The 70020-nt window shown below is 50.5% G+C and overlaps 3 protein-coding genes across 4 annotated transcripts in view; 2 read left to right on the top strand and 1 right to left on the bottom strand.

Moving 5' to 3' along the window:
- The first annotated feature begins 11600 nt into the window (after positions 1-11600).
- Positions 11601-42422, top strand: Pdxk (pyridoxal kinase). Its single transcript, XM_051153362.1, has 11 exons — positions 11601-11854; positions 27451-27505; positions 29362-29466; positions 31275-31358; positions 32362-32408; positions 34924-35009; positions 35867-35912; positions 37434-37545; positions 38466-38602; positions 41726-41792; positions 42009-42422. Exons 1-11 carry the CDS (start codon positions 11768-11770, stop codon positions 42119-42121), a joined length of 939 nt encoding a protein of 312 aa, XP_051009319.1. The 5' UTR covers positions 11601-11767; the 3' UTR covers positions 42122-42422.
- A 15030-nt stretch (positions 42423-57452) lies between these two features.
- Positions 57453-59729, bottom strand: Cstb (cystatin B). Its single transcript, XM_051153364.1, has 3 exons — positions 59540-59729; positions 58026-58127; positions 57453-57769 (listed from the first exon to the last, which is right to left on the bottom strand). Exons 1-3 carry the CDS (start codon positions 59603-59605, stop codon positions 57641-57643), a joined length of 297 nt encoding a protein of 98 aa, XP_051009321.1. The 5' UTR covers positions 59606-59729; the 3' UTR covers positions 57453-57640.
- A 10186-nt stretch (positions 59730-69915) lies between these two features.
- Rrp1 (ribosomal RNA processing 1) overlaps positions 69916-70020 on the top strand; it is a 13950-nt gene continuing 13845 nt past the window's right edge. The window contains exon 1 of one of the 2 annotated variants that reach the window (XM_051153361.1): positions 69916-70020. This exon is cut by the window's right edge and continues 106 nt beyond it. In XM_051153361.1, the coding sequence (XP_051009318.1) occupies positions 69994-70020 (27 nt within the window). In that variant the 5' untranslated portion in view covers positions 69916-69993. The other variant, XM_051153360.1, reaches the window with a different exon arrangement.

Raw genomic sequence — 70020 nt, 5'->3', positions numbered from 1 at the left:
CCATGCTCCGTACACCTGTCTTGACGGGGCCCGGAGCTGACCCTGGGGGCCCATTTCCCTGCAATGGCCTCCCTTGCCTACTTGTCCTAGAGCGGCGCTCATTCCCCCAATGATACCCTCGTTAGCAACAAGGACACAAACCTGGCTTGGTATGATCAACTCTATCCCGAGCTTGTCCAGTCTCCCTTCGAGTACATTCTCTCTTAAGGTGTCCTATCTGGCCACAACTGAAACATGTTTTCGGCCAGACGCCCCCAGAAGGTGACCGTCCCTGAACAGCAGAAGCTATTACCCGTCCCATTATGTGAGTAGTATCTATATTTCGGCAAATTTTCAGATAGTCATTCACACTTTTATATTTATAAGGCCGAAGGGCTTCCTGACAATATTTATTAGCATTTTCAAAGGCCAATTGTTTAATAATAGGCGTGGCTCCTTCCACATCTCCAAAAATCCTTCCTGCCAATTGCATAAGGCGATCTACAAATTCCTGAAAGGGCTCTGAGGGTCCCTGGACCACTTTAGACAGCTGTTCTCCTGCCCCCTTATTAGGCAAGGACTTCCAAGCCCTCGTGGCGCAAGTTGCAATCTGCGCATACACAGCTGGGTCATATTGTATCTGGGCACTAAGCTCAGTATACAAACCCATGCCTGCTAGCATATCCACGATTCTCTGTGGAACCCCAGCTGCTGCATTACGTGCGGCAGTCTGAATACACTGTTCTTGATAATCACTGCACCAAAGCAAATAATCACCCCCACTGAGGACTGCTCTACACATTTGTTGCCAATCACTAGGTGTTAAGAATTGTCCTGTGAAGGATTCAAAAATGGCAATCGTAAAAGGGGCATGTGGACCATAGGCTGTAACTGCCTCCTTAAGCTGTTTTATGTCTTTAAACTGGAGGGCTTCATGCTGTTTCTGCGTTTGCCCTGGGTTAGTTGGGTGAGGCACTTCAACTACTGGAAAAACTATCCCGGGGGGGGGGGGGGGGGGAGCAGAAGGCTTTGCCAAAGATAATTGACTTTGATAATCTGGGTTATACACCAGGGGCCCGCTCTCCTCTAGTTTCTTTTCCTTTAATCTTACACTCCTTCAACTTCTTCTTTAGGGCCCGTATCTTAGCGGTTAAAGTTGCCTCTTCCTCCTCATAATTAGAAGAAGATATATCAGAGGCAATCTCAGATGGGGCCAAAGATTTTACAGATTGCTCCTCCTGCACTTCATTTAGGGCAAGTTCCAAACTTCCTAGCTGCTCTCTTATTTTCTCGTCTTTGCTCCTAAGTGCATCTCTAACAAGACGCCATAACGAAAAGGTAGCGATAGGACACTGTTGGACCCTTCCTTTCGTAAAGTCCTCTGGAGATCAGACTTCATCTGATCCCAATCTTGGACATTTAGCTCTCCCGATACCATAAACCAAGGACTACTCAATTCTATTGTTTTTATAAAATCTTGAACACTCTCATGCTTGATCCCGGTGCCTTAATCACTAGTCCACCAGAACCGTGGACGAACCTGCGGCACCTATTTTCCCGGCACCTTAATCACTAGTCCACCAGAACTGTGGACCAGCCTGCGGCACCTATTTTCCCGGCGCCTTAATCACTAGTCCACCAGAACCGTGGACCAGCCAGCGGCACCTATTTTCCCGGTGCCTTAATCACTAGCCCACCAAAACCGTGGACAAACCTGTGGCACCTATTTCCAATACGCCCATTTCCTACCTTTCCGAGGCGCTGGCCAGCTTCCCTGGGCGATCCATCAGTTTCCTTGCTTCTTTCCCTGATCTTGGTAGGACCTCCACTTGTGGCGCCCGTACCACCGCAGTACGGAGTCGAGGGCGAGGGACTGAGGATTTAACTCATGCGCGCGCGCGCGAACACACACACACACACACACAATAACACAGCGGGTCCTTTGTGCTAAGAGAGCAGCAGCCGCAGCAGCCGCAGCAGCCGCAGCAGCCGCAGCAGCCGCAGCAGCCGCAGCAGCCGCAGCAGCCGAAGCAGCAGCCACGGCAGCGGTTTATTATTCTTCTCCCAGAGTTCCAAAGAGCCTTCTTATAGGCATCCAAACAGGAGTCCTCCTTCCAGGTGAAATCCCTCAAGAGGTGATCACACACAGGAGGAAAAGTCTCGAGGAAGGGAGGGGCGCGTTCTCATAGCAGTAAACACCACTAGCTAACCAAGATAAACACAGACGTGGAAGCTGCTAGAAACAGGACATAAAACAGCAAGACAGGCAGGAAGCCCAGTCGGGCCTGGTTCCTACAGAGCTCTGGCCTTGTGTTTGGCCAGCAGCTCAAACAAGTGTTCAGCTGGGCTTGTTATCAGAGAATACACCTATTCAGAAAATACAGGATTCCTAACAGCCAGAATTCCCTTCCCTGTTCTGGAGGCTGAATTCAAAATCGAAGTGCTGACAGAGTCACTCCTGGTGAGGGGCCCAATACACCTAGGAACTTCAAGGTGCCTGGGACTGATGCAGTCAAAGAGACGTGTCATAGCAAGACTGCTATAATAAACTCAAGTGGGCCAGGACATGCACGGCCAAAAGGCCTCACCTACTGAGATGATGGCTGACTTTGTAGAATTGCCTGCTTCTACCATGACATATCTAGAAAATTCCACATGAAGACAGGAAGGAGGAATAAATAAATACTCCTCCTGGAAAAGTCAAACCCATTTCTAGAAATCCCTTCTTCATTTTGGGGATCAGTTTTTGTTTGTTTGTTTGTTTGTTGACAGGGTTTCTCTGTTACACAGACCCTGGCTGTCCTGGACTCTCTTTGTAGACCAGGTTGAACTCACAAAGATCCGCCTGCCTCTGCCTCCCAGTACTGCGGGGATCAGTTTTTGAGACAGGGTTTCTCTGTGCAGCCTTGGCTGTCCTGGACTCACTTTATGGACCAGGCTGGCCTCAAACTCACAGAGATCTGCCTGCCTCTTACCTCCCAAGTGCTGGAATTACAGGTGTGCAGCACCACCATGCCCGGCTGCCTTCTTCATTTCTTAAACATGGATAATCTTCTCACCATTAAAGTTTGTCCAAAAGACATGGTCCCATGATGAAGTTCTCCATGCTCCCTCTGAGAAGCCTACACCTGCCCTTACACATGGACGATTGGACAGAGAGACAGACAGAGAAAAAAAAATTTGTAAGATTTATTATATATACAGTGTTTTGCTTGCATGTATGTCTGCACACCAGAAGAGGGCACCAGATCTCATTACAGATCGTTATGAGCCACCATGTGTTTTCTGGGAATTGAACTCAGGACCTCTGGAAGAGCAGGGAGTACTCTTAACCTCTGAGCCATCTCTCCAGCGCCACCACCACCACCCCCCCCCTTTTTTTTTTTTTGAGACATAGTCTTTCTGTGTAGTTCTGGCTGTCCTAGAATTTGCTCTGTAGAGCAGGATGGCCTTGAACTCACAGAGATCCCCCTGTCTCTGCCTCCTGGGTGCTAGGATTAAAGGCATGGGTTGCTATGTCTAGCTAGAGAAAGAATAGCTTAATATTGGTATTAAATCAGTATTACAACCTTTTCTTAATAAACCCAACTTTGTTTTTTGGGTCAGTTTGGTTTGGTTTCGTTTGTTTGGAGCCAAGGTTTCATCGGCCTCCCAAGTGCTAACATTAAAGGTGTGGCCATGCCCAAAGCAACTTTGTTTTACATGTTTTTCTCTGCAGTGTAGCTCAGGATCCAGCGTCTCCTGAGTGGAGTCTTTGAAAAGAAGTCTGCCTGCACAGAGGATTCACTGAGCTGCTTCTCCTGCTAGCCAGAAGATTTCTCTTCCTCTTCTTTTTTTTTTTTTTTTTTTAAATAAAGATGTTAATTTCATCATATGATTTCTGCTCTCCTGCCCAGTTCTGACTTTTATCTTCTTTCTCCCAAAGGGCCAACTCCACATTGCATCACATGTGCAGTTAGAGAAGCTTCCCCGCACTGTTAGCCTGTCAAACCAGCCACCTCACCCTCAGGGAGGCAACGGCAGGCACACCTCTGTGAGTCCCAAGCCAGCCAGGGATACAGACCTTGTCTCTAAATAGATAGATAGATAGGTAGATAGATAGATAGATAGATAGATAGATAGATAGGTAGGTAGATAATGATAATAATAATAATAATGATGATGACGACGATGATAACAATAATATGTATTTTCTGGTCATGTGAGCAATACACCTATAATCTCAGCACTCATGAAGCTGACTGAGGCAGAGAAATCATTAACTGGAGATCAGCATTAGCTACATAAAAAGATCCTGACTCAGAAAACAAGGCCTCTGCCTCCCAAGTGCTGGGATTAAAGGCATGTGCCATCGTACCTGGATTTTAATTATTTTAATACTAATTTATTTATTACATATACAGTGTTCAGTCTGCATGTGTGCCTGCAGTCCAGAAGAGGGCATTAAATCACATTATAGATGGTTGTGAGCCACCATGTGGTTGCTGGGAATTGAACTCAAGACCTCTGGAAGAACAATCAATGCTCTTAAACGCTGAGCCATCTCTTCAGTAACTTAATTTTTTTAAAATAATAGGTGTTTAACCACATGTAAGTCACCAACTACCAGCCAAAAAACCAACTACTTCTGAGATTCTGACTTTGCAAACGCCTTGAACTTGGACTCTCCAGCCTTCAAGTACGGTGAGAATGACTGAGTGCCTGTTACAAACCACCCAGTTCTCAAGACCTGCCTCAACACAGCATCGCCACTGGAGACGGGTTCACCATGTGCATGTTGGGGTGACATGGACACTGCTGCAGCCACCTATGTGGGGATAGGAGGCAAGCAGGGCATGTGACACAGTTGACTGGCAACAGGGAAACAGAGGGAAAGTTAGTACTGTGTAGTGGGGAGCGGGGAGAGCGGGTAAGTGGGGTGGGAGGTGGTAAGGATGAGGAGGGCAAGGGACTGAGACAAAGAATTTGAGCTTGGCCAATCCTGTCAAGAGAAAAATTACCACCCAAAGCACACCGGAATCCTGCCCCCATCTCAAGCTCTGATTTGCAGCTTGTTTGTCAGCAGATCTCAGCACGAAATAAGTCAAGACAAAGTCATCTTGTGCAACTGCCTTAGGGAGGAAATTGCATTCTGGGAAGAGAGATGAGTGACAACACCACTGCTTTCCCAGAGTTACCATGGCCACTGTGCTGTGGTGCAATCAATACTGCACACCGTCTGGAAGGTACAGTTTAAGCAGGGCTGTCATCGGGTCCTTCCTGTTGAATATCTAGTCAACTTTTGTTCCTGAGACCCTAGGCTAAGAAATAACGGCACAATTTAGATCGACAGACCGAAGCCTTAGTCACCGGGCGATGAGTAACTCAGGAAGAACTGAGCAATTTTTAGCCTGGGTTCAGAAAGGCATAGAGTCCCAAGAACAAAAGGCATGCTCTGAGCCTGGGAGGAACGCCAGCGCTGTGGCCATCCAAATGCAGGTGGTCCAGCACCTGCCTGGTCCTCCCTCCTGCAGGGACCCAGCACAATCTGCTTCCTCAAGAAAAACTTGTCACTGTGGAGAGGTGGTCCAGCTGACTGTGGGGCTGTCCCCCAACCTCCGCCACTGGACACAGTGAGGCCAGCTCCCCTCCTTCAGCCTGGCTCCAGGACCTGCACCTCCTGTCCCCCTGCCGCCCGCATCCCAATCTGCTGTCCACAGGTTGGTGGCTTCTGTGTGGCCTGGAAAGACTGACTTACTGCTGGCCATTCCCACCAGAGGTTGCTATGGAAACAACCCCATGTTTCAGAAGACCTTCAGGTGCCCTTGAGAGCTATCCCCTACATGCACGGGGTCCAGGACACCTAGAAGCCATCCTGCCTGATAAGAGGGGAGGACAAGGCTGTCTACTCCCAGGTCACTCTTCCCTCCTTTCCTCTCTTTGTCCCATCCCTCCCTTCATCCTTTCTCCCCACCTCCTTCCTCCTTCCCCTTTCTTGTTTTCTCTTTCTTTTCTGAGACAGGCTCTCACTCTATAGTGCAGCCTAGTCTGGAACTCATGGCAATCCTGCCTCAGTTCCCGAGGGCTGAGATTACAGATATAGGTCACATGCCCATCACCCAAGCTCCTTTTGGAAGATCAGGTGACCCATGACATTGTCAGGGCCAGAAATAGGAAATGTTTGAGTGGTGGACACTTCAATAGTGACCTTCCCTCTGTCCTCACTCTCCTTTGTCACCTCCATCAACTAGAAGCCAGCCCTGCCCCTGCTTGTCCAGCTGTTCTGCAGCTGGGGCCCAGCCCCACCTCTTCCTTCACCCTATCTTTTCCCAGAGGCCACTTGGACTTGGGCAGTCTCTGAAGTGTCAGGCTCCTGAAGACTGGGTGGCACCTGGCCAGCCTCTGTCCTCTGCTGCCCTAGGACTTTATGTCTGTTAACCACCTCTGCACACCTTGCCTCAGGGTTCCCTCTGCCTACCCCAAGGAGTCCTTAGGTAAACATCCTTTCACCTTTGGGTGTAGAGCAGCCTTGGTCTTTATCACAGCTGTGAGCCACGCATGCCCTGGTTCCGGGTGACACATGCCAGGGCTGCAAATACATGTGGGTTTCTGAGACATTGGGAAAACTGATGGACATGGCCTCAACTTTTTGGTGGTTTGTTTTGTTTTGCTTTTGGTTCTCCATGTAGTCCTGGACTCACTTGGTAGACCAGGCTGGTCTTGAACTCACAGAGATTCGCCAGCCTTTGCCTGTCTCTGGAGGCAGAGGTGGGCGGATCTCTGTGAATTTGTGGTCTCGTCTACAAAGGGAGTCCAGGGTAGCCAAGGCTACACAGAGAAACCCTGTCTCGACAAACAAACAAACAAACAAACAAACAAAGTGAGTGAGTGAGTGAGTGAAGTATCTACCAGAAGAAAAGGAAGGCAAACAGGGCCAGTGGCTTGAGACTGTGACTCATGTGGCACTGATGGGGTCTTCATCCTGGTGTGTGTGCCTCTGTCGCTCAGACCCTGAAAGTCTTTCCTGTGTTTCTTTTTGTCTTTCTTTCTTTTTTTTTTCTTTTCTTTTCTTTTTTTTTTTTTTGGTTTTTCAAGACAGGGTTTCTTTGTGTAGCCTTAATTGTCCTGTATTTGTTTTGTAGATCAGGCTGGCCTTGAACTCATAGAAATCCTCCTACTCCTGCCCCACCCCACCCCACCACACCCCACCCCTCACCCCTCACCAGTCACTCCCACTCCCACCCCCAACCCCTGGCGTGCTGGGATTATAAGTGTCTGCCGCTCTGCCTGGCAATTTTGGGTTTTTGTTTTTGTTGTTGTTGGTTTTTTGTTTTTTTGTTTTTGAGTCAAGGTTTCTCTGTGTAGCCTTGGCTGTCCTAGACTTGCTTGTAGACCAGGCTGGCCTCGAACTCACAGCGATCCGCCTGCCTCTGCCTCCCGAGTGCTGGGACTAAAGGCGTGTGCCACCGCGCCCAGCTGGGTTTTATATTTTTTGAGACATGGTTTCTCTGTGTAACCCTGCTCTTACACTCTGGAGACTAGGCTGACCTCTAACTCACAGGGATCCACTTGCCTCTGCCTCTCGAGTTCTGGCATTATAGGCCAGCACCACCATGCCTGGCTTTTCCTGTGTTTTTTGATGCCTGTCAGTGGACACTTGGCAGGAGCCAGCTGTATCTGCCACTGGACAACCCAATGGGGCCTGTCTGTACTTTTCTTCCTCCAGCTTTGAGTTTGTTTTTATTTAATTATTTTGTTTTTAGAAACAAGTTCTCACCTGGGTGGTGGTGGTGCACACCTTTAATCCCAGCACTCAGGAGGCAGGAGGATTTCTGTGAGTTCAAGGCCAGCGTGGTCTACAAAGAGAGTCCAGGACAGGCAAGGCTAATCAAAATACATAGCTGTTTAGCTATAAACATATGTTTACATATATATATATATCTTGTTAATAAAATTTAAAGATATGGTGGCACCCACCTTTAATCTCAGCCTAGTCAGATTTCTGTGAGTTTGGGGCTGGTTTGGTCTACAGAGTGAGTTCTAGGACAGCCAGAGCTGCATAATCAGCCTGTTTAAAAAAGTGAGTGTGTGAGGGTGTAAACAGGTAAGTATCTAGCAGGAAAACAGGAGGGCCAGCCGAGGCAGTGGCTTGAGACTGTGACCCATGGGGCACTGATGGGGTCTTCCTTCATCCTGGTGTGTATGCCTCTGTCCCTCAGACCCTGAACGTCTTTCCTGTGTTTTCTGATGCCTGTTGCTGGGCACCTGGCAGGGGCCAGATGTGTCTGCCACAGGACAGCCCAATGGAGCCTTTGTACTCACCCTCTACAAGAGGGCCTATAGCTCCCACGTCACCATGCCTGCTGGCCGAAAGCTTGTTGGCAGCTGATGTTCTCCTGTGTCAGAGGTGCCCTGCCTGGTCCCAGGGGTCTCTAGTGAATACAAGAGGCCATAGGATAAGTTCAGGCAACTTGTAGGCTCAAAAAACCACAAGCCTATCTTTTCCCAGCTTATTTTCTTCCTCCAGCTTTGAGTGTGTTTTTCTTCATTTTGTTGTTGGAAACAAGTTCTCCTGATGTAGCCGGGGCTGGCCTGCACTTGAGACCCTCCAGTCCTGGCCTCCCGAGTGCGGGGACCTCGGACTCAGCTGCACTGTGCTTTTAGACAAAGCTTGGCTTGCCTCAGGTTTCATTTCCAGAGACTTGGTATTTAGTTGAGGAGTTGGTAAAATAACAAAATTCCTTCCAAGGCTGTTCATTTGCTGTGCAAACCAGGCTCATGGCTGTAACCTCAGGGTGTCCTGACCTCTTAGGTTCTAGGCGACCCACAGCTTCAGAGAAGTCAGGTGACAGTTTGTCCTTGACAAGCTGCAGGACCTCTGTAGGAGTGATGTCTTGTTGGGATGTGCTGTCCCCCGGTGCCTGGCTCAGGAGCCTGACTGGGTGAGTATAGGCTGCCTGGTGTACAGGTGCCTAGAGAACTTTCTAACCTGTTCCTGAGAGCTGCTGTGAGCTGCCAGGCCTGCTTCTCCAGCTCTCTGGATTCCCATCCTGATGATGGCAGGGTCTCTCTGTGTGTGTGTGTGTGTGTGTGTGTGTGTGTGTGTGTGTGTGTGTTCCTTTACTGAGAGCCTTTAATCCCAGCACTCTGGAGGCAGAGGCAGGCGGATCACTATGAGTTCGAGGCCAGCCTGGTCTACAAAATGAGTCCAGGACAGCCAAGGCTACACAGAGAGACCCTGTCTCAAAAAACAAAGAAAAAAGAAAGAAAGAAAGAAAGAAGGAAACCCTGAGTAGGGGCACTTGCTGGCAAGGGCCTTGTGCCAGATGGCTCTTTCCACACACTGCCTGTCTGAAGGTGCCCTGCAGAACCTCAGGGCTGCATATAAATGTCCCACAGATCCCTGGGCTAGGGGGACACAAGAACACATAATCTCTGAGACACCTTGATTTTCACTTTGTTAACAGTGACGACCACCATTCCAGAGCTGTCCCTTAGATCTTTTGCTAACCCTCCCCCTGCCCAGTATGCCAAGCAAAAAACATTCCTGAATCATTAAGATGTTAAAGATGGACAGTCTTGCAATCTGGGGCATGTAGTTGATTCAACAGGAGAGAGCATGCACCACAAAACCAGGCGGCTGGAACACGCACTGTGGAAAGAGAAAACCAACTCCTGCAAATTGTCTTCTGACCTCCACGTGCACACAGTGGCATGTGTGCACCTGGCCCCCATAGTAAATAAATAAAGTGTAACTTAAAACATTTTTGCCAGGCACGGTGGCACACCCCTGTAGCCCCAGTGAGTAGGGACCAACCTCACCTATATAGCAAGTTCCAGACCACCTAGGGCTACATAGTGAGACCCAACCTTGAAAAAAAAAAAAAGCAGAATTCGCTGCGCATGGTGGCACACACCTTTAATCCCAGCACCAATCTGGAGGTAGAGGCAGGTGGATCTCTGTGAGTTTAAAGCCAGCCTGGTCTACAAAGAGAGTTTCACAACAGCCAGGACTACAGAGAAACCGTGTCTCGACCCCCTTCCCCCCAAATAATCCCAGAACTGGGATATTAGAAACAGGTGGATCCCTGGGGATTCATAGCCAGCCACCCTAGACTAAGAGAGAACTTCCAGGTCCTAGTACAGGATATCTAAATACATACATACATACATACATACAAACATAGAAACATACATACATATGAACATACATACATACAAACATACATACATACATATGGACATACATACATATGGACATACATACATACATACACACACACACACACAAGGCAGATCCAAGTGTGGTGGCTCACACTTGTAATCCCAGCACTCAAAAGTAGATGGATCTCTGAGTTCAAGGCCAGCGTGGCCTACATAGTGAATTCTGGACCAGGAAGGGATATATCAGAAGATCCTGTCTCAAATAAGCAAACTGAATGGAGGTTTCTTATATAGACATGCAGATATAGCCGGGCCCGGTGGAGCACACATAATCCCAGCACTCTGGGAGGCAGAGACAGAGGCAGGCGGATCTCTGTGAGTTCAAGACCAGCCTGGTCTACAAAGTGAGTCCAGGACAGCCAAGGATACATAGAGAAATCCTGTCTCGAAAAACGAAAAACCAAACCAAACCAAAATACAGAACACACACACACACACACACACACACACACACACACACACACACACACACACACACGCTCCAGGCAAGACTCAGCATGTTGCAAGAAATATTTAGCATACAGCAAGGGTGCAGTAAATGCTATTATCAGCAAGCAATTAATCCTACAATGGACCTGCATTTAATTAATTCCAATCAGGCATTCCTTACAACATATTTCCTCTTTTTGCTCACTTTTTCTGGTGCTGGGCCTTGGCATGCACTCCACCAACTGAGCCTCAGTCTCCACTTCCTCTTTCTGATCTGTTCCCCAAGCAATGGGGGCCTCCCTCCCGCCTCAGAGATCTGGTCCTTAATACTCTCGCCAAGGTAAGCAAACTTCATATGCTGGTCTGTGCCAGTAATTTGTGTACTTGGTGTCTGTAACCATAGGAGCCCCAAAGTATATGTATGGACATGGGACACGAAGGGAGGTGCACTTTCCCCAGGACAGAGAGGACTTGGTGGGAGGTAAGGAGGGGGCAACTAGCGCAGCAGCTTCAAATCTGTCCCCATAAGTGGCTCTGAGCAGATTTGACTCTGGAGTTGATAGCTGAGAAGTGACACGTGTCTCAACTCAGGGCAGCTTGAGATCAGACAGCTGGCCACATGACCGACGGGGTCTGGGTCTGGGATTCCGGAACAGACCATATGTGCTGGAGGGATCCTCCTGATCTCCGAGTGTCTTCAGGCACTAGAGCTCGGTGGGAGTGCCTTGAACAGCAGCAGTTCCTAGGAGTACCACCCATGTGGTGATCAGAGCCGCAGGCCAGTGAGGCGGAACAGTGTGTAATGAATGAACCATACTGGGCAGCGTGTCCCAGATGCACAGGCTGGTGCGGACCCAAGTCTGCAAAGGGGCTGCGCACCCACGTGCTGCAGCACAAGAGGTCACATACAGGATTCCACAAGTCCCTTTTCCCGGAGGGGCGTGGCCTGCGCTCGGCACCGCCTTCCGCCCGCCCCTCGCCGCGCGGGACTCGCGGGTTAGCAGCGGGCCGCTTGAGGTCAGAGGAGGCGGGCAGAGCATCCAAGCCAAGCGCCTGCGCGTGCTGAAGGCACCCGGGAGCGGCGACCGAGCAAGCGGCCTGGGCAGCTCCAGCCGGTGACACCACTTGAACCACGCGCCACTACAGCCTGCCCGGCATGGAGGGCGAATGCCGGGTGCTCTCCATCCAGAGCCATGTCGTCCGCGGCTACGTGGGCAACAGGGCGGCCATGTTCCCGCTGCAGGTACGCACTCCGCCGCTTATGTAACGCGGCCGGGCTGCTCGGGTGCGGGTCTGCGGGTTCGCTGCGTGGCCTCCTCGGACTAATGACCTTGGTCTCCCCCCCGCCACATACAAACCCTGCGCCCATCCTCCAGTCGCTACCGGCCCTGGGCGCGCTGCGGACAGAGCCTGGCGCGCGCAGGCTGGGGGCGTGGAGTACCCTGGGGAGCTTACAGTGGGGTAGTGCAGGTGGCACGAAACCCTCTACCCGGGCGGTGGCGCACACTGTAGTCCCTGAAGGTCCCTGCTGCTTCCGGCTGCCTGGACAGCCATGGGCGGAGGCTCCCCGAAGCGTTGAAATGCTGAGCTGGGAGGATCCTTTCCCGCGGGATCGCAGACAGCCTCTGGGTAGACACATTGGCGGGTGATTGCTCATTCCCTGCTGAAATCCAGGTTCTCCCTCTGCCCACCCTATGAATTTGGACCAAGGAGGAGGCTGGGCCACACTTTGGGTCCGACCAGTCTCGGGTGGTCTGTCATCCCCTGGGGTTGGGCTGGAACCGCTCTGCACCTCCTGCAGGTTTGCTTTTATTCCTCAGAGACCGCGCAGCTTGCTGAGTTTGGGTTTGGAAGCAACCTGTTAGTTAGAAGGGCCATAGTCTTGTCATCTTCCCAGCGCCTCTCTCTTGTGAGGTGTGTGTGACGAATGAGGTTGTCTCTAATCACTTCTGGCTGGCTGTGCTTCCTGCTTGTGACTGGGTGGCCCTTGGAGGGAACCAGGGTGCAGTAGACATTAGAATAGGGGCCAGAGGCAATAGTAGGATGATTGGCACTTCCGTGCCCGGCCGGTCTAGCAGGAAGATTGGTCTGGCCTGGGCAGCCAGTTGGTGGCCTCCTTCAATGTACCTCCTTGGCTGGTCACTGAGCAAGGTAGCCAGTCCCTGCACTCCTTCAGCATATGCCCAACCACTGTACTGACCCCTGGGGGGACGTTAAGAAGCAGCAGCTGGCTACCAGAGACCTGTGGGAGGGACTCGGAAGGAAGACAGGTAGCCCAGAGCTGCATCTAAGGACAAGCTGAGGGCTGTCCTGAACCAGGCATGCTTGCCAGACAAAATAGGGCAAATGATTGTTAGTGTACAGTACAAGGGTTCAAGTCCATAGGCACAAGACATTTGCTGAGTGTTTGAGCCCCGGTTGGTTGATAAGCAAGGCTTCACCCACCCAGTCTAGTGTGCCCATTCTTTTTCTACCCAGAATGCACTGGTCTGGTGCTTCACGCTCTTCTTAACCATTGTTCTCTAGCTTATGGGGCCAGGGTTGGGTAGCAAGGTCACTGAGGTGTGACTGTGCTAAGGAACAAAGGGGCAGAGTCCCTGAAGCAGGGACAGCCAGGGAGGGTAGAACCAGGCTGAGCTCCAAGCGGTCCCCTCACCTTGGGCAGAGGTGTGCAGGACTCCCGAGGCCCTGTGTCCTGTCTCTTGTCTCTTCTCCCAAGGTCACTTGTCTCTTCTACTTGCTGCTACTCTTCCTTCACAGAGTACACTGTTCCCGGCTCCCCAGGCCCTCTGTCCTCTAGATGTCACCAAGGGCTCAGTGCCCTCCCTCAGGCTGAAGACATGACGTCCTAACTGCTCAAGGGAGGGGGGCTCTTCTTCTGTTTTTAAATCTTTTATTGGTTCTTTGTGAATTTCACATCATGCACCCGAATCCCACTCATCTCCCCCTCCCCCTGTACCCGCCCTCCACCCTTGCAACCCCCCCCCCCAACAATGGAAAAAGGAAGCTGTGGTGTGTCACAGTGTCCCACAGAATACCCTTTCATTCATACTCCTTTACTTGCAAATGTTCATTGCCCCGACTTGCTGGTCTGGTACAAGGCCTCTGGCTTCTAAGCTACACTATCAATACAGGAACCTCAATGGGACTCCCCTCAGATAGCCTGTTGTTGCGCCATGTCATGGAGATCCTGTAGGATCTACACTTTCATGCATTCCAGCAGTTCTTGGATGGGGACTATGTTGGGGAAGGTGAATTCGAAGTCCTGGATCTGGGCCTAGGAGGTATCCGATTGGGTCAGCTGGACAGCTCTTCCAACCCCACACCACTTGGGGGAGCTCTCTTGCCCTGGTCCTGCTGGCCCATCCAGTGCCTGAGCTAGCAATGGGCAGGGCTTTCTTGCCCAGGGGCTGCTTCCTCAGGGCCAGCTCAGGAGAGGTGCAGGGCCAGCTCTCCTGCTCTCCTGCTGGCAACCTTCAACCCCTGCAACCAGGGCCAGCTCTGCCCTGCAGCCCAAGCAAGGCTCAGGGCCTTGTCTATAGAGGAATTTTCATTTAGAATATTACTGCTGTGGCAAGAGATCACATTCAAAGACCTTCTAGGTCTTCGTGATCCAGCTGGATATACAGACAAGCTTTTACTCCCAGGAGAGACAGAGAGAGACAGAGAGAGATATGAACAGATCTCTAATCTATACCATCCTGGTATAGAGCAAGTTTCAGGTTTAAAATAAAAAGCTTGCATCCAGGCATGGTGGTGCACACCTTTAGTCCCAGCACTCAGGAGACAGAGGCATGCAGATCTCTGAGTTCTAGTCAGTTCTGTTCAGTCAGTTTGGTTGAGAGTGAGTTGAGAGGCAGTGCAGTGGAGTTGAGTTCATGGCAGTTCAGTTTGTGGAATTCAGAGGCAGGTTTTTGTTTTGCTTTGTTTGTTCTGTTGTTGGGTTTTTTTGTTGTTATTGTTGTGTTTTTTGTTTGTTTGTTTGTTTGTTTGTTTGTTTTTAAGGCAGGGTTTCACGGTTTCTCTGTGTTGCCTTGACTGGCCTGAACTCACTCTGTAGAACAGGTTTCTCGAACTCACAGAGATCCACCTGCCTCTGACTCCCAAGCCCTGGGATTAAAGGCATGCACCACCATGCCTGGCCAGAGGCAGATGTTTTGTTTTGTTTGTTTGTTTTTGGCTTTTCGAGATGGGGTTTCACTGTGTAGCCTTGGTTGTGTTGGACACGATTTGTAGACCAGGCTGGCCTCTGCTGGGATTAAAGGCGTGTGCCACCACACCCGGCTCCAGAGGCAGTTTTATCAGGAGAGTTTTACAGAGACAGCTTGAAGAAGGAACAAGCTAGACACAGCTAAAGACGGAATGAGCCAGAGAATGAGAAGGAGCCAGAAGATTAGAACAGATTGCCAAAGTTAGTGTGAGGCCAGGCAGAGCAATTCAGTCAGAAGCCGAGAGAAGCCAGATTGAATCAGTTAGCGTGGAGAGGAGTTTTGAGCCAAAACAGCTGAGTTGAACTAGCCAGCCAGAGTTCAGAAAGAACAAGAAAGAGTGAATATTCATCAGTGAGTCTCAGAGGCTAAAAGCATTCTAGGCCTGCCTTAGATTGTGCGAAGGTTAGAAGCTTTCAGACCTAGGCCTAATTAACAGGGGCAGTGAGCTTCCAAGAGGACAATTAGACAGGGGAACAAAGGATAAAAAGATACCTTTTCACCTGCTCTCCCAAAGAGTTACAGCTGGCAAGGGACAGACAGGGACAGCTCTCCTGCCTGCCATAGGTGGCAAAGGACCGAAGAAGCGGAGTAGAGCGTCTTTCCTTTGTCCATGCCACCACAAAGCAGACAAGAGGCAGGGCCGGCTCTCTCTGTTTATTGTTAACAGGTGACTAAGGTATAGCTCAGCCAGCCTTACACTCACCTTTAATGCAGGAGCTATCTGTACATGGGATTTAATAAAGTTAACCCTGGCAGAGCAAGAAGAGCCAGCTGACAGAGATTAAAGAGTAGGAAAGACTTTGAGTTGAGGGTATTTAAGACATTGTAGAAGTAGAGTCTTTGGTGCTTTAGTTCCTTGGGTCTTGGGATTTTAGCTGTAGCTTCTCAGCTCCTTGGCCTTTGGCTTTTTGGACCTTAAACTAGCAAGCCCTTTGGCCTTTTCCTCCTGGGCTGTCGGCTGAGTTAGTGAGTCTTTGGGGCCTTCTGCATGGGGACATGAACTGAGTAGGAAGTTCAGCTGGGTTCTTTCTCTGCCTCTCTGAGCTAGCAGGTTTTTCACCACAGCATCCAGCTCCTGAGTCTGTATTGGTGAAATAGACTGATCTGGGATTTTCAATTCAAACAACAAATACCGGCTTCAGGGCGCCTCCCCTGATGTAGAGGTGAGTGAGAAAGGGGTAGGGTAGGGGCAGGGAGGTCAGGAGCCTGTCCCCACTGTCCCCACTGTCCCTTTACCCCTTTTCTGCTCTGCAAACCTTGAACTATTCCACCTGGTCCCTTTTTATTGTCCTCTTGGAAGCTCACTGCCTCTGCTAATTAGGCATTAAAAGTGTGTTAGGGCTCAATCACAAAAAATAGGGATTTACATTTCAATCTCAGGGATCACAGTGGGATCAAAGACAGATTTTTACAGCTCACAATCTCAGAGATTACAGTGGGATTAAAGACAGGGTTTTACAGTTCACAGTCTCATGGATCACATTGAGATCAAATATCCTGCAACATGCCTTCCCCCCCCTTTGTCTAAATAAAAGATGTTTTCTCTAACATCAATGAAAGATGTACTATCGGAGCTGGAGAGATGGCTCAGCGGTTAAGAGCACCGTCTGCTCTTCCAAAGGTCCCAGGTTCAATTCCCAGCACCCACATGGCAGCTTACAACTGTCTGTAACTCCAAGATCTGACACCCTCACACCAATGCACATAAATTTGAAAATTAAATAAAAATATTTAAAAAATAAATAAATAAATAAAAAAGATGTACTATCTGGTAAAAAAAAAAATACATTCATAATTTCTAGTCCATTAGTATTTGGCAACCTTGGAGAAAGTATTCCACAATATAACCTATCTTGGTGACTCCAAAGTTCTATACCTAAATCATTTTGTATAAAAACTTGCATTACCAATCAAAAACCATCTTCAGACCTAAAACATCTTAAATCCTAAACAACTAAATTTAATTGTAAGCCTTTAACTTCAGCCCCATCAGAGACCTTAGAAGGATAAATATTATCTGAATAAACAGGAAGTACAGAGTAAGCAGCTTCCAAAATCATATAGAAATGACAGATACTGCTGGCTCCCTGGACAGTCACCCAAGATACCTCTATAATGTTGGGGCATCATCTTCAGCCTTCTGGCTTAGAATATCTGACAGACATATTTGTGAGGCAGGAACTATTAAGGACTTGCTTACCCTGCCTTGGCAGTGTTCGGCAGTCAACTCAGCCTGCATTCAAGCTTGCCCATTTCAGGCAGAATTCTGTTTGTGGCAGAAACGAGGGCAGTTTTTCCCAGTGGCTACTTCGCCACATTTGAAGCCATCTCTATAAGGAGGTTCTTCGATGCGCACCATCTTCCTCGAAGTTGAAAGGGGGTGCTGCCAGGAGCTGACATGTCTCGTTGTCAAAAAATTCTCAAATTAATAAAACATCCTTAAATGCCATATTCTACAGATCTCTGAGGTTTTTGAAGACCATCTATCTCTGCTATATCTGAATTACTAGTTGCTAGCTAAATGCTGACTGATTAACTTAGGAAACTAGTACCTAAAAAACTACAAGTTTGATTGACTATTAGCTTGCATTTCTTAATTATCCTAAACAGTTTGTGATAGTAGCTTTCAAAAGGACTAGAACTTCACATTGCATTTTTAAGAATTACATAGGTACAATACCTTAAAAAGAGTTAATACATAGTATGCTGTAACAAAAAGAGACTAAATTTTATATCAATATACAAAGGATGGCACACGCCTTTAATCCCAGCACTCGGGAGGCAGAAACAGGCAGATCTCTGAGTTCGAGGCCAGCCTGGTCTACAAAGAGAGTCCAAGACAGCCAAGGCTACACAGTAAAGCCTTGTCTTGAAATACCAAAAATAGATAGATAGATAGATAGATAGATAGATAGATAGATAGATAAAACAAAGATCTGTAAAAGTAGATTCAATAATCTACCCTTTTTTTTTTTGCTATTGTTCCTATATATTTCAATATCCCCTCTCTTGTCTAAATAAAAAGAAACAATTTTAACTCTAATACAGTAAAATTATTTGCAATAATGAAGCTTTTTTTCCCCCCACAATGTCCAGCTTGGTCGTATCTGGAAGTCTTGTAGAATGGGCAGGGAAGGGAAGAGTTCAATCAAGCATGTCTTGTTGCCTGCTCCCCAGCTACTAGGCACTGTCTTGTCTTGTCTCCTTGTTTCCTGTGGTGCTGAGGGCCAAACCCAGGGCCTCAGGAGTGTTAAGTGCTTCTCCCCCGAGCTATGCCCTGGTCCTCTATTCCTTCCCCTTTAAAACAATGTCTCATCATGTAGGCCTGGCTGATCGTCTGCCTCCAAGTGTGGGGATTAAAGATGTTTCCACCATGCCTGGCTTCCCAGTATCCCTGTTAAATGCTGCTGGGGTTCGAGCTCAGGGCGTTTCTCACACACGCTGAGTTAATACTCTGCAGCCAGCTCTACCTCCAACCTACTTCCTCCTGCAGGAGGCAAGAGTGAAGCTTTGCTATCTCAAGGGCACGTATACATGTATGATTGTGTATGGTTGTATGTGTGAGAATGCACAGGAAACACATAAGTATGTGCTATGGGCTTCCTGAGCCCTGTGCATGACTGCAGAGTCTTCCTGGCACAATGATTAGCTATCTCATGTTCTTTTATTTTAAAATTTTTAATTTATTTTGTATGTATGAGTGCTTTGCCTGCATGTATATCTGTCCGGTGGGTGTCTGGTGCCTAAGGAAGTAGTGAGCCTCCATGTGGGTGCTGGGATTTGAACCTGGATCCTTTGCAGGAGCAAGTGCTCTTAGCCACTGAGCCACAGCTCCCGAGCCTGCTCTCCCGCCCCCATCTCATGTTCTTTATGTGTGTGTGTGGGGGGCGGGGTCATGTATCTAGTCCATCTGCCTTTAGAGAAGGCTGTACTCTTCCTTCAGAGCAATCTGAAAACTGAAAACAGCCAAGTTTAGGGTCCAGTGAAAGGCTGTATAGTTGGTGATGTCAAGATGTCCCTTTGGAAAAGGAAGGAACTGAGGTTCCCAAGATGTTCATATACTTGGATCTTCAAACCAGGTCTTTTGAGGGTTCCAGCCACATGGCTGTGACAGAGGAGCTAGTTCACAGACTGTAGATGCCCCTCCTGGAAAAGCAGGACAGTGCTGAGGCAGACAAGGTATGGCCCACCCAGAGGCCAGTTGCGAGGTCCCATGGGTGGGAGCCTACTGCCCCCATCCTCTCTGGGACACGAAAGGGAGCTCAATTTAGGGCAGGGTGCAAGAGGCCCTGTGGTAGCGAGATCATAGACCAGAGCAAAGTAAGGGCAGCTCTGGTACAGTAGCCTCTTGGGATGAACTAAGGTCAGATTGAGCAACTCATTTGGAGTCAGAAGTGCTGTTTTGGCACCCCTGGAAGCTCAGCCACTTCCAGCTGTCTGAGGCAGATGTGAGAAGCTGTCCAGCTGGTAGACAAGGAGGTGGTGGGATATCTCCTGGCCTACTTGCTTCTCGGTGGCTGCCCAGAACCTAGGTGAACCTGTATCTGGGTTACTGAGTCTCAGAGTGACCTGGCAGCCACACATGCTGACCAGGTCAGCTTAAGGATATACCTCAGTGAGCTCAGCACAGGCTCCTTACCTTAGGGCTTCACTGTGCACCCAATACAGGCAGACCCCAGCAGCTAGACTCAGTGCCTGCTGGCCATGCCTGCCTAGCACTGTCATCCTGGCAGCGAGTGCTGTGAGCCAGGCTCAGGGTGGCCAAGGGACCTGGAGTGAGCAGGTTAGGCTGGGAGATGCTTTGTGGGGTGCAGGCTGTCTAGTAGCAATTCACCATGCAGATAATTGGCTGGATTGTAAGGCTGATCAGTGGCCAGTGGTGGGAGGGATGTGGGGCCTCTGGCTGGTAGGTTGCTCAGGGTGACAACAGCCCTAAGATGCTTGCCCAGCCTGCTTGCTGATTGCCATCTGTGAGACTTAAGCATCAGCCTGGGGCTGGTTCTCCAGGGCTGGAAACACCTGTGAGGCTCAGCCCGCCCCACCTCCATCCCTCTCCCTAGATGCCTGTGGAAGAGGCACATAAGAATATTCCAGAGCTCACCCTACTCCTGCTGTGCTGAGCCTCTCTGCCTCCCTTGGAGGAGATTAGCTGAGCTACTGCTCTGCACAGGCCTCATGTGGCTGTGTGGCCGCCAGGCTGCCTGTGCCTCTTTGCTGTGTGCTTGGTGATGCAGCGTTGGAGGTGGCATGGGGCCCCAGGGATGTGTGGAGCCTGCCCATGGCAGCCACCCAAGCCTACCTAGCACAGGTCACTGCTGGAGAGGGGGCGTGGGTCTGAGGGTTGCATGAGGGACAGGAAAGGGAGCCTGTGTCTGGCAGCCATGGGCAGTAGGAAGCAGGAAAGGCAAGCTTCTGGTGTTCTGTTTTGGCTTTCACTTTCTTAGGTGTTGCCTGCGCTCACCTGGAGGTGTGTTGGCCCCCAAAAGTGGGAGTGAGGAAGTAAACAGGGTGTGTGTGTATGTGTGTGTGTGTGTGTGTGTGTGTGTGTGTGTGTGTGTGTGTGTTTGTGCACGTATCCTTTAAGGGAGGCTTCTCAACAGGATGGTGCTATCCAGTTCCCGCCCCCCACCCACAGCATCATTCACTAGCAGGTCAGAAAGCCCTGCCTTGGCCTGGACACTGAAAAGCAAACCAGAGCAGCGCTGCTGTTTCTCAGTGATGCTGTGTCTCCAACATTAGTTCCCTGCTCACATGGTCAGCCTGACCGTCTACATCTGCCAGAGCTGAGTTTCCACTGACGGTTGTAGTACCAGGAGCCTTTTCTAGTGTTCATCTCAGCTGAGAGGATCTTGCCTTCCGTAGTGGATGTGTTTGCCACTGAAGGCTCAGGCAGGAGATCAGAACCCATGGGGGTGTTGGGGAACCCAGAGCCCCAAGAATCCCATGCAGATTTTGAAGCACTGCTGCAGAAGCCAAAGGCAAGCCTTTCATTTTTGGCTTGGGTGGGTTTGGGGTGGTGTTGTTGTTGTTTGTTTTTGGTCCCTCCCCCCACGGCCCTTCTTTTATCTCACTATGTAGCCCAGGCTGGCCCTGAACTGGGAATTCTCTCCTGTTTCCTCAGCCTCCTGCGTTCTGAGATTTCAAGCAGGGCGTGGGCCTAAAAGGATGTAGATTCCCCTTTATCTGTAGGAACTTTGTTCTTAGATCCCTGGTGGATGGCTGAAAGTGAGAGTAGCACAGAGTGCTGTAATGGGAGGATTTGTCCTGTGCACAGACACCTAGGATAAGGCCGAATGTGTAAGCCAGATGCTGGCAGAGCTTAGCAGCAATAGCAAAGGAGAGTAGCCATTACCTCCCTGCGGAAACACATTAGTGAATTCAGGGCTGAAGAGATGACTCAGTGGTTAGGAACATTGGCTGCTCTTGCAGAGGACCAGATGCCGCTCCCAGCACCCACATGGTGGCTCACAAAGGTCTGTAACTCCACTTCCAGGGATTTGGTGCCATCTTCTGACCTCTGTAGGTACGCACATGGTGTACATACATGCAGACAAAATATCTATATACTTAAAAGAAATCTATGGTCCGGGCGTGATGGCGACAGCCTTTAATCTCAGCACTCAGGAGGCAGAGGCAGGTGGATCTCTGTGAGTTCAAGGCCAGCCTTGTCTACAAAAGTCCAGGATAGCCAGGGCTGCACACAGAAACCCTGTCTTGAAAAACCAAGAGAAGAGAGAGAGAGAGAGAGAGAGAGAGAGAGAGAGAGAGAGAGAGAGAGAGAGAGAGAGAAATCTGTTAGTGACTATGTGCTCACTTTTATCTATCCATCTACCTCAAGAGTCAAGAGAGATTTTCCTTTGGCATGTGTGTGGTGTGAGATGCGTGTTTGTGTATTGACAAGTGTGTGGCACTCGTGTGAACATGCATGTGTAGGCTTGATGACTGTCACATTCACAGGAGTTTATGTGGGTTCTGCAGACCCAAATCCCAATCTTCACATTTCCTCTTTCGTATGTGGTAAGGTGCTTTATCTGCTAAGCCATCTTCCCAGCCCCTCAAGACAGATTTCAATATTTTGGGACCACATTGGCCATGGATAAATGAGACCATGGAAGCCACAGTGTGGATCAAAGGAAGCTACTGCCCTCTAGGTTAAGAAAGGGAAATGTGGGCAGCACTCAGGAGGCAGAGGCAAGGGGATCTCTGTGAGTTCGAGGCCATCCTGGTCTACAGAGGGAGTTCCAGAGCAGCCATGGCTATACAGAGAAACCAAAAAGAAAAGGAAAGGAAAGGAAACTTCTGGGTGGCAGTGGCGCAGGCCTTTAATCCTACCACTTGAGAGGCAGAGGCAGGTGCGTCTCTGAGTTCCAGGACAGCAAAAGAAAGGGAAGCTGACAGCAGCATGTGGGGTGTTCCGAACTTTCTGGAGTGCAGAAACTGGCCAGTATCTCTGTAAGCCTGAAATGGTTTGCAGAATCACAGGGGATGAGTCTGCTGCCTGGAGTGCTGAGCTGTACTCATGGCATGTGGCTAGGGGTCTTGGCTTCACCCTAGAACAACAGAAAACCCTAAAATCTGGGACTTAGGCATAGTGGGGTCAGAGGTAGCATGTGTACAGTGGAGGCACAGAAGTCACTTTAGAAGTTAAAGGAGACAGGCAAGTAGATCTCTGAGTTCAAGGCCAGCCTGGCATAGAGCAAGTTTCAGGTTTAAAAATAATAATAAAGCCGGGCAGTGGTGGTGCACACCTTTAATCTCAGCACTTGGGAGGCAGAGGCAGGCAGATCACTGTGAGTTCAAGAACAGCCTGGTCTACAAAGCGAGTCTAGGACAGCCAAGGTTACACAGAGAAACCCTGTCTCAAAAAACCAAAATAAATAAATAAATATAAAAATAAAAATAAATAAAATAAAATAAAAATAAAAAAGCTTAGGTCCAGTCTAGGTGATATATTCCTTTAATCCTAGCACTTAGGAGACAGAGGCATGCAGGTCTCTGAGTGCTGTTCAGGTAGTTTGTTGAGTCGGTGAGTTGAGAGGCAGTGCAGTAGAGTTGAGTTCTTGGCAGTTCAGTCGGTTCCTGGAATTCAGAGGCAGTTTTTAAGAGTTTTACAGAGACAGGCTGAAGAGAGAACAAGCTAGACACAGGTAAAGACAGAATGACCCAGAGAATGAGAAGGAGCCAGAAGGGTGAAACAGACTGCTAGAGTTCGTTTGAGGCCAAGCAGAGCAATTCAGTGAGAAACTGAGAGAAGCCAGATTGAATCAGCCAGCTTGGAGAGGAGTTTGAGCCAGAACAGCTGCGTTGAACCAGCCAGCCAGAGTTCAGAAAGAAAGGGCTAGACAGGGTGAGCTTATTCCACAGTAAGTCTCCAAGGCTGGAAACATTCTAGGCCTATATTAAATTCTATGGAGGCTAGAAGCTTCCAGACCTAGGCCTAGGTTAGCAGAAGGAGACAGTAAGCCTCAGAAATGGCAACTAAATCAAGTGAATAAAATTTACTTTTTTTTTTTTTTTAAGTTTTTCGAGACAGGGTTTCTCTGTTATCTTTGCTGTCCTTGACTCACTTTGTAGATCAGGCTGGCCTTGAACTCACAGTGATTCACCTTCCTCTGCCTCCCGAGTGCTGGGATTATAGGCATGCGCCACCACACCCGGTTTTTGGGAAAGTCACATAACAGGTCCTCCGGCCAGGAGGGAGGAAGCCATCAATAGTACCTGGAGTAGAAGAACGCTGGAGGGATAGATCTGCCACCAAGAGTGCTCCTGGGAAGCTGGGCAGTGGTGGCACTCAGGAGGTAGAGGCAAGCGGATCTCTGAGTTCCAGGGCAGCCAGAGCCACACAGAGAAACCCGGTCTCAAGACAAACAGGCAAACAAACAGAGCCTTGCCAGGGTCGTGTCAAGCAGTGGAAGCAGGCACCTTGTCTTCCACCCCCCACCCACCCCCCATCCCCCACCACGCCCCCAGTACTCTATTCTCCTGTTTGAGGAACCTGGCCTGGAGCCACAGCCTCCCAGACTGACGGATCTGAGCTGAGAGGAAGAACGTGACAGTGGACTCCTTCCTCTGGGGCCCAGAGTTCCCACTTGGGACCGAGGCCGCTGACCTTGTCTTCTCAGCTGAGGACGGCTGAGCTTTGTATGTGCGCCACCGGAGGTGGATTCCGGAAATGTGGGAACCAGCGTATGACACTGATTGACGCACCACTTTCTACGGTAATATTTAAAGTGCAAATGCTAGTGCGGGTGGCTCAGCGTCATCATTCAGAAGCAGAAAATAGCGATTTCTTTCTCAGATCCATACGCCAGCTCCAAAGGATTAATTATCTGCACATGTAGAAGCAGCGGGCAGGACGGCTTGGCAGGGTTTCCAGAACATGTGTCATCAACCGCTTCCAGCCTGGCTCACCGCAGTTGATTAGAATTTGAAGGGATCTGAGACACTGGAAGCTATATTGGTGCACGGATGTCTGGAATAGGCAAGCGAAACTGCAAAGTGCCAGGTTTACCTTTCCGGGTTAATAAATGCCATTGCTAATTTTTGTCGCTTCAGTGATAATCCTGGCCTAAAATTTTTGTGGGGATGAGCTTCTTGAATGCAAGCCATAAGCACTTGAGCTCGCTCACTTAGCACAAAGCAAACACCACCGCACAGTGTGTGTGGCATGTTGCCAGCACCCTAGGGCGGTCACTTTCCTGAAACCACTCAAGGTTTGTCTCTTGTACCTGTCTCTCTCTCTCTCTCTCTCTCTCTCTCTCTCTCTCTCTCTCTCTCTCTCTCTCTCTCTCCCTCCCTCTCTCCCCCTCCCTCCCTTCCCCTCCCTCCTCCTCCCTCCCTCCCTCTCTTCCCCTCCCTCCCTCTCTCCTCCTCCCTCCCTCCCCTCTCTTCTGGACTCTCATACTCTGTGTCCCTGTTTCTCTGTCCCTTGTAAGCTGTCTTGCCTTGTCTGGGAAGTTCCAGACAGTTCTGATCTGCCATGTGGGTGCTGGGATTTGAACACGGGTCTTCTGGAAGGGCAGTCAGTGCCCTTAACCACTTAACCATGGAGCCATCTCTCCAGCCTAGGTCTGGGGTTTTAAAGGAATGGTGTGCTGTGAAGGCTCCTGTTTTCTGCTACCTCCATGGTCACTGACATCTCTCCCTTCTGCTGTCCCCATGGGTCCAATGCACAGGTCTCCTTTGTTCAGGTTTCCTCGAGTTCTGGTGGTGGTGGTGGGGAGGCCTCATCTCTCTGTTTACCTTGAAGTTCATACTTCTGACCTTTGTTGCACTAGACCCTGGTGTGTCCTGTCTCTATACACCAGCTGTGGATGGAATCATAGCCAATAGGCCAGTCCTCCTATCCTGGACTGGCTTCTACACTATGACAGGAAGTCTGCTGGCATTGTTATAGAAGTGAGCTTTAGGTGAGACCTGTCTCGGGGCCGAGGGGGCAGGGGGAATAGGGGCCTGGACTAAGGGGAACTCTGTCTGTTTCTAGAGATGCTCAAATGGTGAATGGGGGATGATGTATCTGGGGAGCTGAGCAAGCAAGGGAAATCCTCTAGCAGCAGAATACCCCAAAAGTTGTTAAGTGTGGGGGAGACGGGGAAGTGGGAGAAGCAACAGAGGAAATTGCTATAGCTCTGAGTCACAAGGGGGGCACACCTGTAAGTGGCTTTTGATTGTCCAGGCCAACTAGACATATCCCTCTGTCCCCTTTCATTTAAAAAAGGGCCTCTTATTTGTAGAGGAAGGGTCCGTTTGTGTGTGGGCACGTGGAGAGGCCAGAGATCACCCTTGAGCACTTCTTCAACTGTTCACCTCTTTTAAGTAATGTTTACTTATTTGTGTCTGTGTTAGTGTGTGGCCACGTCTGTGCATGCGCACTCACTCACCTGTGCGTGCCACAGAGTCCAGAAGGGCTCTCTCCCGGAGTCTCCCTTTCTCCCTCTCTGCCTGTTCCTATGAGGCAGGGTCTCCCTGAATCTGGGGCACATGTTTTCTTAGCCAGGCTGGAAAGCAGCCAGCCCCAGTGACCCTGTCTCAATCCCCTTGGAGCTGGGGTTGGTTACAGGGTTGCAGAGCACCTGGATTGTTATAGTTGGGGCTGGGATCTTCATGATTGCACAGCAAACATTCTAAACTGCTGAGCCCCCTCTCTCTCCAGTCCCCTGTTTGTTTGCTTGCTTGTTTGTTTGAGACAGGGTCTCTAACTGGCCTAAAATTCAATTAGGCTAGGCTGGCTAGCCACCAAACCCCAGTAGTGAACCCCAGGAATCTTCCCCAGCCCCTGGAATTGTGGGCCAGTACTGCCACACTAGGCTGTTTGTTTGTATCTCTGTGTAGCCCTGGCTATCCTGGAACTTACTCTGTAGACCAGAGTAAGCCCCGAAACTCAGAGATCTGCCTGCCTCTGCTTCCCAAGTGCTGGGATTAAAGGTGTGCACCACCACCGCCTTTTTATGTGAGCTCTGGGGATTGAATTGAGGTCCATCCTCATGTGCACCATCACAAGCACTTGAACGGCTTCACAATCTCTTCAGCCTGGCCTCTTGCTTTAAAATAAAAAGCTTATTAAACTGAGTGATGGCTTTAGGCTGACTCAGAGGCCCATAGCTTTAATTTGGTTTAGTGATTTTCTTTATGTGCTTAAGAGGAACAGCTGACCACACGGAGCCACGGTCTCTGCTCAGTGTGTCTCAGGAGGCCCATGTGCCCTGCCTGGATGACCCCCACAAGAGCTGTGAGCGGCAATTTGGAGTGACAAGCTGCTCATTGAATGTGGTTGTTTTGGGGGGACCACAGCCCTGATGTGAGACCTTCATTCTCTCCATGACAAGGAAGGAGGGAGAGTTTGCTAGCTGCTGTGGTAGAGGCTGGCTGAGCTAAGCTGCCGAGCTGGGTCTGAGTCTCACACCCTCAGGGCTGGTTTGGAAACCCACGTGGCCCACTGTTTGTTCCCTATCTGGACAGACAGGTGCTTGTCACCACTTTCTTTGACCACTCTCATCAGGTGGGCCCTCTGGGGTGCCCCATGAACCCCTCAGTGTGTGCAAGCGAGGGAGAGGGGTGTGTCTCCACCCTGGCACTTTGGGCAATTTCCTGAGCGAAGGAACAAAGGATGCCTATGGTCAGGCATATGTGGCCCTGGAATGTTGGTGTTCTGAAGGATCGAAGATCGCCACTTCAGGGTGAATTTAGGCTTCTCAGAGAGCCAGCCTCTGAAGGACTGGACACTGATAGCCTCCTAGAAGCTCTTTTTATTGTCACACAAAAAGGCACTTTGGGCAAGTCAATTTCTATATACCAAAACTCCTTATTGGATCTAGGGGTTGTCTTGAAAGACCACCTAAGCAATTCTCAGCCATGTGAGACTTCCTGGCTTGGCAGGCCTGTCCTGAGACTAAGTTATGCAAAAGGCTTCTGAGAACCCCTCCAAAGAACAACCCCAATCCCTGACAAAAGGCTACTACAAAGCTTAGGGATCATCACCCCCAGATTCATGCCGGATAAAATTCTGCTGCACTGAAACACAAACAACATCTGGTAGGCGTGGGCAGGTCCTTCCGTTCCTACCCTGCGACCCTGTGGGCTCTAGGAGTCACAGACTGGCACTGTCACTCTTCTTCTGTTTGTCCTGCAGGTTTTGGGGTTTGAGATTGATGCCGTGAACTCTGTGCAGTTTTCGAACCACACAGGTAGGACTTCAAGATGGCAGTCATGGTAGACACCGGCGTAATGTGTCACCTGGTCCTGAGGGAGTAGTTGCCACCTCTTGGGGCTGGGGGTGGGGCATGGAACCCAGGAGTGCCATAATGTGTACAGTGTACACCCAAATTTGTGTGTCCAATGTTCTGGCCAGGTGGGAAAGCTTCTCTGTACCTCAGCTTCTTCCTCTGCCAACCTGGCAGTCATGGCCCCTACTGTGGTAGCACAGCTGAGCAGGCAGTCCCCAATCCCAGCGGGTGCTGCTGTGTCCTCCCGCCCTCAACTGGTGACCTACCCACCCGTTTATGTGCTTTTCCACTATGGCAGTACCTTGTGCGTAAGAGGGCCCCATGTGGTTCTAGAGTCAGCACCAGGAAAGGGCATGTGTGTCTCTGTCTTGTCCTGGGGACTGAGACATCACTGCTTATTGCTGAAGGCAACTGTCCTTGGAAAACCCCTTGAATTGCTTCGGGGCAAGTGTGTGCTCCCACTGCTGCCCTGAGCTGTGATCTCTTGAGTTCATGGTGAGTGGAGCCCTCCCTACGCTCTGTTCTGGCAAAAGAACAAAGCAACCGGGTGGTTCAAAGTGCCTGTTTTGACATTGTTCTAAACACAAAGGAGATTTTGAGCTCAGAGTGTCCCAGAGCAGCCCAGCTGGTCACCAGCAGGATGCAAAGATGTAAACTGGGAGGGGAGAGTTATTAGCAGCCGCAGGTGGCGCTGACAAGGGGCTGCCATGGTCGGTGGCCACTCAGTACCAGTGCCCTGGCATTTGAAGTCCCAGATGGCCCACAGGCCTCCAGGAACTGCACAGACCCTGTTGACTCTTACTGCTGCTTTTACCATTCTTTCTGTTTTAAACGAGCCAAGATGGCTCGGGTATTGAGCAATGGGGTTGGGTTTAGTTCTGAGGACCATGCTTTGTGGAATCATCATCACACTGTAGGGGATCACTGTCACGCTGTGCAGGATTCCTGTCATGTTGTACTCCAGCTGATGCTCCACAGGTACTGAAAACACCTGGATATCTTAGAGAGGCCATGAGTGTGTACTTAGATGGCCCAAAATGCTGAATGGAGAAAGTTTGCATTGGTAAAGTGCAGGGTGTCCGTGGCTGGCCCCACCTGGTATGAGTGGGTACCCAGGTATCCGGCATCTCAGGCTGGGTCCCAGAGGCCTGGGGTCCTGGCCACATTAGGCAGAGGGGCAGGTTGTACACCTGGGCCAGACCTGTTTTTCTTTCATATTTGTATCTGGCTGGGACTTGACCCATGACTTGTTTTGGCAGTGATTTTGTTTGCTTGTGGGACAGAGAAAGAATGGGTAGGGACAGGGCAAGCCCTTACCTGCCAGGCGTGTCAGGTGACAGTGACCCAGCAACTTGGTTTTAATGGCTAGAAACCACATAGAGGAGACTGGGAACCAGACTGTGCTCGGGGGTCGGGGTTGGGTGGCCTGGCTGCCCTGAGCTGCTCCTATTGAATACAGTAACCAGCTGTGTGCCTGTGTTTCTGTCCACATCCTATCTTCTGGGGACGCAGTTGCACAGGGCCACCTGGGGAACCGAGTGTCTGCTGCCCTGGATTGATTTGATAGGAGCCAGGCACGGGAGAGTAGAGAACACTGTTAGCCCCCACGGTGTAGGAGCAGGGGTGCTTCCAAGCCTCAGTTGGGATCCCACTGAGGCCCTAGGTCCAGAGCATCCTGTCTGGGCCTAAGGCCAGCCCTCAGAAGACCATCTCACCTGGTCTCCTCAAAGACAGCAGGTAGCTCTCATGATCTGAGCTGGTCACCAGGGAAGCCTAGGCCCCCACATCCACAGCTTAGTGTGTTTTCCTTCTTGCAGGCTATGCCCATTGGAAGGGCCAAGTGCTGAACTCCCAGGAGCTCCATGAACTGTATGAAGGCCTCAAGATGAACAATGTGAATAAATATGACTACGTGCTCACTGGTGAGGGTCCCCTAGGTTCCCGGTGCATGGCTCCCAGCTTGCTGCTCACGAGTTGGGCACACACTGGCCTTTCTAGGCTCATGCCTGGCTCCTGCCTCCTTCACAGAGGGTCTTGGTGTGCCCCAGGCTCTAGCACCTTCTGGAAGTGCTTACAGGGAAACACCGCTACTTAGATGTAACGTGGGTTCTTCTGTTGCGTTTCTGGTTGTGTTTTCTACTTGTCTAATCTGTTCATTAGTGTAGTGTGTGTGTCCACATGATCGCACACACATGGTGCCACGGCATGGGTGTGGAGGTCTTGCTACCATGCAGTTTCCAGTGATTTATTTAGGCTTCCAGACTTGGCAGCAAGCATCCCATACTGGGTAAGCCATCACACCAGCCCCCAATTTAGCTTTTTGTATCAGGTAAAAAGTAACCATGTTTTGAGGGGCTGGAGAAATGGTTCAGAGGTTAAGAGCACTAACTGTTCTTCCAGAGGTCCTGAGTTCAGTTCCCAGCAACCACATGATGGCTCACAACCATCTACAATGGGATCTAGTGCCTTCTTCGAGAATATAGGCTCTATGTGTAGATAGAGCAGATAGATAGATAGATAGATAGATAGATAGATAGATAGATAGATAGAATCTTTTTAAGCTAGGCATGGTGGCACACACCTGTAATCCCAGCACTGGGGAGGCAGAAGCAAGTGGATCACTGTGAGTTCGAGGCCAGCCTGGTCTACAAAGTGAGTCCAGGACAGCCAAGGCTACACAGAGAAACCCTGTCTTGGGGGGAAAAAAGTGTCATGTTTTAGCTGGGTATAGTAGCACATAACTAAAATTCCAACACTCGGGCAGGCAGAGCTCTGTGAGTTTTAGGGCCTTGTCTCTATATGAGTTCTACATAGTGAAGCCAGGCCTTCCTATTGAGACTCTGCCTCCAAAAACAAATAATTAAATGTTTAACATGTATTTAGGTATTTTTATGTATATGGGTGTTTTGTCTGCATGTACATCTATACACCAGAAGAGGGCACTGCATCCCCTGGGACTGACTTGTGATCTGCCACCTGCCATGTAGGCACTCGGATTTGAACTCGGGATTGTGGCAGGACAGTCAGTGCTCTTAACCACTGAGCCGTCTCTCCAGCCCCTAAATAAAACATTTTAAAGAGCTCCAGGAGCTGGAGAGGCAGCTTAGTGGTTAAGAGCACTTAGCACTCTTGCTGGGCGTGGTGGTGCACTCCTATAATCCCAGCACTCGGGAGGCAGAGGCAGGCAGATCGCTGTGAGTTCGAGGACAGCCTGGTCTACAAAGTGAGTCCAGGACAGCCAGGGCTACACAGAGAGACCCTGTCTCAAAAAAACAAAAACCAAACAAACAAAGAGCATTTACCACTCTCACAGAGGACCCAGAGTCAGTTCCCAGCACACACTCAGTGGCTCAAAACCACCTGTAACTCCATCTCCGGGTGATAGACGTCATCTTCTGACCTCTGAGGGCTCAAGCGCACACATGGCTCACAAACATACATTCAGGCACACGCACAATCAAAATACAGTTTCAAGTAATAACATCTTGTTGCTAGTAGGAAATTTAATTGCCTGCTTATTTTCTGTTGTCTTGCCCCTCAAAAGTCCTCATGCCCCTCCCTGGGAGCTGCTCCACTAACTTTATTTAATACAGGCTTTTGAGACCCCGTGTTTCCCCTGGCCGCAGCGTTCTGGCCTGTCCTCAGCCTGACGCATGTTTGGTTTTGATGGGGCTTGTTACGGCAGATGCTCTGGTGGTCACTGTGCTAATCCTGGGTGTTCCCTCCCAAGGTTACACGAGGGACATGTCCTTCCTGTCGATGGTGGTGGACATCGTGCGGGGACTAAAGCAGCAGAATTCCCGGCTCGTGTACGGTGAGCGCCCAGTTATGCTGCCCCTCCCCCACTGCCCCTCCCCCACTGTGCGTTCCCCCCCCCCCCCCAGCTGCACCCTCCCAACCCCATACTGCTCTTACCTCCGGGAAGGAACAGCTCAGCCTCCTGTCCTCTGGCCACTTCAACTTCTGCTTGGCCTCTGTCTATTAGTCGTTTGACCCACGGGACCTCTAAGGAGAAACCAAGTGGGCTTGGCTCATCAGGAGGATTGGCAAGATTTTTTTAGGGTGACCCTAGGGGCCTCACATAGGTACATGAGAAGGGAGAGTTAAGTATGTGTGAAGGCCTGGGGTGCCCAAGACTTGTGAGGTCTGACCCTAAAGAGGATGTAAATTGGGTTGATACCCCAAGGCAGGTCAAACTAGTGGGCGGGGAGAGGCAGTTTATGGGGGGTGACATTATGTCTAGCTTGTCTGCATCGGGAACACGTTGTTCCTGTGGGTCCGTGTCTGTAATGTTAGAAACAACTGAGTCTAAAGATGTGGCTCCGTGGGTAAAGGGCTTGCCTAGCGTGCATGAAGCCCCGGGTTCGATCCCTAGGTCCACAGAAACTGACTGTGGAGGTGTACACCTGTAATCCCAGATCTCAGAGGTCATCCCAGCTACATAATGAGTTCAAAGCCAGCCAGGGCAATTGAGACCCCGTCATCTGTTAAGGGCACATACTCCTCTTGCAGAAGGCCAGAGTTTCAGTTCCAAGCACCCACTACAGGCTATCTCATGCTCTTCTCTGACCTCCTGGGCATCTGCACACATGGTGCGCATACATACACGCAGGCACACACTCTGTCATTTTGGGAGAAAGTTAGCTATAGAGCTGGGTGTGGTGTGCGTGCCTGCATCCTCAGCTATGTGGGAGGCTGAAGCAGGAAGAGTCCAAGGCTAGCCTGGGCTACACAGTGAGACCCCATCTCAAACACCAAAACAAAAGGAAAAGCAAGCAAGCGATAGCAGTTGCTGACCGGATGCTGTGTCCCCGCAGTGTGTGATCCTGTGATGGGTGACAAGTGGAACGGCGAAGGCTCCATGGTGAGTACCCTCGTCGTGCGGCTGTTAAGCATCCAGTCTGTGCATCTGCTTTGAACCAAAGTGAGGGTCACCTTCCCAGGTAAACCAGTGTGGCCCCACATAGGCAAGTGGAGGACAAGTATCAAATGTGTGCCACTCATGGCCACCTCGGCTGCCCTTGTGTCCCAACACAGCCATGAACAGTCTGTCAGCAGTGGACCCAGCTGTCCAATAAACCTCTAGGTGTGGGCACTGACGGTGTGCCCTGTGCTTTTTCTCCTGTTGTGGATGAATTTTCCCAAAAGCTTGTTTGAAGGCTCTGACAGGGGAGAGGGTAGCCTTTACCCTTGATTGCAGGACAGGACTCCTCAGTCTAGGAAAGGCATCCCTCTGTGCAATTTCAGGAGGGACATATATGAAGCAGTCAGGGAGGAGAGAGACACCGAGCCAGCCATGTCAGCCTATCCACACTGCAGATCAGTGGGGTGACAGATGTAACAGCCAGATCATCTTCTCGTGCAAGTATTTTTTTTTTCCCCTTCTGCCAGTTTCCCCTTAACCATTCAACTAACACTGAGGAATTCACTCTGAGCTCACAAGCTGTTCAAAACCAGGCAGTGGGAGGGTCGGACTTGGTGATGGCCTGTGACACCACAGAAACCTCAGACTGTGCGGATGGGTGCTACAGAGGCCCCACGCTTTAAATTCAGTGTCTTCATACGCAGAGCCTCCTGGTCTCTCTTTTTTAATTATTTTTAATTGTAGCGCCATCCCTCTTCACTTCCCGGGCCTCTCCTCCCTCTCTCATCCCAGTCCCTCCTCCTCTAGTCCTCAGAAAGGGGACACCCTCCTCCCCTAACGTCTGACCTTAGCCTATCAAATTTCATCTGGACTGTCTATATCTTCTTCCTCTGTGGCCTGGCAAGGCCGCCCCACCAGGAGAAAATGGGCACCAGAGTCCCTATCAGAAGTAGCCCCTGCTGCCCCACCCCCATATTATGGGGCCCACAAGCCTATCTACTATACCTTCTGGTATCTTTTGGCTGTCTGGCTACTTGGTGTGATTCCAGGTCACATGTGCAGGGCTCACCTGGACTGTGTCCTTTCTACCCTGCTTGGCCAGTGGGCATTACTCCGTGTCTAGTTTGCTCAGTGGCTGCCTTCCTTCCATCTGCTCACTCGGTGCCTGTGTTCTGGAAGGTTCCCTACACCAGACTTCCACCCCTCCTTTCTGCCTGACGCTGCTTGCTGTGGTCAGGAGCTCCCCTTTCCGACTCATGTCACTGTGGCGTGTCCTGGTTTTGATTGAGTGACTTTTTCCTAGAGTGCCTAGGTTCAGACGGGCAGAAAGCCTGTGTCTCAGATGATCAGTTTTGTTTGTGTTTGTATTGGGTTTGTCACATGCTGGGCAAATACACGTCTTGCCACTGAGATGTGGGCCAGCCGTCAAGCTCAGTTGTGAATGAGCCTTTTTGTTGTTGTTGTTGTTGTTGTCATGATCAGACCTGAGTCTAGGGGTTGAGCCATGCGTGTGGTCCCATCTCTCCTTAGCTCTTCTCCAGTTTGTGCCAGCCAGCGAATGTTCATCTGGGTAGGACCGTGGGCCTCTAGGGAAATTTCCTCAGCAACTAGAAGGACAGCGATTGGAACCCTGCGCTACGACGCACCCATGCAGCAAAGCATCACGGGAACAGACAATTACTTTAGAGCCTCCTGTGGGATTTGGTTGTTAGGAACTAGATATGGCAGTGGGCGTCTGCAATCCTAAGCTACTTGGGAGGCTGAGGCAGGAAGAACGCAAGGTTGAGGCCAGCCTGAATCCAGTTTTTCTAAAAGCTTAGAAGTGTAGATCGCGCTTGCCTGATAGGTATGAGGCCCTGGGTCCATCCGCAACATGGGGACCATAAAAAAAAAAAAAAACCTAAAGTGTTCTGAGCTGGCCTTGGTGACTCACATCTGTGATCCCAGGACTTGGATATGGGAGGATTGCTGTGAGTTCTAGGCCTGCCTGGGCTATGGACTAAGAACCCATCTCAGGAAAAAGTAGGGGGGAAAGGCGGGAAGGGGTTGGGGGGAAGAGTACCAATCTGTTGAATTCTTCATTGATAACTTAAATTTTAAAAAATGAGGTGATCGTGAGCGTGTTGGCTCACAGGCATGTCTTAGGTGGAGATGAGACACCCCAAGACTCGTGTTACTGGAGCCAGGTGGGCCCCGGCCCCAGCTGTCAGGTCCTGGGGGCTAATGTTGGCTACATCATCCTGTGTGGTCCTGTGTCTTAGCTCCTTACTTCCCTTCCTCCCTTTGGTTCTGGTGAAGTGAGACCTTCCACTCCTGCCCCAGGCCCTTCTCTTACTTGGTGACATCCCTTTCTGTCCCTGTCTCACCTGCCTCAGGCTCTTCCGGTCCCCAGCTGTGTATTCTTTATGGAGGTGATGCCGGGTCTCCCCACAGGACTTAGGCTTTGGGATTGTTTTTCCACTGCCCTCTATTCCTGTGTGAGTGAGCGTCCTTCCTTGTCTCCTGTGCTCTCCAGTATGTCCCCAAGGACCTCCTTCCGGTGTACAGGGAGAAAGTGGTGCCTGTGGCAGACATCATCACGCCCAACCAGTTTGAGGCTGAGTAAGTAACTAGATGGCCCGGGGAGCCCTGCCAAGCCCTGCGCCTGTCTTCACATGCACCCCACATCTGCCCCCTCAGGCCTCAAGTAGCCCTTAGAAAGCTAGGCCTGCACTAGACCAATCATGTCACCCTTGACCCTGTGAACCCAGACCTGTAACCCGGCGGTGGTTCCCATTTCCTGTAAGCCAATGACAAATCCTCGTTCCCTCTGCTTTTTGGTTCGTAACCTTGTTGGCCCACAGTATCTCTCTGCTGTCAGGAGGCTCCAAGGAGAGAAAGGAGGTTGTACACGTCCGGCTAAGGGCTCCTGTGGCTGGGGGTGTCCCCAGGTGGACCTGCAGGCCACAGATCTCTCTCAAGAGCTCAGAGAACATAGCCCCTGATTGGCTGAAGAAACATGCCAGTTACCCAGACTCACAGGGCTTAGGACTCTGTCCTGTGAGCAGGACCCTGCAAGCCTTGTATGCACCCACTTTGACTGAGTAGCTAAGGGTGCCAGCACTGGGCCCATCCCAAGTAAGGGATGGCATCTCTTTGAGGGTTCTATGCTGCCAGCAGGCCAAGGCAGGCAAGTGGGGGTGTTGGTTGTAGTTAGCTAACTGATGGGGTGGTGGGGAATCACTGGGGATCGTTGTAGGTGGCTGTTCCTCACTGTTGTCTTCCTATCGGTGTTCACCATGTATGGGAATTTCCTTATAACACATTTGACCCTTGACCTTCCCTACCTCTCCCTATGTCACCACTTCCCCAGTTCTCATGGCCAGTAGATGCTGCAATGGCTCCCTGTCCAGGTGTAGGTCAGTTGCCAGGATGGCAGTAACGTAGGGACTGGCTCACCCCTCCCATCTTTGTTCCAGGTTGTTGAGTGGCAGAAAAATCCACAGCCAGGAAGAAGCACTTGAGGTAAGGAGACCTTCACACATGGCCTTTTTCACGGGGAAGGAGACAGACGCCCATCTTCAGGAAGGGATGGGCACCTGAGGGGTACTGAGCTCTGAGTTAGGTGTGGAGAGCACCCTGCCCTTGACTGATACCCTATGTCAGCTCTGTGCTCAATCCACCATGCGTCCATGTCTGACCCAAGACTGCCATATCAAAGCATTCTCTCTCAGATCTGGAGTCTGAAAGACCCCTTGAGGGCCTGCCTGCCACCTCCAGCTTCATTTGCTATGAGTGTAAAGGTGTCGGCTCATGACCTCATGAGCTGCCTCATGACACAGCCGTGCCCCACTGTCACCATCCTTTCTAAGACTCTGGCTCTGCGGTCCACTCAACCCTCAGTCTCAGCTTACAATATGTCTTTTCACAATTCAGCCCAGAGCGGTCACTGAGTATGTCTACTGTGTGCCAGGCACCGCGTCAGCTCTGGATACAATCTTATCTGTCAATGAGTGTGTCGGCCACATGTGTCACTGTCATGTCCCAACATTACACTGAGTACCTTCAATTACACTATCCACCCAGAAACAAGCAGCCGGCAAGAACGAGTCACCTAGAACCATGTGGAGGCAGCTCCTCACTGGGCCAAGGAGTTACTTGCCCATGGTTGATAGCATCGTCTATTTGTAAACAATTATTTATCTGTCTCTTACATGTGAGTGTTTCCCTGTATGTGTACATGTGCCGTGTGCATGCCTGGTGTCCTCAGAGCCAGAAGAGGGTATCAGATCCCTTGCACCTGGAGTTAAGGACAGTTGAGGGCCACTATGGTGGTGCTGGTAACTGACTCTGAGTCCTTGGCATGAGCAGCTCTTAACTTCTGGCCTGTCCCTTCAGTCCCATGATAGGCATCTTTTATGCCACATCCAACAGTCCCACACACCAGTGTTGCCGTTTCATCCACCCTCTGTGGCCTTAGGGATTACAGTGTGTAGTGTATAAGTCCATGTATGTTGTCTCCCTCTGGGAGTGGGCAGTGGCAAGGTTCACATCTTGTGCCACTTGCATAGGCACCCATGAATGTCCCCTGTGAGGCCTGCGGTGCAGACAGGGACAGCTGTCAGGTTTAGGGAAAGTCGGCTTGAGCCAGGTGTCATGGTTCACAGCCCTTGGGAGGCAGAGGCAGAGGCAGGTGAATCTCTGAGTTCAAGACGAGCCTGGTCTACATACCGGTTGGGGTCAGCCAGTGGCTCTGACTAGCTTGCCAGTTCCTAAGGAGTTGGGGTGGGGACCCCTGGTTCCTTTCATTTTGAGACTATGACTTCTCACTGGCCTTGACAGAAGGAGGTGGACCACAGGCTTGGCCATGTGTGGGCAATGCCCCAGGTTTTCTGGAGCCCATCAAGCATGCTGGTCACGCCTGGCTGCTCCATCTCTGATTGCAGAGAGGACAGTGGCCAACCAGGCTTGTCCCAATGAAATATGTGACCGTCAGGAAGGGCCACTGTGTCTGGCTGTGCTGACACTCTCCCTTGCTGCTGGCAGGTGATGGACATGCTGCACTGCATGGGTCCTGACACAGTGGTCATCACCAGCTCTGACCTGCCCTCCCCAAAGGGCAGTGACTACCTGATCGCGCTGGGCAGCCAGAGGATGCGTAAGTGCCTGCGCCGCCTGCCTTCCTGTGCTCCGTGGGTCCATCTGTTTATGTAGCCCATGGCATTCAGGCACCAGGGAATAACTAGGGCTCAGTAGAAAGAAGATTATGACTCAGTCAGCAAGGGGTTAGTGCCTGGCAGGAGTGTCAGACAGAAGGCAGGCTCAGGACAAGCCCTGGGAGCCAGTGGGGACATGAGCAGGCTCACCCACTCCCACTCACCAGATGCTCAGATGTCCATGATATGCTGGAACCGCCAGGCTCACATGTCTAGTGAGCTACCCCAGACCCATGGCCTATGCCAGAGACCAGCTCAATCTGGCTTCTGTGGCCCAGGTTACCACAGGAAGTCGATTTCTTCTGGGCTATGGAGCCTGGTGATATGCTAACAGCGCCTTAGTTAAGTGTTTGGGTGGTGTTACAGCACACAGAGCTGAGTCACAGGCTGACAGGAACCCCAGGTTCACACCCACTGGCTCCAGTGACCACTGTGGATGCACAAGAGTGTAGGGATGTGCATCTGAGTGCTCATGTGACACACACACATGCATGCACGCACACACGCATGTACGTGCTCTCACGTGCGCACAGTGTATCCAGGACGTTCCTGGCACTCTTGAGTGTATAAGGCCGTGCATGCTAGCTTCAGCTTCTAAGGGTCCAATGTTTCATTCTTCCTTGGGACAGTGGTGGCAGTCGGGGGAGGGTGTCAGTTATGATAATACACACCGAGTCCCAGAATTCCTGAATGAAGCCACACCACATCTGTGTGACCACCCCCAAGGATGGGCAGTGCTGACCTTCCTGTCTCTTCTAGAAATGGGGCCAGTGGGTCTGACAAGTTCCCACTGCACTGCAGGGGTAACCCTGTCTTGAAGAGAAGTCTCAGACCCAGTAACCTGGCCTGTGTCCTCCCCCAGGGAAGCCTGATGGCTCCACGGTGACCCAGCGCATCCGGATGGAGATGCGCAAGGTGGATGCCGTCTTTGTGGGCACTGGGGACCTCTTCGCTGCCATGCTTCTTGCGTGGACACACAAGCACCCGGACAATCTCAAGGTCAGTTGTACTTGATGCTCCTCCCCACAATTCCTTCCGCACTCCTGGTGGGGAAATAGGCTACAATGGTTCAAACTGAGAGAGAGGAGCCTGTTAGTGGGGCCTGAGCCTGAGCTTCAGGGTCGGTGGGAGGACATGGCTGACTACGGGCTCAGAAGCCCACCACGTCAGTCTGTTGCCTACTCTTTCTATGTTTGGGAAGTCGTGACATCAAGGGCTTGGGTTTAAGGGATGTAGATGTGCACGCCAGAAGAAGGCAGCGGATCCAACTACAGATGGTCACGAGGCTCAAAGTGGTGTCCGGGAATTGAACCGGGACCTCTGGAAGAGCAAACGATGCTCTTATTCGTTAAGCCAGCTCTCTGCTGCTAGGGGCTTGGATTTGAAAGTTAGAGCCCATAGGGAGCTGCGGATGTAGCTCTGTTGCATGAATGAGATCTGGCTTTTGACCCTCAGCCTGTTAAAAATGAAATTCACACAAGTGTCACCCAGGAGCCATTTCTGTAGCCAGTCGTAGCTGCTTTGTCCCCCAGGTTTCACCCCATCACTAGATAAGAGACACAGAAAGATAGAGAGGGAGAGAGGTCTCTTCATCTAATTTCCTTCTTCTTGTTTCTTCTCTGCTTGTAGCTGCTCTTTGCTAATTGTGGGTTCTTCTATTTCCCTCCCTTTATTCCCCCCCCACACACACACCTGGTTTTACCCCCATCACTAGATTGGAGAGAAAGGATGGAGGTGTGGGGGGAGAGCAAGATCTCTGAACCTATTTTCTTGCTTCTCTTTGAGCGTGACTACTAACAAACTGTAATCAACCCCCCTAAATGACCAACCATCACTGACACTGCCTCTCAGGCCCCTAGCATATATAAACCCTCTGAAAAGTTCCCAGAATTCCAAAGGTCACACAACCACAGAAACTACCTGCAGTTGGCAAAACCACACCCCTGGTAGAGCATGAAGAAAATCATAGTCAGCTGCTGCGAAGAGCCCCATAGCCCCGCACGTGGAATTAAAACAAAACCATATTCTTGTAATATTTCTGTGGACCTTTTTTTGTTTCTTTGTTTGTTGTTTTGTTTTGATTTTTGTTTTTAGAGACAGGGTCTCTCTGTGTAGCCTTAGCTGTAGACCAGGCTGGCCTCGAACTCCCAGCGATCCACCTGCCTCTGCCTCCCCAGTGCTGGGATTAAAGGCATGCACCACCACGCCCAGCTTTCTGTGGGTTTTTCTTTAAAGAAACCAAAATTCCAGAATTCTCACTACACATTTGCAGTGCTCAGTCCAGTCCAGCCTGTTTCCTGCTACATAGCCATTGAAGACTTGATAGGCCCAGTCCTTGAGGGATGAAGGCAGTAGGCTGAGGGTACACGCTGAGGTAGTCCCTTTACCTCAATCCTGTCATGGAGACTGTCTGTGGTTGTCTGTCTGTCCATCCCACCTGCTTCTGCACTTGTGAGGAGATAGGGTGCTTTTGCTCAGGTCTCCTGGGCAGAGTGGAGCAGCTGGTACCGAGTCAGTGCTAGGCAGCCCCTCCACCATCAGAGCCCATCCAGAACTCCAGTGGGACTGACGTTGTGACTTGGGGAATCACGCCGTGGCTTTTCTTGTGCAGTATGCAGTTCAGCAATGGGCTCGGCAGGGGCACAGGGGCTTCCTTACGGCTGTGGTCTTGCATCTGTGATTTCCTGGCTCTGAGCAGAAAAGTTGCATGGGGACCAACTGCCAGGTCGTTTCTCCTGCTGCCCAGCAGCTGAGAGCCAGCATGGCCTCCTTCAGTGCTGTTGAAGGCTGACTGCAATGGCTGGGCACATTGCTCAGTGGCATGGCACTAACTTAGCACAACAACATCTGAGTGCCATCTCAGCAGAGCAAATGCAAAAAGAAAAAGCAAGGAGAGCTGGACCAGCCTCTACCCCCAGTGTAGACTACCCCAGGCCTGCAGACAGCTACCCCCAGCCTTGATGTTCCCTCACTCTGTGCCAGGGTTGCACAGCTGGGTGAGGGTTGCCTTCCTTCAGACTGGAGGAAGTGAAGGAGGAACAACTGTCACCTAGAAGAGGCAGTTAGATGTGGGGACCTGGAAGTGGGTTCCCTGGTGTTGTCCCACCACCTCTTTTAACAGACACTGACCATGTCACTGGCACCTTGCTTATGATAGAGATGAGTCAAGTCTCCTGAAAACTCTTGAGTTAAAGTCTAGAATGCTCACGGGCTTTCCACTCCTGGCTTCCTCAGGTGTAGGCCAAGCCAGACTTACCCTGTATACTGGCAGCAATGGAAGTTCCTTTTATGCAGGGCAGTAGACACTTGCCAGCTGGCACCCAGAGGAGCCTCACTGTGGGGCTCCCAAGGCAAGTGCTGGTTCTGCCAACCCTTGTCAGGGAACTGAGAAGTGTCTGGGAGCTGCTGAGTCCCCCAGGCCTCTGGCCTTGAACTCTAACAGTAAGTTGTGGGCAAGAGCTCTTTCCCTTTTGGAGTCTTTAAGACTAATTAATCCCAGGAACTGTACTTAAGCACCTGTTGTGTGCCAGGTGGACACAATTTTGACAAGTCCCAAGCTGCTGCCCCTGCAGTGATGCCCCTCGGGCCACAGGAAGTAATTTAATATGCAGCATCTGCTTGGCTCTCTCTCCACTACTGTAACAAAATGCTTGAGGTCCTTTATAAAGAGAAAAGGTTTCTCTCATGGTTGCAGGGGGGTGTCTGTTCCTGGTGCGATGGCCTTGTTGCCTTGAGCCCTGTAGTTATGCATCATGTTGGGATCCAGGGAGCAAAGAGGCCAAGGAGCAAGGAACCACACTGTCACCTCCAGGAGCTTCCCCAAGGACCTGAGGACTTTGCACTAGGCCATACCTCCTGAAGTTGTCCTGCCCCCAATAGCACCTCAGGCAGGGGGCCTAGCATGGACTTTGGGGGACCTTCCTGATCCAGCTAATACAGCAGCATCTCTGTGGGGGGCTGTCCTGCAGTCAGCCCCATGGGGCCCAGCTGTGTCCAACGAGTGGGAGGTACAGTGGAACCAGCTTCCTGGTGGCTAAGGCAGCCGGTCCTTGTGGCATGTCCTCTGGACAGTGATGCTCAGCCCAGGTAGGCCAGGGCCCATTGTCTCTGTCTTCTCCACAGGTGGCCTGTGAGAAAACTGTGTCTGCCATGCAACACGTGCTGCAGAGGACCATCCGGTGTGCAAAAGGTATCCGCCCTCATGCCCTGCCCTCCTTGGAGGTGGTCCCTGTCTGGAGGTGGGCTAGAGGGAAGGGGGCAACCTCTCCTTTCCAGCCTCTGCCTCCTGCTGCCTCTTAGGAGTGAGGCAGCAGGTGGCCGTGTGAAGCAGGAACTCAGGAGTGTGGGAGGGGGAAGGATGCCTTGGGTTCCATCCACCTGCTCAGAGCTCTCCCGTGTTCTGCAGCCGAAGCAGGAGAGGGACAGAAGCCCAGCCCGGCTCAGCTGGAGCTGAGGATGGTCCAGAGCAAAAAGGACATCGAGGACCCAGAGATCGTCGTGCAGGCCACGGTGCTGTGAGGGCCGTGCACACTCGCCCTGACGCACAGCGTGCTGAGGGTCTCCGTTCCCATCCCTGTGAAAAGCTGTAACGTCTGCCTTAGAGCCATGACTGAGACTTGACCTTTTGTTCCTCCCTGAGATTCGGGTCTCAGCCAGTCTCAATAGTGAAAATGTGCCATCGTGCTATTTTTTTAAAAAATGACAAAACCGTCGCAGAAATATGTGATTCGGAAACATGGCCCCTTCCCCAAAGGCTCTGGGCCTCTGACTTCCTGTTGTTGACTCATAGCTCTGTGGAAGGTAGGTGGAGGAGGCGAGTCTGCTGCCTGTGGACCCCGCTGTTGGCCACTGGCTGCCATTGCCCAGATCCCTGATCATGCACAGACTGCCTGCGGCTGTGCTGTCTTTAAATTTGGGTTAGGTCTTAACCGTTGACATCTGGGAGAATTATGCCAAACATCTGCAATGCCATCCTGTCCTCTCCTTGTTCCTGCATTAGTTTCTGTGTCTGTCACTGCTGCTCTTTGGGTGTCCAGGATGTCAGACTTACACAGCTGTTGGACTCTGTGGGAAGGTAAACACACAAGCATGTGGCCACTGTGACAGGAACCTCTTAGTGGACCAGAACATTCCAGGGATCTGCAAGCCTCTTGGGTGTCAGCAGGATCTCTTGTAGCTTGGGAGAATGTTCTGGGGAATTGTCCCATGTAGGGTCCAGCTGCTGAGCTTGAGTCCCTTGGGAAGGTCAGAGAAGGATGTCCCACTGGGCTCTTGTGGGAACCCACCCTGCCCTGCAGTACAGTCTGTTGGCACTGTACTTGTCCTGTAGTGCTGGGGACAGTGCATTGCTGCACTGGTGTTTGGACAGACGGGAAAGGAGAGGTAGAGATGGCACTGTGGCCCTGGTGACATATTTGACTGCTGGCTTCTCTTCCACTTCTGTGTTGTGTGCGTACCACATGCTGAGGAGCAAGAGGCCCTTGTGTGAAACCAGCTAGCTCTCTGCCTCCTTGGAAGTTTTGTTCCTCTGCAGAGCATATTGGCAGTGTGGGTGCAGGGGCAGCTCTTAGACCCCCTCAGGAGACTGTGTAACATGTTCAGTTGCCTATTGCTCAAGGGTGATGTTCCTGGCTCTGCTTGTCACAGTTTGGGGTCCCTTACATGGCTGTGAATGGGGCACTTTGTTCATGACTTCCTGTCAACACCCGCACCCATTTCCCTGTACCTCAGTTCGAAGATTTGCCTCTTCCAAGAAACCACAGCCTAAAGAGAAAGAGGAGACTGGAAAAGGTGGAGAATACATTATGGACCCTCAGGAGTATGGATACCTGGCTACAGGCCCCACTGGCGGGACTCTGAGAGCGTCACCCTACCTTAAGGTAGTGCCAACTTTCTGCTTCCCCATTCAAGTTGTCCAGAAAGAGAGAGAGGAGATGCTGGTTTACATGGACCTGTACCACACACATCTGTGCTTCTTACCTTTCTGGTCATAGGCTGCAAGATGGCTCATCAGGTGCAGGTGTCTGTTGCCAAGCCTGACAACCTGAGCCCTGTAACCATCCCCCCCCCCCGCCTCTCTCTCTCTCTCTCTCTCTCTCTCTCTCACACACACACATACACACACACACACACACACACACACACACACACACACACGCTAAATAAATATAAGTTTAAAATCACCTTGTTAATCAAGACCACAGGACAAGCTCTCTGGTATGGCCATCAAGTCTGGTCCCCATCGCAGGCCTCTAAGCCCCAAGACTTGGTGATCTGTAAAAGAAAAGCCACAGCCAGCAGCTTGGAAGGGAAGGTCAGCATCAGTCCCCTAAGGCTTGACCCAGGCAAAGCCCATCACTGCCTCCAAGAGAACAGGGCACACTGCCTTGCCAGCAATGAGAGAAACTTCCTTTTTCCTCTTTTAACATGTTGGGACTGGACTGGAGAGATGGCCCAGCTGGCAAAGCACTTGCTCTGCAAACATGTGGACCTGCGTTCGGTCCCCAGCACCCTAAGTGTGGTTGTGCAGTGTGCGCCTGTAGTAACCTCAGAGCTAGGGGGTGGATATGGGAGGGTCCTCAGGGGCTCACTTGCCAGCCAGTGTATCCAAACTGGTGATCTCTGGGTTTAGCGAGGAGAGACCCTGACTCAAAACAAAAAGTGGGAGAGTGATAAAGGAAGACCCCGCCCCACCCCCCAGAGGTTGACAACTGGCTTCACACACAATAAAAGATAAGGGCAGGCATGGCTTTCAGGACAGCCTGTTTGTTTGTGATGGGATGAGTTGTAGTTCTGGGTCTGGTGCTTTTATGTGTACCTGGGGGTCCTCAGGACCACATTCTGCAGCCACACAGCCAAAGCCTTAGCTGGTTTTGCTGTAGCCTAGAGCTGATGGGGGTGGGGAGGGCCCTTTCTTGCTTACACAGAAGGATGAATGTTTCTCCTCCCCCCTTCCACCAAATGAAGAGTTCCTCTAAAATCCTGAACTTGGCTGTAGTTCCAGCTTGTCCTCCTCACGGCTTTGGAGCCAACAGGACAAGGAGCAGAGGCAGGCACGTGACTAAGAAGAAACAATCAGTGCTTTGAGCGTGGGCCCGGGGCAGAAACAAGTCTTTCCATGCCAATGTCCGCAGCCTTGCCTGCCTGCCAGCACAGGGTCTGGTCCCCTCGTATCCAAATCAGAACTCACTTCTACTTATCACTGTCCAGAGTTTAGTAATGAAACACTGTATTCACAAAGGGCACTGCATTAGCCCAGTGTTGCCTGCTCCCCACTGGGAACGCCCTTTGACACTGTCTCAGGCCTTTTCCTTCAACCTCCTGGAGGACAATTCTGACATGTCATTCTTTAAAAAATCATTGCCTGGTCCTGCTAGATAACCGTGTGCCTCTATCTTACTTACGTTCGCAGTATGTTAATAATTGTAGACGCTGTCCTGTTCTTCAATTTGTGAAAGCACCTCCCACCCCCTCTTTTTTTTTTTTTTTTTTTAAAGCTACTTGGTGTTTCAGTGGGAGTGGCCAGGCCTGGCTTCACTGGGCTGAAGTGGGGAATTTGAAAGGAGGAGACTGTGTGCCACATACACACAGGCCACCCGCAGTTCCCAGTATGATGTCACCACCACCACGTGGGATAAGAGACTAGCCCAGGGTGTTAGAAGTTAGACCTCTCCTGTCCTTGCTGAGGAAGGCAGGGCCTATGGAAAGGGGCGGGTTGCCAGAGCAGCACTGAGCCCTTTGCTGTGCTCCTGGGCAGCTCCTGACCACAGTGCCCAGCTCCTATCACTTCAGCCCTTACATTGTCTGTAGCTTTAAAGTACAGAAAGAACGAAGTGAATGTATTTTGTCTCTCAATTCTTCGCTTCCTTGCTGCCCTTTGAGGGGCCACTTGCTTGCCGGTATCGGTCCATACTTACTCAGTTCTCAGGTGCCCAGTGAGCACAGGCTGGCCTGACCACTGCTTGCACTGGTCCCCTTCACACACCTTCCTTTTAAGACAGGATATCTACCTGGACCAAAAAGGGGTCTAGAGTTTTAGTGGACAAGCAGGGATCCAGGCTTTGGAGGTGGCGTCCAGATTCCTCCAGAGGGTGCCACAGCCCAGAGCCCCATTTTATTGCTGCTCTGCCGCCAGCTAGCAAGCTTCTCTTCCAGTCATCCAGGAAGCTACCTGCACTGAGAGGCTCTGGAAAGGCCGGTTCGTCCATGTCACAGATGGATGCTAGGCACAAGGCCCACCAGCTGATGCTAAAAAACGGAGGTGTGCCCGTCCCAAGGCGCAGTTCTGGGAGGTCAGGTTCACTGTGACTTTCTTCATAGAAGTGCAGGCTCTGTAGGGAAAGTGGTCTGCTAGGGAAGGCTTGAACCCGGGCCTGACAGATTTGAGTGAATGTCACTTCCCCAGGACCTTGAATGATGGAGGAGTACCCAGCAGGGAAGGCACAGTTTGACACATATGAGCCAGGCCTGTTGCTTTTTCACACTTACTGTGATAGCTGCAGGTGGTTGCTGGCAGGTTCCAATCCCATGGAACCAGAGTTGGGAAGTGTCTGCCTTCAGTAGCACACTTTCAGCCTCCACCAGCAGAGGGCGAAGTGGGACCAGAATGGCTTTAGCTGCCCAGACTGATGCTGGTACCAGCAGATTAAAGACAGCGGTCTCCAAACTGGGAGGTTTGGTTGGTTGGTTTTTAGTGTGTAAATCTTTCTCTTAGGATCCAGACTTTGGCACTATATAACACTTCAGAGAAAGTCCCCAGTGGTGCGTGACATCCCAGAAAGCCATTGTTTGGTCAGCCTGGCCAAAATTGACATTCCTAAATATGAGTACATTATGCAATATGAGTGTCTTCCTGTTGACTCTGCTTTACTTTTGTTGCAGATGTTTTCTGTGCAATGATTAATTTAAAATAATGTTTTATATGCTATGTTCTCCCTTCATTGCACCCTAGGGTGTTTATTTGCTTAAAACCACAATTTAATGAGTAATTTTAAACTTAATAGTATATAAAGATTTTTATATTAATGGAGAACTTTTGCTTGGCATGATGGTATATACCTGCAATCTGGTACCCTGGAGGCTGAGGCAGGAGGATAGCTATATAGTAATACTTTAAACTCACATGAGGTTGTAACTAAATTTTCTCTTTTTTAAAATTCCTAGTAGAATAAACACTGTTTAAAGCCTTCCCCACTATCTAAGCCAGGCAGGAGCATGTCCTCAGAGCAGGAGGCGCCATCTCCCACCTCTCACCTTCTGTGTCTGTGGCTGAGCCCTGGCAAACACTCGCTTCAGGGTGGTGATGGTGAGCTGAGCTCCCCTGATGGCGGCATCTCCTCTTTCCATCCCCTAGCTCACTGTCTGGCAGTTTCCAGTCTCTCTGCAATAGGATACACATTCCAGGTGGGAAAGGCCTCCCTGAAGCCGCGGTCCCCCACTCTGCCCTGGTCAGCTCTTGACTAGCCAGAACGGGCTGCCTCTGCCCTGCATCTTTAGGCGGGTGGAAGCAGAGGGGAGAGCCTGCCCCACAGACCTCCATGCTTGGAAGCTCCCAGAAGGCCTTGGGGTGTAACCATGGCCATGCCTCACTGCCCGTCCTGTAGCCAGCAGACTCCGTGAAGGCAGGCTAAGGTGTTGGGTAAAACCATGTCTGCACCTCACTGTCCACCTCACAGGGCTGGCCAGACCCCCAGGGAGGCAGGAGGAAGTGATATCATCCTTAACTGGCCTGGGCTGGTGCTCTGGAAGCCTCTGAGCTGTCCTCACAGAGGACCTAGTTCCGTGCCTGGCATGAGGACGGTGTGCCCTGGGGGGTGACAGGACTCAGTAGAGGACACAGTGCACAGAGCATGTCCTTCTCATGTCCCACAGAGCGGGAAGCAGAAGCAAATTCCCTCAAAGCCCAGGCCCGAGTGATTCCCTCAAAGCTCCCAAGACCATGTTCTGGAAGATGGTAGGTGTGACGTCAGTGTTTGGTGAATGGAGGTGAATTCTTCATGAACATAGCTCTTGAAGGACGAGACAAGGATGGGTGACACCGTGAGTCTCTTAGCTTCGTAGCTGCCTAACTCCTGACGTAGAGCATGTCAGAATTTCAGCCATGTGTTGCAAACCTGGACCAACTGGAAGATGGCTGGCCCGCCCCCGCCAGTCCTTCCCAGAGACCACACTCTTTAGAGGCTCCTGACCTTTAGAGGAAAGCACAGTTGACCCCACAGTCCCTGCTGTGCAGGAGGGGCACACTCTGGGCTCAGGTGGTCTCTAGCCCAAGTCCCCAAGCCCTGTGTACTGTCCCCTGCAGTGTTTTTGTAGACATGAGCACCTGTCAGCACTGTGTAGCTGTGTCTGTTTTGTGCTGGTCTGTTGACTTCTATGACTATCCACAAATAAATATTTTCATTGCAGCTGTGTTAGTGTGGTTATTTGTCCCCAGCCTGCCCCCTTGTGGTCACTGTTCAAAACAAGTGTTTCCTAAAAACACCCCTGAAAGGACAGTGTGTACTTACTTGGTCCCAACTATGGTGGCTCTTAGCCCACCCTTCATCTCTTCTGTCTCAAGGGACTATCTGGTGCTTTAGAGACATTCTGAATCTTCTAATCAGAATTCAGAGTGGGAGCTAGGAGATGGAAGACCTGTCTAGCTGCTCCATGCCAGGTTCTGAAGACACTACCCCAATCACAGTTGCTTGTGAGTTCTGGGGCCACCTGCCTCCTTGACATTTGACAGTGACATTGGATGCTGACGCTTGGGAGTACCATGGCTCCCCAAGTCATGCCCTTAAGTGTAGAGCCTTGGAGCAGTTCAGCAGAGGGCCTGAAGGCAAGGAAAGGGGCGAGGGGGAGAAGAGATTCCTGAGTTCTCATTTGGTCATTCACCAGAGAGATTTGGGGCCATGCAAGAGGCTGACAGAGACAGAGTAGAGATATGACCTGAGGACAAATGTCCAGTGACCTGCACTGCTTTCTGTTAAAGGACACATCTGTTTGTGTAGCTCTTCCGAGGCCAGACGAATACAAATGGGATGTCAGTGCTGGCTCCCTCTGAAGGTAAGAGATCTTCACCTTTCCCAGATCCAAGGCTGAAGTATCCTTGACTTGTGACCCTATCTCCATGTTTGAGGACAGGCACCATCTCCCATCTCTCATGCCTCGGGCCTTCCCACATCCTCACATATGACACTGGCCCACTTAGCAACCCAGGATCACCTGCCTCTTGAGATGTTCAGTTGAATCCCATCAATATTAGAGCCCCTTTGCCATGCCAGGTACCATCTCTGCAGATCCCAGGATATGGTGGTCTTTGGAGGCCATTTCCTCAGTGGGCCACATCCTGAGACAAGGATGGGGTAGCATGGAGTCTTGGCTTGGTCATCTCTCCCTCCTAGGATCTGAGTCAAACATCCCAGTGAGGCTCACGGCCAATCTCACCCAACTCAAGGTTTCCCCCATCCCCAGTGAGGAGGGCAAGGCTGGCTTCAAGCTCACTATATGGGTTCCAGATTGGTGTCTGGAGCAATAAGTCAAGGCCCAAGTGTCCAGCCAATAGTGAGGGAGATGCTGTCCACACTGCTAGAGCAAAGATAAAAGAGGATGCAAGTGGGACAAGACATCCCCAGGGTTTGCAGTAAGCCAGCCAGACTTGTTTGTGGGTTGCTAGGCCTCAGGAGACTCTGGAGATCTGGCTATTACAGCCCTCCTGTGTACTTATGTCTCATGGGCACTTTTGGTACTTGCTGAGCCCAATCCTGACTTGCCAGTATGCCCATGCCCCCAGTCTTGTGTAAGACTGTTCTCTTCAGTCTGTGTGAGGGCAGGGAGCCTGAAGGCTTGGCCAGTGCCCGCTAAGCCAGACCTTCCAGAGACTCAAGGGTCTTGCCCTGTCTGCAGTACCTGCTACACAGCCACGGGGAATTAGTTGGAGCAGGCTCAGCTGGCCACTGACATTGCTCCTCTCAGAGGCTGACCAGGCCCAGTGCCGTGACATGGCCTTACACCCACATGGAGTGTCTCCCTGCCATGTCCAGGGTCCAGCCAGGGGAGCAGGAGAAGACAGAGGGTGGCTGACACCACATCGCTGCTCTTTTGTTGCCATATAGCACGTCACACTGGCTGTCCCATTCAGAATACGAAATCAGGATGTCGCTATAAAATGCAACCGGAGGAGCAAAATGAATTCTAGATAGATGTCTCCCATTCCCAATGGTGTTCCTTAACCTAGGGGTTGTCACTGTTTTGGGTTTTGTGGTTTGGTTTGGTTTTTCCAGCCTTAGCTGTCCTGGACTCACTTTGTAGACCAAGCTGGCTGGCCTCAAACTCACAGAGACCCACCTCCCCGAATGCTGGGATTACAGCTGTGCATCACCATGTTCAGTTTAGTTTGCTTTTCTTGTAATAAGGTCTTTGCAAGTATCTGAGTTAAGATGCGGACAGAGGGCTGGAGAGATGGCTCAGCGGTTAAGAGCACTGACTGCTCTTCCAGAGGTCCTGAGTTCAATTCCCAGCACCCACATGGTGGCTCACAACCATCTGTAATGAGATCTGATGTGCACTGTATACATACGAAAACAAATCTTTAATTTAAAAAAAAAAAAGATGAGGACAGAATGAACTGGAAATCTGGTTCATGTCTGACATCCTAATAAGAAAGTGGCTTGTGGGCCCAGGGGTCCCGCTCAAACTAAGGCACCAGCCAAGGACAATACAGGAGGTAAACTTTAAACCCCTTCCCAGATCTAGCCAATGGTCAGAATATTCTCCACAGTTGAGTGGAGAGTGTGATACGACTTTCTCACGTACTCTGGTGCCTCACATTTGACCATATCCCCTGGAGGGGGAGACCTGGTGGCACTCAGAGGAAGGACAGCAAGTAGCCAAGAAGAGACTTGATACCCTATGAGAATATATAGGGGGACGTAATCCCCCTCAGGAACAGTCATTGGGGAGGGGAATAATGGGAAAATGGGGGGGGGGAGGAATGGGAGGATACAAGGGATGGGATAAACATTGAGATGTAACAAGAATAAATTAATAAAAATAAAATAAAATAAAAAAAAGAAAGTGGCTTGTGATTAGACCACTGCAGCCCAGAGCTGTGGAACTCCTACCCTTCCCCCCATCAGATCAATGAGTTCCTTCCAAACAAGGACCCTGTGGGGACAGAGTAGTCCTGAGACAGGATAGGACACCTGGAGGGACCAGCCTGATGGCTTCCCTGCAGCCTCCTCTCTGAGAAAGTAGCACACATCTGGGCTGTGTACAGGCACAGCTGAGGCCAACAGTGAAAGACTACATTTGGTCCCTCCAGATCAGCCTACAGCCACTCTAACTCCTGGCCACCATCACTCAGACTTCAGCCAGAAGAATAAAGTGTCCCCACACCCCAGGATGACCTTTCTGTGGCAGTGGGAATAAACAGAGCCTGGTGGGTGAGGCTTGAGGATAGGCCATCAGATAGAAGATGGCACCTCAGACCCTGGTATTCATTGTGACAGTGACCGAGGGTCAAATGGATCCCATTTAGGCCTCATAGGTTGAGATGAAATTACTGGTCACATTGGATTAGGTTACATTCTTCAACCAGTGATGAGTGTTCTTGTAGAAGGGACATTGGGGAACATAGATGATGGGACGTGGAGGCAGGAGACTGGAGGAAGTCAGCCCAGAGTCAAAACAGGAACAGGAGCACCAATGTCTGTGGACAGCAGGGGAGCAGACATAAAGCAAAGGAAAAGAAGGCTCCCCACCTCTCCCTACCCCCCAGGCTTTACAGGGCCTCTGTTCCTGCCCACTCCTGGAGTTTTGACCTCAGGCAGCAGTCTCTGAACAATATGCTTGGTGCCCATGTCCAGGCATGGACCCAGCTAGTCCTTTCTTGGTTAGTTGGTTGTTTTTGTTGCTTGTTTATTTGTTTTTGAGACAGCGTTTCTCTGTATAGCTCTGGCTGTCCTGGAACTAGCTCTGTTGACCAGACTGCCCTCAAACTCACAGAGATCTGCCTGCCTCTGCCTCCCTGGTGCTGGGATTAAAGATGTGCACCACCACCGCCTGGTGGACCCAGCTATTCCTTCTTTCTTTCTTTCTTTCTTTCTTTTTTTTAAGACAGAGTTTCTCTGTGTAACCTTGGCTATCCTGGACTCACTTTGTAGACCAGGCTGGCCTTGAACTCACTGCAATCCACCTGCCTTTACCTCCTGAGTTATGGAATTACAGGCGTGCACAACCACACCTGGCTGACCCAGCTTTTTTTTTTTTTTTTTTTTTAGATTTATGTATCTTATGTATGAATGCCCTATCTGCACGGATACCTGCATACCAGAAGAGAGCATCAGATCCCACTATACGTTGTGAGCCACCAGCTCTGGACCCAGGTATTCTTTTGTTTGTTCATTCGTTTTTTGAGACAGAGTTTCTCTTGTAGCTCTGCTGTCAGTTTGTAGACCAGGCTGTCCTCAAATTTACAGAGATTCTCCTGCCTCTTCCTCCCAGGTGCTGGGATTAAGGGTGTGCGCCACCATCGCCTCGCCCAAGCTTGGACTTTCCTGTGTCCTACAGCAAACAGCCTCCCTGACTCTTGCTCCTAGCTGGAACTGGGGCTGTTACTACACCAGGCTGGCCTTCCTCTTTGCTCTAAGCCATCCTACAGCCCTACAGCTCCCCACTGGCCTCACAGCAGAAGCACCTAATTTAGGCATGTCAGCTCCCAGCCCCAGGCCCCCCGGACCCCACAGTTCTTCCTGCTTTTCCAGTAACTCTGAAGTAATCCACACAGAAACAAGAGTTTATGCTGCCTCCAAACAGCCCGTTAGGTCTCCTGGGCATGCTGGTAGTGGAGTGATTCTACCCCTCAGGCCTGCAATTTTCTTCCTTGCACAACATGCATCCAATTACAATTACATGCACTGTTGTCACTGGCTTAACGAGGATCTAATCTCATCCACTCGGGGGCACCTAACAGCACCTCTTTCCCATGCAGGCTGACCATGCAAGAGGGTGTGGTGGCACCGCCTGGCTCCTCTCCCCGCTGCCTAGGACATTATTAACATTCCTGGCTGCCCTACTAGGGCTCTCAGGCAGCCCAGGACATGGCTGTTCCCCTCAGCTAGAATAGAGACATGGGGCTCAAAGTCTTCAGACCTCAGAACAGTAACTGAGAACTCCGGGTGCCCAAGGGCTAGGAACCAGTGCCTGCTGCTTGGCAGAGGTCCTGAGTAAAGACCTGGGGCTCTTAGGATGGGATACCCTCTAATTAGTACCTTCTCAATTCCCCAACCTCCAAGGCAGCGTGAGGAACATCTGTAAAGGGGCTGGTTTCTTGTGTGAAGGCAGAATGAGTACTTTCCAACTTGGCTCCCTACACACACAGGCACCAGCTCAGAGCAGCCCATTCTTGCTTATGCTGAGCATTTCACACCACCCTCTACCGGTCTTTCCCATCTGGACTTAAACATGGTACAGATGCTAGAAATGGTTAGCGCCAGCGCACCGTAGCGCTGCCAGCCTGCACAGCACCCAAATGCCAGTCATCTTCCTTCCAAGGGAGGCAGAGGTGGAGATATCAGAGAGGTGCCAACCTCTGGGACAGGGCTTGACCTTAGGTACAGGGAGAGGCTCCGCCTATGGTCGAGTGCCACAAGCAATGGCTTTGCTGATTTCTTGAGTCATTTGTTCCTACTTGGCCAGGCAGGACACTCTGGGGGAAGGCATGTATGTCACAATCATGAGGAAGGCCTGCATTCCAGGGTCTAGAAGGGACATAGTCCATTGCAAATGTCCTGAGTGAGGGTGTGTCTTTGTTGCCTGCCCCACCCCCTCCCCTCCTGTTTTCCAGAACGAGCATCTGGTGAGGCTGGGGACCCAGCATCCTTATTAGTTTAGGAGCTTGAGCCTCCTGCAACTTGGGCCTCCTGACGAGTGGTTTGCTAGGCCTCCACTCCCTCACCTCTGGCTGTTCTGGGCACACAGACATCCAAGTGGAGTATCTCAGTATTGTTCCAAAGGCATCTTCAAAGCCCTCCAGCCATGTTCAGGCTCCCTCTTTGAGTGTTCTCTGCCAATGTGAGCCCTCACTCGGCTACCACAGAGACCCCCCTCAAGGGGAACATGGCTCCTCTCACCCCGTTTCTCATTTACACCCTCTAGACTTCTCTGCTTTGGTTTAGCTATAAAACACCCCCAAAGGCTCTTGCACTAGAGCTTTGGTCCCACAGCAGGGTCCTGAGGTGCCTGGCACCTGAGGGTGACTTTACCAATGAGCTAAACCAGGGATGAGTTCAGACACTTGTGGCCATTAGGAAGAGAGGCATGTTGAAGGAAGGAGGTCAGGAGGTCACCGGGCCTGTGCCTTTGAAGCATGTAACTTGATCTCCTTAGTTCCTTCCTGGCTCTGCCTTCTGGTTGCCATGAGGTGAGCCAGCCTGCCCAATCACATATACCCAGTCATGGTGTCCTACCTCACCACACACAGGGCCAGAGGCCAAAAGAGCTCAGCCGTCCTGCCTTTGTTTTCTCAGGTGAGGAAAATCTAACAGCTTCCGGGGTGCTGTGAGCACTAGGGGGGGCCTGAGGTGATGTTGTTCCTCTGCACACTTCCTTCCGGTGTCAACCAGCTTTCCGGCTACCACAGTGCACACCCTGTTACTCCTCTCCTGGCAGCACAGTATCCCAGCAGCCTCCTCCACGCTCTCTGAGAGAAGCATTTGAGGAAACTGACCACCTTGGAGAAATCACTGTACCCACTGTCTTAGTTGGGGTTTCCACTGCCGTGAAGAGACACCATGACCATGGCAACTTTGATAAAAGAAAACATTTCATTGGGGCTGGCTTACAGTTTCAGAGGCTTAGTCCCTTATCATCATGGCAAGAGGCATGGCAGCATGCAGGCAGACATGGTGCTGAGGAGCCAAGAGTTCTGCATCTTGATCTGAAGGCAGCCAGGAGACTCTCCACACTGGGAGGAGACCTCAAAGCCCGCCTCCACAGTGACCTCCTCCAACAAGGCCACGCCTCCTAATAGTGCCACTCCCAATGGCCAAGCATTCAAACTCATTTACCTATGGGGTCCAAACCTATTCAAAGCACCACACCCACCTCTTTTTGTTTTTTCTTTTTTAAGATTTTATTTATTCATTTTATGTATATAAGTGCTCTGTCTGCATGTACACCTGCACATCAGAAGAGAGCATTAGAGAGTATAGATGGTTGTGAGCCACTGTGTGGTTGCTGGGAATTGAACTCAGGACCTCTGGAAGAGCAGACAGTACTCTTAACCACTAAGCCATCTCTCCATCATCTCCCCGCCCCCCTTGTTTTTAACAAAATGTCAATCGTTTGGTTTTACCAATGAAGCCTGGGGAGCCAGATGCTGGGGTGAAAGCTTGCTAGCTCGGAGAGGCAGAGAAAGCTCCCAACTGACCTTCCTCCTCAGCTGACATCACAAAAAGAAGCCCCCTTCTCTACGTCTCAAAAACCCTCAAACTGAATGCCCCTCCTTTCTACTTCCTGTGTGTCTCCCTATTCATCCTCCTGACTTCCTTTTACTGTTTTTTTTCCTATGTTCACTCCCTGTCAACCAGTTATTTGTTCCGCGTCTTTTATTTTTAAGATTTATTTATTTGATTTATTGCATATGAGTGCTTTATCTGCAGGAGAGGGTACCAGATCTCATTGTAGATGGTTGTGAGTCACCGTGTGGTTGCTGGGAATTGAACTCAGGACCTCTGGGAGAGCAGGCGGCACTCTTAACTACTGAACCATCTCTCTAGCCCCTGTTCTGCCTCTTAATCTGATTGATTTTATTTATTTAATTCAAGAAGAAAGCTCTTGTAGTAAAGGCATGTGCTAGGGCTGAGCCACACCACAACAGGCTTTTCCAGTGAACAATACAATCTCCGGGTTCACAGTGTGATCAAATATCCTTGCGACACCCACCCATGTTCATACCAGGCCCTGTGTCAGTTCCTGCCTGTACCCATGTCCTACAGTAAGTGTGCTTTGTCCTGCTTGCAGACCTTCTAAGCCTGAACCCGGTGTCTGCCCGCTCTGGTTGCTCATTGTAGTGTGAGGGGATTTCCAGCCACTGTTGCTGACTCACCTTTCTCCCTGTTGGATGACACATTGGCTGCTTCTTACACCCTCAGTGGCATCTGCCCTGCTTTCCTTGCCCTGAGCCTCCTGGCGGGGAACATGTCAGGTCTAGTGCAGAGCAGGTTTCACTTTGCCTTTTCTCACCGTCTGCTGTCTTTGGTGCTGGGGATTCAGTCAGGGCATCCCCTAACCCCGTGCATTCCACCTCCGAGTTACAGTTCATTCTTGACGTCCTGTGTGGCACAGGAGGCTCATCCCATTTTTTCTTTTCCACACCACCCTCCCCAGTTCTGTGCACTCACCGCAAGCCTCTCGCTGGCCGTATCGCCAGAGTTAGTAAATCTGTCTGCGGCCAGTCTCCATGTGCCTTGAAGGTGACTGCCCTCCAGCAGTCCTGAGTAATCTTTACAGCATGACGAACCCCAGGGGAGACTACGGGTCTTCCTAAGAGTAAGCAGGCCCTAAGAGCCAGACTGGCCAGGATGCCTACACTTAGGAATATACAGACCCAGGTCGTGCTCTGAGCCATGTAGCTGTCTGATAACTGTTGGTGTGACAGCATATGAATGTGCCCCACCAGCCTAGTGCTGACACTTCTAGAATAGGAAGATTCACTCAAAATCTTTTATCATGTGGTCCTCCCTTCCCCAGGGGTCATCGGCCACCGGCTCAGGAAGACAAAGCAGGCAGAAGCATCAAATGGTGTTCAGTTCAGACACTGAGTCTTCTGGGAGTCAGCTTCAGAGAGACAGCTCATCTGATTGTTTCGTGGGCAAGGTATGTAAAGGTTCTTAGGATTATGGGTGAGAAGGCTGATTGGTCCTAACATGGTACCTAGTTAACATACAGGCTGGGCAAGAAGAGTGGGAGTCGTGTACTCTTAACATTTGCAGGGGGTTCTGTGCTAGGTCATCCTCCAAGCAAGGTCAGGCCATCTGTGCCTAGAGATGCTTTCCAGATAAGGTCAGGCAGAGAAGAGGAAAGCCTGCTGAGAAAAGGAGTCCTCCATTTCGTGCCCCAGTTAGATGCTAGGACTCAGTAAATCTGGTCACTTCAGTTCCCTAGACCAGAAAGACTTTCCCAGGCTAGCTCAGGTCATGTCCATCACAGAAGGGACTCTACCCACTGGGTCTTCAGCTATGAATAACTGTGTTTTTGCAATGCTGGGGATTAAACCAGAGGCCGGTACCAAGTTTATAAATGGTTCAGTGGCTAAAGGTACCTGGTGTCAACCCTGATGACGCGCGTTCAATCCCAGGGAGCCATATGATTGTCTCCTCTGACCTCCATTATGTGTACCATGGCATGCATACATGTGCACACACACACAGGTAAATAAATGTAGAAGAAATTAAATAACAAGTAAATAAGCACATAACTTGCCTTTTCTTGGCATATCTACATTGCAAATGGGATTTTTTTTTTTTCTTCCCTTGGTTTTGATTTTTCAGGACAGGATTTCTTGGGCTGGAGAGATGGATCAGAGGTTAAGAGCATTGACTGCTCTTCCAGAGGTCCTGAGTTCAATTTCCAGCAACCACATGGTGGCTCACAATCATCTATCGCGTGATCTAACGCTGTTTTCTGGCCTGCTGTCCTGGAACTCACACTTTAGACCATGGTGGCCTTGAACTTAGAAATCCTCCTGCCTCTGCCTCCCAAGCACTGGGATTAAAGGTATTTACCACCCAGAGGTGACTGTGATTTTTAAACAAAGGGCAAAATTCAAAACAGATGACAAAGTCTGTATAGTCTCTAAAAATATATATATTTAGAGAGATCATATACAGCTTTCTGAAAATAATTATTTGGAAGAAAACAAAACACAATGTAGTTCGGGAATCACTAAAGAAGCTGCTTAACCCCACCCCACCGCCTCAATCACAGAGGGGTATTTACTTCGTGGACCCAAACACAGATCGGAGAGATGAAGCATTTGGCAAAGCGGCTGCAGACTCAGAAGTAGGTCAGCTCATCGTGTTTTTCTTTGTTGGTCTGGTAGGAAGACAAGGTCAAAGGCTTGTTTTCGTGCGGGAGGGGTTCGAACACCCTCAAGTGCACATATTTATCATCACCAACATCAACCTGGAAGGAGAGAAAGAGAGGCCCCTGAGAGAAAGGTGAGGTTCCAGCCCCAGGCTCTACTCAGCCTTAGAAAGCTGAGACGGGACAGGGCACCAGCAACTGGGCCATGATATTTGTCTCCTCCTGCAAGGCCGGGAACCCCAGCACCCCAAAGTCATCCTCTTGGAACCCGTGTGCATCCTCCTAAGGGATGTTCCCAGGGAAGTTGCAGGACCACACACCCCATGGCCTTCTCCAGCCCCAACTCAGTACCCACCTTGATGAATAAGTTGCGACCGGCCACCACCTGTGTCTTGAAGGATATGGCTTTATAGACACCGAACTTCTGATTTTCTTTCTCTTCCAGCTGGTGCTTGACCTGGAAGGTGGATGAGACGGGAAGGACTCAGAATCACCTGCAGGGGCCTTCCTGCCTCTCACGAGAGTGCCCCTGCCATCCCTCAACACCAGTGTTCCTCATAACTGGGGCCAGGGTAAAGCTGTTGGCTCCACTGATAAAGAGGAACGCAGCCTGGGCTCAGTAGCGCACACCTTTAATCACTCGGGAGGCAGAGGCAGGCGGATGTCTGTGAGTTCTAGGCCAGCCTGGTCTACAAAGCGAGTTCAGGACAGCCGAGGCTACACAGAGAAACCCTGTCTTGAAAAACCAAAAAAAAAAACAAAAAACAAAAAAACAACAACAACAAAAAGAGGAACAGGGTTCCTTCTCTTTTGAGACAGAGTCTCACTGTGTAGGGGCGCCTGAACTAGAACACTATGTAGACCAGGGTGGCTACAAACTCGGAGACATTCGCCTACCTCTGTCTCTACCGAGTGATGGTGACACTGCACCCGGCCAGGGTCCCCTTTGAACTGTACTCATTTTGCGTCAGGGATACAAACCCTGTCCAGGCTGAGTAATCCCAACAACAGACAGGAGTTGATTGGGCCTTTCCCGGGAGGGCCTAGCAAGCGTCGGCCCAGCTTGGTGACAACAGGGTCCCCTGGGAGGCCTTGGGAGGTGGCAGGAATGCTGGAGGAAGGGGGTAGATTTTTTAAAAACTTTTCTTCTCTTGCTAATTCCCCGAACCTTCGTAGCCTGTACAGAATCTGTGCTCTGCCAGTTGGTGGTGGCCCACACCTTTAATCCCTGCACTCTGGGAGGCTGAGGCAGGTGGATCGCTGTAAATTCGAGGCCAGCCTGATCTACAAAGCGAGTCCTGGACAGCCAAGGCTACATAGAGAGACCCTGTCTCAGGGGCGGGAAAAAGAGAATTTCTGCTCTGCTAACAGCCACAGGAAGTGCTGGCCGTAAACTACAAAATCTAAGCACTAGCAAGTTCTGCAACTTTTGGGTTGTAACTTCCCCTCCCTGGGATGGGGTGGATTCTACCCTTAGCTAGCTCTTTATTTTGGGGGCACTCCCACTGTAGTCCAGGCTGGCTTTCATCGAGCCTCTCATTTAGGCCTGGGCTTAAGTCAAGAAGGTGCCTCATCTTCGGGATAGCCTGGGCTCTAACGCTGCCTTCCTGAATATTTGGGGACCACCCCATGCCCCCACCGATCCCAGTGTGTGTTTCCTAAGAGTTAGGCGGCCCTCTAGCGTGCAAGCCGCGGAAGACACGGCCCAGTCCCCCTTCTAGAATCCTCGAACCAGGCCTGGAGTCCCAGCTACAAGCGCAGCGGCGCCGGAACCATGCTGCAGGACCCGGCGCCGGTCTGGGCAAGCCGATTCCTCAGGCCGCAGGGTCCCCGCAGGCCCGGCTCCTGCTGTCCCGAGCCCAGCCTCACCTTGTCGGCGATCTCCTGCGTCTCGGCCGTGGCCGGCATTGTGGCGGATGGCCCGCCACACATCATCTTGGCTGTCGTGGAACGGGTGGTACAGAGAGAGGAACTAAGGACAGGGCTGGCTGGGGAGCCCTAGGTGCCTGGACCCTAAAAAATCCTGGCTCGGCTCCGCCCCGGACGCGTGGCACGTGACAAAGTCACGGGGCGGGGCGCCGCACCCTCCCTCTCTTCACTAGGCAAAGTCATGCGACCGAGAGTGGGCGTTGGCGAGGTTGAGGCTCGGCGGAACGGACACTAAATGGGGCGGAAGGCTGGGAGTCCTGACTGTCCCTGAAAGGGCGCGACGTGATTTCGGAGTATCTCTGACCCGGCCTAGAGGCGTCTCCACAATGGACGCCGGGATGCGAGAGGGGGGTCCCATTCTTCCCATGGAGTGAGTGGACGCGAAGTCCAGCCTTTGCCACCTCAATTTCCCCTTGCTCTGTGGTCATGAAGTGGGGGCCTTGGGTGGGCCCCTATCCCTTCTTCCATGGGGTGGGCACAAAAACAGAGGCGATGAGAGGAGCATGGTGGTTGGCGCACGCCTTTAATCCCAAGACTCGAGAGGCAGAGTCAGGTGGATCTCTGTAAATTCGAGATATGTGGCCTGGTCTACATACCTAGTCCAGAACAGCCAGGGCTATTACACGGAGAAACCCTGTCTCGGGGAAAATATTTTAAAAAGCGGGATTGGGGGCGGGGGATGAATGAGGACTTAGAAGTCAGCGTTCCTTCCTGATGAACTGAGCTTTCAGGTCCTGATAACCCCATGAAATAAATAAGCGCTTCTGGCAGTGCTCTTGCTTGAGTGACCGTAGGACCCAGTCTCCTTGTTGCTTGTGTTTCCAGCTGCAAAAAAAATGTCAGAATTTGACAGCTGGATGTGATGATGCACACCTGCTATTCTGGCATTTGAGAGGCTAGGAAAGCTAGCCTGGCCACACAGCCAGACCTTGTCTTAAAAAAAAAAAAAAAAATCAAAATTTGGGGCTGCAGAGGTAGCTCATGGTAAAGAACTTGCCATACAAACATGACAACCTGAACCCAGTTAAAAAGCAGAGTAGGGGGGGCTGGAAAGGTGGCTCAGCAGTTAAGAACACTGGCCGTTCTTCCAGAGGACCCTGTTCAGCTCCCAGCATCCATACAGTAGCTCACAACTATCTGTAACTCTAGTTTTATGAAATCTGACACCTACTTCCAGCCTCTGAACACCAGGCAGGCAAGTGGTGCCCAGACATACATGCAGGCTTGTGGTGGTGGCAATAAATCTAGACCAAGAAGTTGGTAGAGCAAGAGCCGGGCAGTGGCCCACACCTTTAGTCCCAGCACTTGGGAGGCAGAGGCAGGCAGATCACTGTGAGTTTGAGGCCAGCCTGGTCTACAAAGTTAGTCCAGGACAGCCAAGGCTACACAGAGAGACCCTGTCTCAAAAAAAAAAAAAAAAAAAAAGCCGGGCGTGGTGGCGCACGCCTTTAGTCCCAGCACTCGGGAGGCAGAGGCAGGCGGATCCCTGTGAGTTCGAGGTCATCCTGGTCTACAAAGTGAGTCCAGGATGGCCAAGGCTACACAGAGAAACCCTGTCTCGGAAAAAAAAAAAAAAAGAAAAGAAAGAAAGAAGTTGGTATGGAGACTGGAGTATTGATAGGCCTGGCCATGCTTTAGTTTGGAGGAATGTGGATTTGGAGACTTTGGATTAGAAAAGCAATTGAATGACTTAGGTGGGGCCTAGTGGACCATAGCAGTAGGAACACAGAAGTCAGTGGGACTGAGGGTGATTTGAAATTTGCTGGCCTGGCTCAAGAGGTTTTAGAGGTCTAGAAACCATTCTTGTGGTGTTTTGGCTAAGAATATGGCTGCTTTTTGCATTTGTCCAAAAAGTCTTCCTGGCCTAAATTGAAGAGTTTTGGATTAGTTGTGTTGGCAGAGGAAAATTTCAGAACAGCCTAGTATAGACTCTGTTGTATGGTTACTACTGTTCTATAGAACATCTATAGTGAAAAGGAGCAAGCTAAGGAATAAAATACAAAGTGTATAGCTCAAGGAGAAAAGGGGGTACCAGGAAGTAGAATGGAGCTACCAGATTTTCGAGGGGTCATTATTTAGCATTAGAATACATAGCATCAGACCAACCCCAAAAATGTATATGTGTGGGTAGAAATGTGGAAGCAAGCATATGGAGAACAGAATTCAAACTCTTCCCACACACACACACCAGACAGGGTTCCTCTGTAGCCTTGGCTGTCCTGGACTCACTTTGTAGACCAGGCTGGCCTCGAACTCACAGGGATCCACCTGCCTCTGCCTCCCAAGTGCTGAGATTAAAGGCGTGCCCCACCACACCAGTCCAAACTCTTTTTTAAAAAGATTTACTTATTATGTATACAGTGCTCTGCCGGCATGTACACCTGCACACCAGAAGAGGGCATCAGACCTCATGATAGATGGTTATGAGCCACCATGCGGTTTCTGGGAATTGAACTCAGGACCTGTGGGAAGAGCAGCCAGTGCTCTTAACCGCTGAGCCATCTCTCCAGCCCCAGAACTCAAAACTCAAGCATCATTCCTCAAGAGATGTTCACCTTATTTTTTGAGACAAGGTCTCTCCCTGGGACCTGGCTCACTGATGAGGGTAGGCTGGCTGTCATGTACACCAAGTGATGGTGTGTGAACCTTGCTCCTCAATTTAAAGTTGGTTGGTTAATAAAATTAGCTAGGAGCCTGTAACTGGGCAGAAAAGAAGCAGTTGGGCTTGGGTTCCTGGGGTTTGGGGTCATTGAGGAACCAGGAGGCTGGGAGGAGGAAGAGGAGGAGGAGGAAGAGGAGCAAGCAGAAATGTACCAGGAGCCGACGCTGGAGAGAAGGACATCGCCATGGGCACATGGCCGTGGGGGCTGGCCTGATGGGACAGAAGCAGCCCAGACAGGAAGGATTGTGGCAAGTAACTTGGGGTGTGTAGCTGGGAAACAGCAAAATAGCTTAGAGGGTTGATATCTGCCCAGTTATGGTGCCTTTAAAGCCTTTATACATCATTATCTCTCTTGTCTCAATTATTTAGGGACTAATTAGGATAGAGAAGCCCTCTAGGGTCTGTTTTCATTTTGACAAGACATACATGCATTCGCGCGCACACAACTAATAATAAGGATCTGAGCCGGTCATGGTGGTGCACGCCTGTAACCCTAGCACTCGGGAGGCAGAGGCAGGTGGATTGCGGTGAGTTCGAGACCAGCCTGGTCTACAAAGTGAGTCCAGGACAGACAAGGCTAAAACAGAGAAACCCTGTCTCGGAAAACCAAAATAATGATAATGATAATGACGATGATGATAATAATAATAATAATAAATTGTACATTAAATTGCAACCCCAGTAACACTCTGTTGGGGAGAAAAAGAAGGAAGAAGTGATAACCAGTTAAGGGCTTGCTGAGGTACTGCCTAGTCTTCAGTAGCAAGGGAAACAACAGGAACTAGGGGCCCAGCATGCTGCAGAATAGGAGGCATATAGGCCAATCAGTGCTCTTCCTCTTGTGCTGGGATTGCACTGGGTTGTCTGTTGAGGGACACCACATGAAGCACCCACTGACTATTCTGGGCCCCCTCTATGTGAGCCATCTCTGAGGAGGCAGAGGGCTCTCAAAAGAGGGTAAGTCAAGGGAGGAAATGGATGCATTTTATTTTGTTTTAATTTTTCCTTCATGTGTACACACAGTTGCATGTATGTGGGCGTACTGTGTGCATGTGCGTCTGTGTGCATGCAGGGAGCCCCAGATGTCCAGTGTCTTCCTCAGATTGCTCTCCGCTTTACTCAGTGAGGCAAGTTCACTCAGAACTCACCAACACAGCTAGTCTAGATAGCCAGCTTCCCCCCCCCCCAGCCACTCTAAATAACCAGCTTTCTCCAAGGGACTCTAACCTGTCTGTGCATCCACACACCCTGTGAGAGCCGTCATGCCCACCCAGCATGCATGTGGGTCTAAACTTTGCTCCTCACACGTGGTGCAGCAAGCACCTTAACCCCTGACCCGCCTCTCCAGTCCCTGTTTGGTTTTATTTTTGACTCATGACCTCACAGGGTAGCCCAGGCTGGCCTTGAACTCAAGCTCCTCCTGTCTCAGCTTTGAGTCTAGGGACTACAGGTGTGGACCTGCAAGAAGGGTTTTTGCTGTTGTTGGTTTTGGTTGTTGTTGATTGATTGATTGTTGTTTTGGGTTTTGTTTGTTTGTTTTCTGTTTTTCTTTTTTTTTAAAGATTTATTTATTTATTATGTATACAGTGCTCTGCCCGCATGTACAGCTGCAGGCCAGAAGAAGGTGTCAGATCACATTATAGATGGTTGTAAGCCACCATGTGGTTACTGGGAAATGAACTCATCACCTTCGGAAGAGCAGTCAATGTTCTTAACCTCTGAGCTATCTCTCCAGCCCCCTTGTTCTATTTTTCAAGACAGGGTTTCTTGTGCAATCCTGGCTATTCTGGACTCACTTTTGTAGACCCAGCTGGCCTCAAACTCAGAGAGATCCACCTGCCTCTGCCTCCCGGGGGCTGGCATCAAAGGCATGTGCCACCACACCCAGCCCAGTGAGAAGTTTTATGTGGCCGTGGCTATGAACTAAAGATGGGTAGAAGTTCTTTTTTAATTTTAGAAACCTGGAAGGCCCCTGGAGAGGAAATGAGAACCACAGAAGGGTAGCTAGTTGCCTTCTGGGCCCAAGCTGCTGTCTCTGATCCTTGCCACCTTGGGCTGCAGTGTGGCATGGTGGCCTGCGCCTTTGGGATTTCCTCAGCAGACAGACAAGTCTTTGTTGGCACTGTCTTGCAGGTGCCCACACTTTCCTAGTAGGAGGGGAACACCTGTGGAGACAGGCAGGCCAGCCCCAGTGAAAAAAAACAAGGAAGGCTGTTTATGTGGGACTCACTGTGCAAGGGAGTCTGTGTGTCATCCACGTGGGAAGCAACAGAGGTAAGCAAGAGAAGGAGGCATCACGCCTGTAACTGGCCCTAAAATGCTGGGTTCCTTGCCTAAATAGGAAAGGCAAAATCTCTAATGGTGAACTGTTCCACAGGCGCTTTGATTTATTTTTTGTTTTGACACAGGGTCTAAGTTGCCCAGGCTGGCCTCGAACTCATTCACCCAGGTGAAGTGCATGAAACTGAAAACTCAGTTAGATGTCATCCATGGACTTTGGATTCTCCAGCCTCAGCTTTCTGAGTAGCTGGGATCACAGGCCTTTGCTATCAAGTCTGCCCAAAAGACGACTTAAAGATGTTGCCGGGTGTGGTGGCGCATGCCTTTAATCCCAGCACTCGGGAGGCAGAGGCAGGCGGATCGCTGTGAGTTCGAGGCCAGCCTGGTCTACAAAGTGAGTCCAGGATGGCCAAGGCTACATAGAGAAACCCTGTCTCGAAAAACCAAAAAAAAAAAAAAAAGATGTCACAAGCAGGCCCTTGGCCCTACCTGCTTTCTTAAGAGTAGAGCATAGAGAGTTGAAAGACCAGGACTTATAAAACTCAGGACAGAGAAGCCCACACATACAGACTTTGCTCAATTCTGCATGATTCGAATCGAGTCAGCATGAGATCACAGGGAAGAGGCAGGTGGTGTGGAAGAGCACACGCCTTTCTGTGCCTGACATGGCCCCACATGAGCCTCCTACAGCTATCTCTGCTCTAACCCCAAGGCTGTTTGACAAAAAAGCAGACAAGACCACCCCCACCCCTCCCCCACCTCACCCCTCCCCCACCCCTCCCCTCCCCCACCCCTCCCCCACCCTTTAGAAACTAGCATAGAAGCAAAGGCTTGTTGCCGCTGAAGCAAGATCACAAGTTTTGGGCTAGCCTAGACTATGTAAAAATAGCAAATCTGAGCCGGGCATGGTGGTGCATACCTTTAATCCCAGGAGGCAGAGGCAAGCGGATTGCTGTGAGTCTAGTTTAGCCAAGGCTATAGAGAGAAACCCTGTCTCAAAAAACCGAAAACCAAACCAAACCAAACCAAAAAACCAAACCAAACCAAAAAAACCCAAATCTCTGCCTAGGGAGTGTATGGTGTCTGTAACGTTGGAAAACAGTTTTATGACCCAACTTTTATGGATTAGACTAGACTTAGCTAGCTTGAACCCTAGGAACCCTCCTACCTTCCCCTCCCCATTGCTAGGGTTATAAGCACCTGCCATCCGTGCCCAGCTTCTTTAATGGGGATCTGATGTAGGTCCTCATGCTTGCAAGGCAAGCGCAGTACCAACTGAGCTATCACCGCTGCTCTAGTTTAAGGTCTGTTTCTTTCTTTCTTTTTCCTTTTTTTTTTTTTTTTAAGATTTTATTTATTATTATGTATACAGTGCTCTATCTGTATGTATCCTGCACGCCAGAAGAGGGCGCCAGATCACATTATAGATGGTTGTGAGCCACCATGTGGTTGCTGGGAATTGAACTCAGGACCCCCAGAAGAGTAGGCGGCGCTCTTTTCCACTGAGCCATCTCTCCAGCCCCTTAAGGGTGTATTTCTATGTGTTACATTGCTGCTCGGATGAACTTTCATGCCAGACATACATACTATGTCCTACTAAAATTCTCCCCCAGGCTTACTTTTTTTTTTTTTTTTTTTTTTTTTTTTTTTTTTTCTGGGACAAGGGTTCTCTGTGTAGCCCTGGCTGTACTGGAACTCACTGTGTAGACCCGACTGGCCTTGAACCCAGGCTTGTTCTTTTTCCTTTGTCAGCTCTGACACATGTGTTTGTCATTTATTTTATTGCTGGCCCTGTCACTGAAATGTGAGGCCCCTTTAGGTGGGGACCGCCTTTCACTTACAGTGAGAGTAAGTCACATGGGGGCATGACACATGCCTCTCATCCGCTAGCTCCCCAGTGGGCAGAGGCAAGTGGATCCCCAGGCCAGGCACGGCTAAGTAAAGAAACTGGGCAGGCCGTGGGGTGGGGGGTGGGGGGGAGATAGAGAGAGAACAACAGGAGGGGGGTTACAGGAGGAGAGAGGGAGACAGTTTCAGTGGCAAGTATGAGGGGACCTGAAGTAGAGAGGGAGGGAGGGAGGGAGGGAGGGAGGGAGGGAGGGCGAGCAAGCGAGCACCTTCAGAGAATCTCTTATGACTTCCCCAGCAGGTGAGTAGCCTGGCCATAACTTAAAGCCAGCACTGGGATAAACAGTAGAGTTGCCCAGAGTGGCAGAGTTAGGGAGGGACAATTCTCTATACGTCCTGCTGCCTCCATAGAAGGGAAGGAGCAGGGAAGGCATGGTCTGATGTCTCAGGGGAGGGGGAGGCAGCTAGACAGGGCCTCTGGCTTTTCCAGCCTTTTCATCTGCATAATAAACAAGAGAGGAATGAGACTAGAGGTGGCAGGGGTGTGGGGTGGGGTGGGGGGGCAGAGGGGGGGACCCCAGGGATGGCAGGTGTCAGGGCCCCTGGATCCCGTCCTTATTGTCTTTCACAGTTGCTCTGTCTCTCCTGAAGGCCTGGCATCCTGATGACCTAGGCACAAGTGCCTCGCCACACGGGATGTGAGATGACATTTCCACATACAGAAACGTGGCACTGTCAGCTGCAGTCCCTAAGAAGGCAGAACCCCGTGAGGACCACAGCGAGCCACACCTGTGTGTCATCCTAAGTCCCTCAAGTGACAACCAATGACCAGGAGTTAGAGTGCTGCAGGTCCAAAGCCAGAAACCATCTTGGGATATTTTCATCTGTGTAACAGGCAGTCTGTCACCTACCTCAGTGTGTGACTTGGCATTCTTGCTAGGGATCCAAAACAACTTACCAAAGTTAACTCACAGGACATCTCTACAGATCCAGCTCCACTAACCTCTCTTTCCGTTATGTTCTCCTCACAACCTCCCCTAACCTACCTTAAATTAAAACAACAACAGCAACTGCAACAAAAACCTTTTCAGAGTGCCTCCTATTGACTTTACCCCTCTTCTTAGAAAGTTTCATTCGGGGCTGGAGAGGTAGCTCAGAGGTTAAGAGCAATGACTGCTCCTCCAGGGGTCCTGAGTTCAATTCCCAGCAACCATATGGTGGCTCACAACCATCTATAATGGGATCTGATGCCCTCTTCTGGCCTGCAGTTGTACTGGCAGACAGAGCACTGTATACATAATAAATAAATAAATAAATAAATCTAAAAAAAAAAAGTCCATTCAAAAATTTCTTGGGGCTGGAGAGATGGCTCAGAGGTTAAGAGCACCAACTGCTCTTCCAGAGGTCCTGAGTTCAATCCCCAGCAACGACATGGTGGCTCACAGCCATCTTTAATGTGATCTGATGCCCTCTTCTGGCCTGCAGATATACGTGTAGATCACTCTTTATATAACAAACAAATCTTTTAAGAAAAAGAACCTTGTGACTGCACAGTTAGGAGCAGGTTTGTGTCACAGACCCCAGTGAAAAGATGCCCTCAGTCTATGATCAACGGTCTCCTAAACTTGCAAAATCAGCCAACTGGCAAGATGGTCTTCTGAGATATTGTATGTTAGATGCATAAAATGGTGGTTTCATTGTGATATTTCCTAAATGTGTATAATGTAATTTGATCCATTTCTTTTTATCCCCTGTTAAGATCGGGCTGTGCCTTGCCCTGAGAGACTCCATCTTACAGGCTCTTTTGATTCTGTTTTAGGATGGAGGATGACCGTGTACCTGGTTGCGTGGGTGAATGGCACCATCCATTCAGCACCACCCAGGAGGCACAGACTCACAAAGAACTTATTCCTAAAAGTAAAGAGTGCCACCTTAGAAATTTGAGAGTCAGAGTCCAGAGTCGATGCAAAAGCAAAGAAAAAAATTTTTTTTTCAGAGCTGAGGACCGAACCCAGGGCCTTGTGCTTGCTAGGCAAGCGCTCTACCACTGAGCTAAATCCCCAACCCCACAAAAGCAAAGAAATTTTATTGAGCTGATGCACCGGGGTCCACCAAGCTCAGAAGAGTTAGGGACCCCGTCCTGCAAAAACTGAGGGTTTAAATGCCCTTTACATAAGCAGAACTCAGCACAGTGGTTAGTTAAAAACTGATCTGCTAACAAAGGTGAGCTTTTGGGGGTTGGGGGCAGTTGATTCTGGCAGATGTTTTAGGTAAGATATATGGACATGGCCTTTTCTCGGAGGCCAGTAAATTCCAAGCAGGGTGAAGTAGAGGCAATAAATTCTGAGCAGGCAGGGTGAGGAGAAGGGCTCTTGATTGGCTAACAATGTTTTGTTTGTTCTTGCTATCGGCCTACGATGCTATTGCTAAGGTGGCTGGCTGATCTCAGGCCAGCTGGAATCTTACACTACCTCAGGCTAACAGATTCCGGGTAAGGTCGGGTAGGGGCTGTGGGGTGTAGTAGTGGAAATTTTTCTTAACTTGACCTATTTAGCTACTTTCAGCAGCAAGCATATAAGCAACATGGCTGAGCTATAGCTAACTTAAGCTAACTTGGATTCTTCAACTCCATCTCCTCTTCAGATAAACTTGGAACAACCGTCCCTTCATCTTCTCCAGAATCTAGCGTTTCAAATACAACCACCTTCCTTTACCTGACGCTTTGACCCTAGCCCATGATGTGGCAATCAACTCGGAATGCTATGACAACACTATGTCCAAATGTCCACTGGTCTCGTGAATCTTCCCAGCAAGTGATTAGACGTATGGTGGTCTTGGGAAAACACCATGGTCACACCAAAGAAATCTGCAATTGTTTTGTATCCTAAGCTAACATTTCAGAACTTGGGTTATATGGAAGTTTTCCCAATTGTGTCCCAAACGACCGTCACTACACATTTCCTGAACCGGGGACACCCAAGTTTTGCACCCTCACTTTGCCCTCTTTAACACCTATACTCGCCAGTCCACCTTCAGGATAGGTGCCCCGCACCTTGTCCCATAATCTGGGTCATGATAGTTTTCTTGCTTTTCTCTGTCCAGGAAAGCAGATGTTCTGCAAGAAGCTTGGTGGAGTGGATTTCCTTGGATACCAGCGCATTAGGGCTCAGGTAAGGTGTTTGGGTAAGGCTTGCAGTTCTCACAAGTGTAGGGACAGGATGCTGAGCAAGGGGCAGCTTCACTCGCCCTTCCATAGCTGAGTGTTGCAGTTGAGGACAGGCTGGGCCAAATCAAGACCTTTTTTTTGGTAATGCAGCCACTCCTGCGGCGCGCGCAACGCTCGTTTTCAGTAAAGAGGAGGGCGAGCCAACGCTCTTGGCCTTTCCAAGAATCAGGGATGGTTTCCATTATCCCAGCAGGCTGCAGTTGCTCCTCCCGGCCACTGGAGGCGGTAGCGCGGGCCGGGCCAACGTCCGAGACGTTTTGCAGCGTTGTATCGCTTCAGTTTGACGTTGGCAGTGGTGTCGCGCAGGCGTGACGCCCGCGTGTCGTCACTGGAGCGCCCCAGCGGAAGCGGGGAGTGCGTGTTGTGAGGGTCTTCACCATGGTTCCTGGCGTGCCGCTCCCCCCG

The sequence above is a fragment of the Acomys russatus genome, chromosome 11 (genome assembly GCF_903995435.1).
Source record: "Acomys russatus chromosome 11, mAcoRus1.1, whole genome shotgun sequence".
Lineage (NCBI taxonomy): Eukaryota > Metazoa > Chordata > Mammalia > Rodentia > Muridae > Acomys > Acomys russatus.
The sequence above is the reverse complement of the archived record's forward strand: the minus strand, read 5'-3'. Positions and strand labels throughout refer to the sequence as shown.

Bases quoted from the DNA above. Each gene is read 5' to 3' on its own strand.
- Pdxk (XM_051153362.1), top strand. From the start codon at position 11,768: ATGGAGGGCGAATGCCGGGTGCTCTCCATCCAGAGCCATGTCGTCCGC. The intron at 27,506-29,361 runs GTAGGACTTCAA...TCCTTCTTGCAG, and splicing joins GCAGTTTTCGAACCACACAG to GCTATGCCCATTGGAAGGGC. The intron at 38,603-41,725 runs GTCAGTTGTACT...TCTTCTCCACAG, and splicing joins AGCACCCGGACAATCTCAAG to GTGGCCTGTGAGAAAACTGT.
- Cstb (XM_051153364.1), bottom strand. From the start codon at position 59,605: ATGATGTGTGGCGGGCCATCCGCCACAATGCCGGCCACGGCCGAGACG. The intron at 58,128-59,539 runs GTGAGGCTGGGC...TCCACCTTCCAG, and splicing joins CGCAGGAGATCGCCGACAAG to GTCAAGCACCAGCTGGAAGA. The intron at 57,770-58,025 runs GTGGGTACTGAG...CTCTCCTTCCAG, and splicing joins GTCGCAACTTATTCATCAAG to GTTGATGTTGGTGATGATAA.